At 37.6% G+C, this 72,089-nt stretch overlaps 1 protein-coding gene, 1 non-coding gene and 1 pseudogene across 4 annotated transcripts; 2 read left to right on the top strand and 1 right to left on the bottom strand.

Annotated features, from left to right (window-relative positions):
* The first annotated feature begins 37,050 nt into the window (after window positions 1–37,050).
* LOC145012593 (callose synthase 12 pseudogene) lies at window positions 37,051–42,827 on the top strand (annotated as a pseudogene). Its single transcript, XR_013664588.1, has 3 exons — window positions 37,051–42,442; window positions 42,532–42,608; window positions 42,712–42,827. The product of XR_013664588.1 is annotated as a callose synthase 12 pseudogene (transcript).
* Window positions 40,151–40,230, top strand: LOC145013671 (small nucleolar RNA J33). The gene has a single exon (XR_013665218.1). It is a non-coding gene; the product is annotated as a small nucleolar RNA J33 (small nucleolar RNA).
* Window positions 42,828–43,006: 179 nt separating the features above from the next.
* Window positions 43,007–45,296, bottom strand: LOC145012594 (uncharacterized). 2 transcript variants are annotated; one of them, XR_013664589.1, is made up of 3 exons: window positions 45,051–45,296; window positions 43,984–44,484; window positions 43,007–43,355 (listed from the first exon to the last, which is right to left on the bottom strand). XR_013664589.1 is itself a non-coding variant. In XM_078971390.1 (2 exons), exons 1-2 carry the CDS (start codon window positions 45,093–45,095, stop codon window positions 44,176–44,178), a joined length of 354 nt encoding a protein of 117 aa, XP_078827516.1. In that variant the 5' UTR covers window positions 45,096–45,296; the 3' UTR covers window positions 43,007–44,175. The 2 variants fall into 2 exon arrangements, 1 of the variants encoding a protein (XP_078827516.1); XM_078971390.1 differs by having other exon boundaries at window positions 43,007–44,484.
* Window positions 45,297–72,089: the final 26,793 nt, after the last annotated feature.

Consider the following 72,089-nt stretch of genomic DNA (forward strand, 5'->3'; position numbering starts at 1 on the left):
GGTGTCCTAGGTGGTTTCAATTTTGAAACAATTCCAAATTCCTTAAGATAGTCATGGAACTCGATACTACGAAACTCAACACCTCGATCGGATCGGAGCATCTTTATCTTCCTACCCAACTAATTCTCCACTTCTTGCTTAAACTCTTTGAACTTTTCAAAGGTTTCCGACTTGTGCTTGATTAAGTAGATATATCCATATCTGCTATAATCATCGGTAAAGGTTAAATCGAAGTGGTTAGCATCCCTTGTGGCGGATCTTAAGGGTCCACACACATCAGTGTGTATGAGATCCATCAAACCCTCACCTATTTCATAAGTACTAGTGAAAAAAGACTTGGTCATCTTTCCAAGCAAACAAGATTCGCACGTGTCATCCGACTTTAATTCAAATGACTCCAACACTCCATCCTTTTGGAATTGGGCTACGCGCTTCTTGTTGACATGTACAAGATGAAAATGCCACAAGCATGCCCTGTCCAAACCATTGGACGAATCAATATGCAATACATTATTTCCTAAGTTGTCTACAACCTTCACTATTTCATATATACCATTACAAGGAAATGCTTCAACATAAAACTTGTCATTATAGAAAGCATTTATAGAACCAATTTCATTATTAAACGGAAATCTAAAACCTTGTTTATACAAACCATCAAAAGAAATAAAGGTTTCTCGCCATATCTGGCGAGTAGCTACAATTATTCAACTCTAAAACTAATCCATTACAAATAAATAAAGAATAAACTCCAATCTTGGTGACAAGCAACAGTTTCCTATTCCCCATGATCAAGTTCATCTTCCCGTGCTCCACATCTCTACTTCTTCTTAGACCCTGCAAATCAGAACAAATGTGAAAACCACATCATGTATCAAGGACCCAATAACTAGAATATGATGGATTATTAAATTGAATAGTGTAAATACATGCGAAGGTGGGCTTTATCTTCCTATCCTTAATATCCTACAAGTATTTAGGGTAGCTTCGTTTTCAGTGCCCCTTTTCATGACAATAGAAGCACCCTGCATCCTTTGGATTGGAAGAAGGAGCAGGAGAACCACCTTTGGTCCCACTAGAAGAGGATCCATCATGAGACTTTCCCTTGTGGCTCTTAGACAGAACCTTCCTCTTCTTTCCTTTCCCTCGTCTAATTGCCAAGACAGGGGCAGCAGCGGCAGAAGTGGTTGCAAAAGACTTGCCTTTTAAACTACTTTCAGCAGTTCTCAGAAGGCCTTGAATCTTGCTTAGAGTGACTTCATATTTGTTCATATGATAAGCCATACAGAAATGATCATAACAAGGAGGTAAAGAGTGTATGATAATATCAATAGCCAACTTTTCGTCGAAGTTGAGATTTAACTTCAACAAGCAGTCCACAAACCTTTGCATCTTTTGCAAGTGGGTCGTAATGGACTCTCCATCCTTCATCTTTGTTGTTATCATGGAGGCAATGATCTCATACCTTTCCTGTCGAGCAATTTGATGGTACATTTCCATCAAGTCTTGGTGCATCTCAAAAGGATAGTAATCCTCATAGGACTTTTGGAGTCTAGCGGTCATAGTGGCAAGCATGATACATGACACCTTTGTCGCGTCCTTCTTATGCGCCCTATACTCGGCGATTTCCTCAGGAATAGCAGTTTATTCATTAATCTCCTTTAGCTCTTTATCGAGGATATACTCCTTTGTCCTCGTAGCAAGTGACCATGTGAATGTTACAGATCCAATCATTAAAATTGGATCCATCAAAGATCACTCTCCCACATAAGTTCATGAGGCAAAAGGAGCCAGAAGCGTTTGAGCCAAAAGTGTTGTTTGAAGTAGACACCTGGAAAAAGAAAGACAAGTTTCATTAGATAGAAATTCCTTAATATTACACCCAAATGAAATATTAAGGCTAGGATCCAACGCAATATTCTACAATTCGGAAGAGGGATGTCGTTATCCAATTGCAAATATTTTTAAAGGTAGGTAAATGATGATTTACCAATTTCACCACCCAAAATTAAATTTTAAAGTATTAAGTTTTATGAAATTCCTAGATCTTTGAGATTATTGAACTTTTCAATGGCATGTTTAAATCTCGATTATGCCCTTCAATTTTGTGACTGGGATACCGAGGAACACAAACAAGGTGTGAATAACCATGCAAATTTGCTTGGCACTCTCAAGTCATTTACCACCTAATCAATGTGTCGGTTAACCACACACGCTCCATTGATCTATGATAATTCTCAAGCTACCATTTGCCATCCTTGTTATTCCAACTTAGTGTGTCGGTTAACTACACACGCTCCACTAATGACTTGGTAAGGTGCAAAGTGCAATTTCATGGAATAGCACAAATTTCATATTTTTCCTAAATTAACTAAGATTGGGAATTCAGAAAAACATTTAGCTACTTTAATAATTATCATTATACTTTTTAATGAGAATTAATGTCCTATCCTACTCGTTCAGCAAACGACCCTCCACTAGTCAAGGAAGCGGTGGGTGAGAGTGGACACCCATTCATTCACCATTTTATAGGCAATTTTCTTATACCCCCTTATAGACTAGCTTCATGAATGAGACCTACTAACGGTAAGATTGACTGTCTTATACAAACATATATGTATATATATATATACAGAGAGTGAGAGAGAGAGAGAGAAGTATTAAGCTTTTAATATTATAATAGTATAAGGGTTTAATTTTAAACTTTTAAAACTCTAGAGTTTAGAATTTAATATTTCATAAATGAAACTTTTCAAATTCCGAAACTTGAAGGCAATTTTTGAAACCTTTCAAAACTCTTGGTTCAATTAAATTTATCATATCACATAATAGGTCTAATTTAATTTCATTTAGCAAGATGATTCAAATTTCACAATTAATTAATTCTTACACAAAATAATTATCATGAAATTTGACAAACATCATTCAATTGGATGGGGATAATCATTACCTTATCAGAAAAATCGAAATTTATCATACAAAATAGTTTGTGGTAATGATCCTAATCCAAATCTAGCCAAAAAAACTGCAAACATATTATCCAACTCGTCGAGCCAGACAATGGACTCGTCGATTTCCTTCATAGGACTCAACGAGCCCAGCAATCAGTGACCAAAAATGACATTTTTTTCAGCTTTGAAAATAACACAATTGCATCAATATAACATAAAACACCCTAAGCTATGATACTACTGGTGGGTTTTGAGCATTATAACATCCATATGGTGCACATACAACCCTAATGCTTTGGATCTAAGTTTTTTTCAAGTTATACATGCGATTTCATTTTCCAAAGCATATACCTTAGCTAGCATGCAATTAGACATATACAATACAAAAACTAGTTAGATGAATACCTCTTTGTTATAGCTTGCAATCCTTGTCCTTTTAAGATCTTAGTACCTCAAGTTTGATACCTATAATGTGTTAAAAACACCAAATCAAGAAGAGGCTTATGAGAGAGAGAGGTTAGGAAGCACCAAAATCAGCTAGGGTTTCACTATAGAATAGAGTGGCCAATTTTAGGGAGCTGGGGGTTCAATTTATAGTGTGGAATCCTTAGGGTTTCATACATAAAACCCTAAGACCTTTGGTATTCCAACGATCCATATGATAGACCTTTTGGACTAACTCTTCATGGACTCTCACATAGATTTAGCCCATCCCTAATCAATCATGGATCATTATTACAAATTATAAATATTACTGATATACCTAATCAGTCCCAATAAATTTAATCAGTCTCTTTTGATCACTAAATTAACTTCAAATTAATTCTTGATCAATACTAATTAAATAATATGATTTCTCAATTAATATATTATTCATATAATATATTAATAAATCACAAATAACCTCTTTCTCAAATATTCATCCTATCAAATTGCTCCGGTGAAGGCAACCCAAAAGGACCATTCTACTATTGGGTCAAGTACATACCAATTATAGTTATGGGCTTAGACGCCTAATCCAACACTTCTCCATTTCATGGACATGCTCCTCCTCCTCTCTTGACCTTCTCCTTGTTGAGTAGCTCCACCTTTCTCAGAAGATAAACTTGTTGAGTAGCTCCACCCTTCTCGACCTTCTCATATCAAACTTGTTGAGTAGCATTTCCTTAGCTCGAAGGCTCTCCAAAGATAAACTTATGGAATTAATATCTTTCCTTTTCTGAGATCCCGGAGTCTTCAATGTTAAATCCATGGTTGATCTTTTAGGAGGAAGAGAAGATGAACTCTTCTGATTCTTCACCACAAGCTGATCTCCTGACATGGCCATATCCAGATCAACAAGAGTAAAGTCGGCACTGGAGCGAGTGACCTTGGATCCTGTATACAACAAAAGATTATTAAGGATCCTCACCGCAAATAGGAAAAGAATTAAGGATCCCTACCCGTCGACATGAGGTCAGTAGCGGAGGAGCTTTCCTGCAGGATAGCTTGATCGAATCGGAAGGATCTCTAGACTTTAGGTAATGCTAAAAACTTCTCAATCTTTTCTTCAAAATCCACAGTGACGGGAACAAGTACCTAACCTTCTTAACCTAATCTGTGGGCAAGAGATCCTCGTTGGGAAAAGAGTCATGCCTTACAAAGAGGTATCTCCCTTTCCAAGCCCCATCATTGGGCTTGGTTTTTAAGATCAGAAAAGATCTAAGAGTTTTGACCTTGAGAAGGAAATGAGTGTTCCCAAAGGTGGTGACATCATATACGCAGGCTAACTTAGAAAGGCCTATGTTAAGACCTTTCGACTGATTTATCTAGTCGACCCAATATAGGATCCTCTAGATAATCGGCATGGCCTAGATATACGAAATCCCAGTCGCCCTAAAAATTTCGAAGATGGTCCCGGGGAAAGGATATCTTAAGCCTAAGGAGAAAGGATACTCAGGAAAGCACACAAATTGGGAGAGACGAAATCGGGCTGAATCAGAGGATCGAAGGACCTGAAAACAACACTGGGAGGAAAGGCAGAGTTTTAGAGACTCAATGTCGTCATCGCCAAAAGAGCTTGTCTCCTTACAAAAGTCAGTATCCTCAAATACCTAGGATCCTCAACTACATCAGGATCCTGGTTAATTAACGTTATTATTTTTATTAATATTTATAACGGTCATATTTTGTCTATAACTAACATGTGTGCAGAAGTAGTCAAGGAAAGACCAATTCTCAATGAAGAATCATCTCAACTATGCTAAAGACCCGGAATACTTGGTCAAATAACGTTCATGAAGCTGGTCATAGAGGATCTCGAAAATATCAGACATCTTGTTGGCTAGTTTAGACTATACATTCACACTTGTAATCTGCACACGACACATTGTTCTTTAGTCTAACCTCACTCTACGAATTTCTTGACTCATTCTTATTGAGAATTCACTGTAATCTTTATTTTACATCAATAAAATCATCAAGGCAGGTGATCATTATCATATCTCAAGGTTTTATGCTGAAGATCCTAGCAAGGATCAAGGGCTTTCCTTGTAAACCAATGTGTTGATTTCTTTTACCATATGCTATTACACAATCTAAACATCATAGCCTCTCATTCAATTTGTTTGATTAGTACTTGTGTCATTTTTGACCAAAACACTAACTATGAAAAGTGAACATGCATTAGCATCATTTTTGTATATTTGAACACACTACACAAATATCTCATTATACTTATGATTCTACATCTAGATTTTTATGTAACAAATTAGTGAATTTCTTATCATATATTAGTGATGTAGTCAAGATTTTGTTTTAGTGTAGGCCAAATAATTTTCAAAATATGAACGAGTGGCAAATTTCTTCAAACCATAATAGAATATAACTATATATGCATTCTAAACTAAATTATTTGTTTAAGCTGCACACGGTGTTGTATTACATAATTAAAATAGTCTAAAATGGAGTCTAATCGACATAGGCAACAATGTTTTCCCTTCTACCAAATTTCAAGTTTTGAATGAGATAGGTCATATCACAACCATAATTCCTTTTATTTAACAGAAATATATATTGTACATATATATATATATATATATATATATATATATATATATATATATATATATAACCTCAAATTTATGTGGGTGGGCCAATGCCCACTCTTGCACCTATATGCCTACGTCCCTGCATATATGGAGTTACATTGATATTTGATACAAGTTTACCTTCATTCTTATAAAAACCTCTCATACATGACGCCGCATGTACATCTTTTAAACTAGCCTTTTTCCACGTATCTATTTTTTAAAGCTCGACCTTTGATTTCTCCTACTCATCTTCTATATCAAAGTTAAAATTGAGAAAATTAGTAAAACATATGAAATTTAATCTCTTTAAATCAGCCACCAAATCACAATTGTATCTTCTCTAATTTCTCCTATACATTTTCGAAACAAAATCATTGATTCAAATTTTAAAATATGCAAGATCAGGAATGATTTATCTTTATTGATCTTCAACCTAATCTTAATAAATCACAATTAAACTCTGCAATCATCACCTTATTATCTTTGTTTTTGTCTTCTAATGCGCCCCCGACTTCCCTGGTTCACCCATCCATTTTACTCTTTCCTCGTCTCCATGAAAACCCTTGAATTTGACTGGACAACATTACCTCCACTACTACACCCCACCACCGCTTATGCTAATCTAAACCAATACCCAAAACATGATAGCCAAACCCACAACGTCTCTTCCATCATCGTATGACTTCCATCACTACCCAACTTTATGTTGTGTTGTATTCTGTGGCACTTCCTTCTCAGTTTCTCTTACTTCTAAGTTTCTTACCTTCTCAGGCATCTAACGACTACTAAAAAAGGTAGAACAGAAGCAACAAATTAATAGGTTTGAAGGTAAGGTGTCTATGTTTCTAACTGCTAATGGCCCTTTGGATTGTGAATTGTTCTTTCTTTTCTTTTTTATTATCTCAAAATGTTCCAAAAAAGAGTGGGTGATAAAGAGAGTATTATTAAGGGGAATTAGAGATATATTGGGTTTTGTCTCTTAGGAACTATAATCCCCCCCCCCCCCGCGCTCTTTCTCTCATTATTGTTATATGTTTTTTGTTTTATAATTAGTATTTATGGAAGTTCTTTGATAAAATGGTGAGTAACTAGTAAGCACACCACGTGTTTCGGAAAATGTCTCACATATAGTGATGTCGTGGTGAAGACATGATGCTTAATTTGCATGTAACTCTTTGTATGCAGTTTTTTCTGCGTCGTTCTACTAATCCTAAGTCTAAACCTAATCATATTAGTTTCTCAAATCATTAATCTTATTTGATATTCTACTACAAAACAATAAAACAAGTTTCTGTTGGTGATTTTATATCATCAAATATTATTTAAGTGTAATAGGATTAAATTTGTTGACCAAAAGTGATCTTGTTGAATATTGAACAAGTTAGGATGGTGTAGGAGGGCACACTTGTTCAATTTTTTCAAGATTCAAAGTACATTTTTATTTAGGGGCGAAGCCCCTAAACGAACGGGGGTCCGGGGGCAGCACCCCTGGGAGCGGGGTCCCAGGGGTGGCAGCCCCTAGCGGGGTCCAAGGGGCAGAGCCCCTGGTTGGGATCGAGCTTTTAATTTTGGACTATGTTGCTATATTAAAAATGCATCAAAAATCCAATTTTAGAAATTTGACCCTTTTTTTCCCTAAGATCCGTTTAATGACAGGTTTGGTAGTTTTATGACAGTCTGTAACTGTCTATTGATAGTTTTCAGACAGGAATGATATATCCGTTTTTGGTCATTTTTCTGGTACATCTTGAAGAACATTTTAAAATACATTCTCAGATTTCATTCTCTGAATTTCATCCAATCGAGTGGTCGATCTGTAGCATCGAAATACTTCAATTTGATAGTGAATCATGACTTTCAGAGAATCCAAGCAATCTATTAATCCCCTATTTTCTAACAAAAATTGAAGTATTCTATAGTCATGGCAAGTGGTGATTTTGTGAAGGATATGACAAGCAAGTTTGACAAATTAAACAAGTTTGAAGGGCAAGATTTTTGTAGATGGAAGAAGAATATGCACTTTCTCCTTACCACTTTGAAAGTGGTGTATGTTCTAAGTACACCCATGTCAGTCTTACCAGAATCTGTTGAAGATGAACCTTTGGAGGCAACAAGAAGGAGATCAAAGTGGGAAAATGATGATTACATATGTCGTGGTCATATTCTCAATGGTATGCCTGACTCTCTTTTTTATATCTATCAAAATTTCGAATCCGCAAAAGAACTTTGGGATTCTCTTGAATCCAAATACATGGTTGAAGATGCTTTTAGCAAGAAGTTTATTGTCAGTAACTTTATGGGTTACAAGATGATTGACTCCAGGCCTGTTATGGAACAACTCCATGAAATGTTAAGGATCCTAAAATAGTTTGCTCAACACAATCTGAAAATGGATGAAGCTATTGTTGTGGCTGTGATAATTGACAAACTACCCCCCTTCCTGGAAAGATTTTAAACATAATCTAAAACATAAAAGGGAGGAATTAACTTTGACTCAACTTGTAAGTTATTTACGGATTGAAGAGTCCTTAAGGACTCAAGAACTTGATAACAATCCTAAAGGCAAGAACCAAGTTGGTTCCTCTTCTGTGAACATGGTGGAATGAGAAAGCTCAAATAATCCCAAGAAGTCTAATGGAAAAAGGAAGTTTAAAGGAAAGGATGACAAGTCTTCCAACAAGAAAGCTAAGTTGGTTTGTTGGAATTGTAACAAATCGGGTCACTTCAAGAAAGATTGTTGTCTTCGCAAAGTGAATAAGGATGGTGCTGGATCAAGTGGATCCAAGGATCCAGAAAAGCAACAAGGTCAAATTTCTGTTTCATTGCAGAATTCTAAATATATTCAGAATTATATTTCTGTAATTTCTAAAGCATTTTATGTGCAGGATGATAAAGTTGCATGGTGGGTTGATTCAAGAGCAACAAGTCATGTTTGCAAAGATCTATATTGGTTCAAGGACTTTCAACCAATTGAAGATGGATCTGTTGTGAAGTTAGGAAATTTTGCAACTGAACTAATCAAGGGCATAGGATCTGTTTTACTTACTCTTACTTCTGGGAAATGTTTGTGTTTGAACAATGTTTTATATGTTCCAGGGATTCATAAGAATCTTGTGTCTGAAATTGTATTAAATAATTCTGGTTACAAACAAGTGTTAGAAAGTGACAAGTATATCTTGTCAAGACATGGTTCTTTTATTAGATTTGGATATATATGTAATGGAATGATTAGGCTTAATATTTAATTATCCTTCTAGTGATAATTCTGTTTGCATGGCTTCTAGTAGTACTAGCACTAATTTTCATAAATCTGAATTATGGCATGCTAGACTAGGACACATTAATTACAAGAGATTAAAAGACAAGTCTAAAATGAGTTTAATTCCTGCTTTTGATATGCAAAATAATGAAAAATGTAAAACATGCATGCTAACTAAAATCACTAGAAAACCTTTCAAAGATGTTGTTAGGGAAAGCAAGGTGTTGGATCTTATACATAGTGATTTATGTGATTTCCATGCAACACCTTCCCTTGGAAACAAGAAGTATGTTGTTACTTTTATTGATGATGCATCTGTTGGATTAATGTCTAAGTCCATAACTATAATTGGTAAGACTTGACCCGACCCGGCATGGTCCATTTGGGTTGCATGGCATCATGCACTTGGATAGACTATAATGAGAGAAATAAGACACTTACGGTTATTAATATATTATAAGTTCTAGTATATTAATAATAAGAATAATGAGATTATTTAATTAGTATTGATCAAGAATTAATCTAGAATTAATTAAGTGATCAAAAGAAGACTAATTAAATATATGGGTTGATTGTGTAAATCATTCATTCTTATATATGTGGGCTTGTGATCCAAGATTCCTTATGTTGGACTAAGTCCATGGGGTGACCCATGGATACTCCATGGAGGTTAAAATCCATGGAGCATAAGGAATGGGTAAAGTCATGAGTTACATGGTGTAACCCTAATAGCCACCATATAAAAGAAACCCATGGCTCAAGAAATTGTGACTAACACTATGTGTATGTATGAGGGCTACACGATTTCATGAAGTGTTCTAATTTCTCTCTAAGTTATTCCAAGTGCTTATGGTGTTGTGTGAACCATTTGAGGTGTCACACTTGGGGCACTAAGCACTCAAGCTTCATGAAGACAAGCACTATCAAAGAGGTATGTATTCTATCTTGTTATATCCATTATTTTGTATGCTAGATTAGGATAATACCTTGGATGTTCATATTTGCATGTATAATAGAGAAAACATAGATCCAAGGTATTTAGGGTTGCATGTACACTTAGGAGTGTTAGAATGCTCATAACCCAACAGTGGTATCAGAGCCTAGGCTTGTTTTCTTGTTATACCTGCAATAGAAGCTGAAAAATCGAGTTTTGATGCTGTCAGCCCAGCTGACTCGCCGAGTCCATGAAGGGACTCGACGAGTCCAAGGCAAAATGCATCCAACTCGCCGAGTTGTGTTCATGCACTCGACGAGTTGGACCTCAGACAGCATATCTTCGAGGTTTTTGGCTAGAAATGGACTAGGAACATTACCCTAAGTTGTTTTAAACTTATAAACTTGTTTTTAAATGTGGTAATGTTCATGCTAATCCATTTTCAAGATAATTGTCAATAGATTCATGTTTTGTATTAGTTTAAAGGTTAGACTAATTACATGAAAAAGTTTGATTTGAATTATCTTGTTCTTATGAGTTGCTTAGATTAATAGAAAAGTTGAGTGAAAAAGTTGTTTTCAATCCAAATTAATCTAAGAGTTGAGTATAAAATGTGTTTGTGTAACTTCTCCTTAAGTTACATGAAGAGTCACATTAAAGACTCATAAAACTCATAAAGTTGGCAAAGGTTACAAAAAAGATGAAGAGTCTTGTCCTTAAGTTATGGAGGTTCAAGAGTCACTTCATTAATAAATAAATAAATAAAATATGTAACCTTAATTAATTCCATAAGTTATAAAATAAAGAAAAAGGTTAATTCTTTATTAGTTTAAAGTCTTCCATAATTTGTCCACAAGTTATGGAACTTGAAGAGTTTTTGGATTAAAACTACTTTAAATACATAAGTTATGGAATTAATTAGTTTTGAATAGTTTCAAAACTTGCCCTCAAGTTTTGGAATTTGTAAAGTTTTCTCTTATGAATACTTTAATTCCAAGTTAGCCCTTAGAATTTTAAAAGTTAATATTCAACCCTTATACTTTATAATATTATAAGTTAGCCCTTATACTTTATAATATATATATGTATAAGAGTAAAGTCGGTCTTACCGCTAGTACGCCTCATTCACGAAGCCGGTCTATAAGGTGGGTATAAGGTTGTTGCCTATAAAATGGCAACTTAATGGGTGTCTACTCTCACCCACCGCTTGCTTGACTGGTGGAGGGTCGTTAGCCGAACGGGTTTGACATGACTATAATTCTCCCTTCATTAAAAGTATTAATGATAAATACTAAGTAACTAAACTCTTAATAATTCCCAATCTTAGTTACTTAGGAAAATGTGAATAAGGTGCTAATCCATGAAATTACACTTTGCACTTTGTTTGAGTCGGTTAGTGGAGCGCGTGTGGTTAACCGGCACACTAACTCATATTTAACAAGGTAGGCAAAGGGTGACTTAATGTTTATCATAGTATCGGTGGAGCGTGTGTGGTTAACCGGCACATCGATTGAGGGATAAACACTTAAGGGTACCAAGTAATTTGCATGGTTACTTCACACCTTGTTTTGTGATCCTCGGCATCCGAGTCACAAAACCTGAAGGGCACACTCGAGATTGAAACATGCCATTGAACAGTTCAATGAATCTCAAAAGATCTAAGAGTTTCAAAACCAATTAAAACCTAATAATACATTTCGTTTATCTTGGTGGAAATTGGTGAATCGTCATTCACCTACCTTCAAATTGTTTTATAGCTTGGATTACGGCATACCTCTTCCAAGTTATAAAATAATTTGTTGGGTCCTAGCCTTAATATTTCATATTGGGTGTCATATTAAGGACTCAAAGATCAACTATCTTGAATATCTCCCATAACATGTCTGAATTAGACATTTATGATCTTCCCAAATCTCTTGAAACAAGCTTTCCTAAATGAAGATGATGTCCCATGGATATCATACTTCTCTCTCCTCCTCCAATTATTCTCCCTAACCCACAAGTTCTTGAAAAGTTTAAGGTCACTCGAACCCTATTGGCAAGACAAGGTCTAGGTGTGATCACATCTTGGAGATGTAGACACATATTGACAAGCCGGGAGAGTTGGGTGTCAATGTCTTGAGAAAGTTGGTGGTTCAATCACTTTCTAAGTCACATAGTGAGTTCCTTTGGGACACCTATGAAATAGACTATGACAAGACCCTTAATGATCTTATCTATTTGTTAAGATCAACTTCCTGAAACTTTATGGACATTGACAATAAGTGACACTGGAAATACAGAAAAAAGCATTCTCTTCCCAATGGAAAGGGATCGGCCATAGTCAACTCGGTTGAACAAATGGTAAAGAGAAAAGCTAAGTCTGTGATAGTCCCGTGTACCATTATCAAAGGGTCCATATGTTTAATTTGCCAAAGAAAGGGTCATTAGTTGCGAAGCTGCCTAATTTACCTAAGGATGTTAAAGTCAATAAGATTGACTCTACTTCAGGTAAAAGTCCACAAATCTAACTCTATTAAGTTTCTATTCTGAGATTCCTGATACATGTTGTGACTGGGTCACATGGTAATGTTTTAAGAATCAAAGAAAGGTAAAGGAACTTAAAGAAAGAATATGCTGAATCTGATCGCATAGATGGATTTCTATCGCGTAGTTTGAAAAATCGGATTCTTGAGATACTTCTTAGGAGTTATGAGATATTGTTTAGGAATAGATAACAACAAGTTTTCATATGGATTGTAAGGATAAGTTTTTCCGCATAGTTTTAAAATAAAAGAAAATTTTTGATTTTATTTATTTTAAAATATCCTTACAATGGCATTTGAGGAAAAATTGTTGCTTATATGATTCCATGAATAGCAAGAGTGGAAGTATGAAATTGATTCCTTCATTTGTGGTAATGTCTAAATTTACCAAATAAGGAAAGATTCTCATCACCCAAGTCTCAATTGGACCGGGACTTGGAATCATGCAAGTTGTATAGCATGATGAATGAGAGCTTTTCAAGTATTGGAAAAATTAAGACTAATTACTTATTCACATGGATGTGTGAGTCAAGTAATGGACTAAGGGATCGAGTACATAGTCATGTGCACTGATTAAGTCCACCACAAAAGATATAAGGCTATTCGTCATAGTTTACTAAAGCTCAGTAAATATGATTATACTTACAAGCTTAAGTGTAACTCTAAGACATTGGAAAAGGTTCCAATGTAAGGCAGAGCGAATAAGAAGAATCAAATTAGGCAGAAGGATAAAAGTTTCTCAAATCTGAAAAGATGGGAGAGTACTTTAGTATCAGTTTTGTGATCATCTTAATGATTAAGAAACCATATCAAAATTAGTTCTCTAAGGAAGTCTTAGTTCATTCTTATGACTAAGAAGAAGGGATCTTGAATTGTTGAAATGGTTAAATCAAGAAGATGAGTCATACTTCGTTCCAATACAAGTCTTAGAGTCATACTCCAAGATTGTAATTTGAGTGACATGTTCTTAAAGAAGGTTTAAAACACTTGACAAATGTAGGAGTAAAAGTTTTCTACTCTTGTACATTTGAAATTGGTAAGTTGTGATGTTTTGGATAAAACAAAGACCAACTTAGGCCAGTTGTGTGAAGTGTTTGTCTTGATTAGAATCCACACTATCTCTTGGATGTTTGACAAGGGAGTCTTATAGGTCAAGAGGACAGTGGGAGTCTTAAAGGTCTTGAAATTCTCAAGAACTAATCAAGAATGAAACCTGAAGTTCTTCACTAGCACACGACTTAAGGTTTATAACCTATCGTGTTGACATATTATGTGCCCATTCTAGTTAAAGTTGGCTTTGCATATGAGTTCTTAGAGTTCTCAATGTGTTGCACAACAACTTGGAAGCAATGGTAGGCCCTTGAGCTGCCAGGTGGCAAGAAATTAAGATTGAGTTCAATCCATATTGTTTTGGATTTGTCATTATCCTTGTTTTGAGATTATGGTTTTGACAATTCACATGGATAAGAACTCATACACCATTAAATCTAAGTGTCATAGAGTTTCTCTCCGATTCATGAAAAAGATGGTGAGGAAACACTTCCACTAAGTAGATTTTAGCTAGATAGCAATTGTAATATTTGCATTCTCAAAGTCGTTAGTGGAGCGTGTGTGGTTTACCGGCACACTAACTTGGACTTGTGAGAAATGGCAAAGGTCAAAACGATCAAGACTATGATTACGGCATCCCTTTTCATAGTTCTTAAAATTGTTTTGACACACCCATGAGCTATCTAAGGGAAGGTGTATGTTTTTGATAAAGTCTTATCAAAACAATCTAGTATCATAAATCTGAACTTTGGTAAGAAAGTCAATAAAGTATTGATTTCTAGAAGTCGAGCTTTCTGAGTACATGTCAAAGCAAGTGGGAGCATAAGTGTTATGCTAATAATCATCATGTTAGTGGGAGCATGATAATTACGATAAGTATTGCAAGCTAGCAATGTTAATTATAGAAAACAAAAAGGTTTCAACTAGGAAAAAGTTGTTTTGCTATAATTAAGGGAGAGGAAATTATACTTCATCTCAAATCTATAAGCTTAGATCATGAGGTTTTAATCATTTAGTCAAGGATATATATGAATTTCATGTTGGAATGGCTCAACATAAGGAAATTCTGTATATGGGTCCATTATTTGCGTTCTTAAATTCGATTATGATTACGACATCCCTTTTCATAATCTGAATTATAAGAACTTGGCAAATTGAAATGGAAATGTTATAGCAAAAGACTGGTTTAGTCTTTATGTGAGACATCATGAATCGTGTCCCATATGCTTCGGATATAGAATCGATTACATGTGTTATATTCATCCTTTCTAAAAATTTCCAAATGCCTGGGGCATTAAGAATGGAAAAGGTTTAGAACTGGATATGACTAAAAGGATTAAACAATTGTCGAGGACAATCTAAGGTTTACCAAAGATTGGTTACTCAAGGACAGTTGGAAGTATAGTGATAATTCTGGAAGGACCATATTGACATAATCTGTAAGGAGGCAACTCTTGTTCAGAAGTGATAGTCGAAATGGAATCTGGAAATGTTTCAAAGTTAGAATTTTCAATCTGTGTAAGATTAAGGAAACTTAATGCAAGAAGGATGGTTCCAAGGAGTTGATCTCCTTTGGAATGCTCTGTAATGATTGTTGTTAAGTCTTTTTTGACTTTGTGCATAATCATTACAAGAGGATCGATGCATATAAGTTTAGAATCTAACAGATTTCAGTAAATGACATGAATTTGGAATTCTTGCATTTGCAGTAAGGATTTGGGAGTGTGAAAAGAGAATCATTGAATTGATCTAGTTCACAAGGTAAAGATCATAGACAAACATAGTATGCATACTTGGTGTATGGCATGACTATTGTTTAGAAAACATAGTGTGCATGCTTGGAGCATGGGACAACTATTGTTTCAAATTCAAGAATAATGTTGATAGCTGAAACAATATACAATGAATAATGTGTAATCATATGGTGATAAATAAAAGGAGTTTTATTTATATTCATAAGTTCTGAGACCATATTGGATTCAATTATTATTGTGTTTCACTTTGCATGTTTTGACTTCCTGAATAAACTAGGTTATTCTTCCGGAATGACTAAGTTATTCAAACCATCCACAGTCGGTCATATGTTGGAAGTAGATATGAATTAAGACTGTCATGGGTTGGCTTGTAGAGGTCTAAGTTGTTGGACAAATGGCTACAACACTCATGAGTGCTCATAAGTTCTGAGTATTGGATTCAACCCGCGCTCATTGGAATCACTTCATGGATTTTATCACGAGTGATCATGAGACGATAATATCTTATATTCTTCAAACCTAGAGATATGAGTTGTTACTATGAGTTGGTTGTACATTTATTGCACGAAACTGCATTTGGTAACTCGGTGCTATAAAACGTGTCTTTGTGTATGATTCAACAAGTAGTAGAACAAGCCGTATGAGTCGAAGTTTATCCATTCCTTTTACCTTCGGGATAAAAGCGATATCTGTGGGCCCCTCGATGATTTGATGATGACAAATGGAAGTGCTCGGCCGGGCCAGGACTGATTTGATTTGTTCAATTAGTCAGTCGTCATAAATCGGAAATCGGGAAACAACTAATGGACAGAGAGAATGATTATAATCCATGTCTCAGTCCATATGATATCTAGAATGGAGGAATATATGATCCCTTATCTAATGGACAAGTCATTGACAAAGATCAGAGTTCATCTACAAGGTCAGAGTTCGACAGAAGCTTTTGAGAGCTACGATTGCTAGTTGGTTCCTGAAGTCATACGCAATAATAGTTTTAGACTTATCCAAGTGGGAGACTGTTGGATTAATGTCTAAGTCCATAACTATAATTGGTAAGACTTGACCCGACCCGGCATGGTCCATTTGGGTTGCATGGCATCATGCACTTGGATAGACTATAATGAGAGAAATAAGACACTTACGGTTATTAATATATTATAAGTTCTAGTATATTAATAATAAGAATAATGAGATTATTTAATTAGTATTGATCAAGAATTAATCTAGAATTAATTAAGTGATCAAAAGAAGACTAATTAAATATATGGGTTGATTGTGTAAATCATTCATTCTTATATATGTGGGCTTGTGATCCAAGATTCCTTATGTTGGACTAAGTCCATGGGGTGACCCATGGATACTCCATGGAGGTTAAAATCCATGGAGCATAAGGAATGGGTAAAGTCATGAGTTACATGGTGTAACCCTAATAGCCACCATATAAAAGAAACCCATGGCTCAAGAAATCGTGACTAACACTATGTGTATGTATGAGGGCTACACGATTTCATGAAGTGTTCTAATTTCTCTCTAAGTTATTCCAAGTGCTTATGGTGTTGTGTGAACCATTTGAGGTGTCACACTTGGGGCACTAAGCACTCAAGCTTCATGAAGACAAGCACTATCAAAGAGGTATGTATTCTATCTTGTTATATCCATTATTTTGTATGCTAGATTAGGATAATACCTTGGATGTTCATATTTGCATGTATAATAGAGAAAACATAGATCCAAGGTATTTAGGGTTGCATGTACACTTAGGAGTGTTAGAATGCTCATAACCCAACAGCATCTAGATATCGTTATATCTATTTGCTATATTCTAAGGATGAAGCACTTGATAAATTTAAAATTTATAAACAACAAGTTGAGCTTCATAAAAATGAATTAATAAAAGTATTGCGTACTGATAGAGGTGGTGAGTATTATGATCCAGTTTATTTTGAATCAACTGGAATAATACATCAAACCACAGCTCCATATACACCACAACAAAATGGTGTAGCTGAAAGGAAAAATAGGACTTTGAAAGAAATGGTTAATTCCATGTTGTCATATTCTGGTTTAAGTGAAAGATTTGGGGTGAGGCAATGCATGTTACATCTTGAATAAAACTCCAAATAAAAGGAGTAACAATACTCCTTATGAACTTTGGTGTAAAAAGGTACCAAATTTGAGTTATCTCAAAATTTGGGGTTGTAGAGCAGTTGTAAGACTCACTGAACCCAAAAGGAAAACATTGGGTGAGAGAGGTATAAATTGTATCTTTATTGGATATGCTGAGCATTCCAAAGCATATAGATTCTATGTTTTAGAATCTAATGACTCTGTGTCTATAAACACAATGATAGAGTCAAGAGATGTTATCTTTGATGAAGAAAGATTTACATCTATACCTATACCAAGGGACATGATTCATCAATCCTCCAACAAGAGTACTACTCAAGCTGATTATGTTTCTGGTGGTGAAACTTTTGTACCTGAACCTAGGAAAAGCACCAGAACTAGAAAAGCTAAGTCTTTTGGATCTGATTTTCAACTTATTTAGTTGAAGGAACAAGGAATGAAACTATTTCTCAACATCAATATTGTTTTAATATTGAAGAGGATCCAAAGACTTTTAGGAAGCTATGGCTTCTAGGGATGTTCATTTCTGGAAAGAGGCGATTCATGATGAGATTGATTCTATTATGCATAACAATACTTGGGTATTGGCTGATTTACCTCGTGGTTGCAAGGCATTAGGATGTAAATAGATCCTCAAAAGAAAAATGAAGGTGGATGGCACAATTGATAAGTATAAAGCCATATTCGTTATCCAAGGCTTTAGACAAAAGGAATGCATTGATTTCTTTGATACTTATGCTCCTGTTGCCAAAATTTCTACTATTAGATTATTATTAGCTCTTGCAGCTATACATAATCTTGTGACTCGCCAAATGGATGTGAAAACTGCATTCTTGAATGGTGACTTGGATGAGGAAATATACATGAAACAACCTGAAGGGTTTGTGATGCCTGGAAATGAACACAAAGTGTGCAAGTTGAAGAAATCATTATATGCTTTGAAACAAGCACCGAAACAATGGAATCAAAAGTTTGATGATGTTGTCTTGTCTAATGGTTTTGCATTAAACCAAGTAGACAAGTGTGTATATAGAAAATTTGATACTTCTGGTAAAGGAGTCATGATTCGTTTATATGTGGATGATATGTTAATTTTTGGTACCGATTTAGAAGAAGTTAATAAAACCAAGAAATTCTTATCATCCAGTATTGAAATGAAAGACCTGGGGGAGGCTGAGGTAATTCTTGGTATAAGAATTAAACAAGGAAACAATGGGATTTCAATTTCTCAATCTCATTACATTGAGAAGATATTGAAAAAGTTTAACTTTGAGAATAGTTCTCCTGTTAGCACTCCTATAGATCCTAGTCTCAAGCTTTTATTAAATAAAGGATCTCAAGTGGCTCAACTTGAATATTCTAGGGCTATTGGTTGTCTAATGTATGCCATGGTTAGTATTAGGCTGGATATAGCTTATGTTGTGGGAAGTCTTAGTAGATATACTAGTAATCCTAGTTCACATCATTGGCAAGCTGTGAGTAGAGTATTCAAGTACTTGAAAGGGACCGTGAACTATGGTTTAAATTATAGTGGATATCATTCTGTTTTGGAAGGTTATTTAGATGCCAGCTGAATTAACAACTTAGAGGATCACTCCTCTACAAGTAATTGAGTGTTTCTTCTTGGAGGAGGTGCCATTTCTTGGGCATCTAAGAAACAAACTTGTATTACTAACTCAACCATGGAGTCTGAGTTTGTTGCATTGTCTGCTGCTGGTAAAGAAGATGAGTGGCTAAGGAATTTGATTTATGAAATTCCATTATGGCCCAAACCGATATCTACCATTTCTATCAGATGTGATAGTGTCACAACCTTGGCTAAGGCTTATAATCAAGTGTATAATAGAAAGTCTAGACATTTACGTGCTAGACATAACATGATTCGTGAGCTCATCATGACTGGTGTGATATTTGTGGAGTTTGTAAGAACTCAGTTGAATTTAGCCGATCATCTAACCAAAGGGTTAGCAAGAGATCTTGTGCACAAGGCGGCTATAGGGATGGGTTTAAAGTCCACTTAAAATCTTTTATATTAAGATACCCAATTCCCATCTAATGTAATATCAGATGTTGAATTCAGTGTGGAAAGCTTCATATTTAAAGATTGGAACACATTTTTATGATCATCCCAAGGTATGTGTTCAGTACTGCAAGTTAAGGAGGTTGAAAATTTATTTCTTAATAGTTCTTTGAAAAATTGCATTTGCATGTGCAAGAATAAAATAACTACCTATATAAGCATGAAGTTTAGCTACTTCAAAAAGTTAGCACTTGGCTTTGATAAGCTTATTGCAGGATAGGACACAAGCTAGTAATATATAGTGTCAAGTTAGAAATTATCAGAATGTAAATTGGTGTGTGTATTATCTTTATGTATTCACTTTGAATAGAAAGGGTTCAATCCTTAAAGACACCCTGATATTCGAATAGATTGACTAATATACTAATATGAAATTCAATCGTCACGACATTTCATTTATGCATTAGTTTGTTGTTGTTTATGTTTTGTTTTAAGTTTAATCAGGATTACACTTAAATGGGGGAGGTTTGTTGGTGATTTTATATGATCAAATATTATTGAAGTGTAATAGGATTAAATTTGTTGACCAAAAGTGATCTTGTTGAATATTGAACAAGTTAGGATGGTGTAGGAGTGCATACTTGTTCAAGTTTTTCAAGATTCAAAGTACATTGTTATTTAGGGGTGAAGCCCCTAAACGAACGGGGGTGCTGCCCCTGGGAGCGGGGTCCCAGGGTCGGCAGCCCCTGGCGAGGTCCAAGGAGCAGAGCCCCTGGCTGGGATCGAGCTTTTTATTTTGGACTACGTTGCTATATTAAAAAATGCGTCAAAAATCCAATTTTAGAAAGTTGACCCTTTTTTCCCTGAGATCCGTTTAATGACAGGTTTGGTAGTTTTATGATAGTTTATCACTGTCTATTGACAGTTTTCAGACAGGAATGATATATCCATTTTTGGTCATTTTTCTGGTACATCTTGAACAACATTTTAAAATACACTCTCATATTTCATTATCTGAATTTCATCCAATTGAGTGTTCGATCTGTACCATCGAAATACTTCAATTTGATAGTGAATCACGACTTTCAGAGAATCTAACCAATCTATTTATCCCCTATTTTCTATCATTTTCTAGCTGCAATGAACTTGTAACAACGTGAATTTTCAAAACAAAATTTTCATTTCTTAAACATGTTTTCATCCAAATCAAGTCATAAAAATCCAATGTATCATATCATAATACAAAACATATAAATCCCAAGATCATAAAATAAATCCTCCGCTAGTGTGTACAGATCACGTCGGTGCCTTCCCACAGTCCTCGCTAGTACCTGAAACACATAACACAACAACTGTAAGCATAAATACTTAGTGAGTTCCCAAAAATACTACTTACGCACATACGTCCTTCCAGGCCATGAACTTCCAGTCCATGTGTCTCAGGGGACTTCCGTCCCGACCCGGTAAACCTTCCGGTCCTACCCGCGTCGACCTTCTGGTCCACATCACAATGCCTTCCGGCCCATAACATAAATGCCTTCTGGCCCATAACATAATGCCTTCTGGCCCATATCAAGCATAGCATACATAGCACATACAAACGGTTAACTTATTCATATACAATGTATACAACTCATAACATATCCGACCTTCCGGTCACACATAAATACCGTTCTGGGTACAGTATAGTGAGAAGACTCACCTTGTAGGAAGTCTAGAATCTCACGTGCTTGCTATCTCCGAATCTCGAAACGAAGACCCAACCCCACCTAATCATAATGAAAAATCATTCTAATTAATATAGGATTCTAAGACTAGGCTTCACCCTTTTCATTATCCCACAGAGGGGTAAAAGACCATTTCACCCCTCCTTGACTCAAAGTCCACATGTTGACCAAAACCCTAAAAGTCAACAAAAGTCAACAGACCACAGTACGCGGGGCGTACATCGATGAACCACAATCGGGGGTCTCAACCCCTTACGCTGCGCGTACTAGGAGTTACGCCCAGCGTAATTCCCAAATTCAGCCATACCATATTTTTGGTCTTAAATGGTTAAGATACTTTTTCAACTTCTAGATCCGGCTCTCTTTAAGTCTCCTAACCCATAAAGTCGGAACCTTTAAGCCTTTACATGGCTATAAAGGCTCCTACACTCTCTAATACCTTTCTTTTCAACTCTAAAGATCTAGATCTCATGCATGGCTAATTATTTATGTCCAAGATTACATTTTTATGAACATACAACTCAAATAGACCTGGAATATGATAGATCTAAGCCAATGGAGACTACTTGCTCATAAAGTCTCCATCTTTGGGACCAAAACCCTAGAAATTGGTCCAAGAAGCATACCATAAGAACTACAAGGCAATATCACTTTTTACCTCAGGAAGAAGCTCCAAACTTTGTTATTCACTGATCTACACTTGTACACCAACTTCTAGCCTCCACAATGGACTCCTCTTCTCTTTTTCTACCTTGAAATAACACCTTGAAGCTTAGAACATTCACACCCAAGCTATAAACGAAGGAACAACTCTCTTAGGGGTTCTTTATGAAGCATGGTGGTTGAGGAACCAAGCTATCTCATTCATTTTATAGCCAACAACTCAAATTAGGGTTTTGGGTCTGGACCGGTTACGCCCGGCGTAACCTTGGGTACGCCCAGCATACCCAGGTGACAACGCGTTCAGTAAGGCACGCGAGTACGCGCAACGTACTCGCCCAACACAAAAGCCAAAAATGACAAATAATTAAAAGATGAAGGCTAATTGGTTGTACCTGAATTTCAGGCTGTTACAATTCATCCCCACTAGAACCAGACTTCGTCCCCGAAATCTTATACCGAAAACAATTCTGGATGCTGCTCCCGCATCTCCGACTCGGACTCCCATGTCAGCTTGGACCCCTTCCGATGCTACGACTGCACTTGCACCAAGGGCACTTCCTTGTTCCTCAGAACCTTAACCTTTCGATCCCTAATTGCCACCGGTCTCTCAAAATAGTTCAGGACTGCATCCACTTGAATATCCTCTAATGGTACTACTGCCGACCTGTCGACAATACACTTCCTCAACTGCGACACATGAAAGGTGTCGTGAATCTGACCCAGCTCCGCAGGTAGATCCAAACGGTAGGCTACCCTACCTACTCTCGCGATTACCCTAAAAGGTCCAATATATCAAGGCCCCAACTTGCCCCTCTTCTTGAATCGAATCACTCTTTTCCAAGGAGAGACCTTTAAGAGTACAAGGTCACCAACCTGAAACTCGAGCTCGGACCGGCACCTGTCCGCATAACTCTTCTAGCGACTCTGAGCGGTCAACAATCTCTACCTGACCTGCTGTATCTGCTTTGTCGTCTGAAGCACAATCTCCGTACTACCCATTACCCGTTGCCCCACCTCTCCCCAGCAGATGGGGGTCGGACACCTCCTCCCATACAACAGCTCAAATGGTGGCATACCAATGCTCGAATGATGGTTGTTGTTGTACGAAAACTCTGCCAAGGGTAAATAGGTGTCCCAACTCCCTCCAAAATCCAAAACACACGCTCGAAGCATATCCTCGAGCATCTGAATCGTCCGCTCACTCTGCCCGTCCTTCTGTGGGTGGCATGCGGTACTGAAATGCAGTCTCGTTCCCAACTCCTCGTGAAACTTCTTCCAAAATCTGAAAGTAAATCGTACGTCTCGATCTTAAACAATCGACATCGGAACCCCGTGCCGCGATACCACCTCCCTCACATACAACTCTGCCAACCTCTCAGCAGAACAGCTCTCACTGATAGCAAGAAAATGAGCGCTCTTCGTCAACCTATCCACAATCACCCAAATTACATTGACTCCTCTCGCAGTCCTTGGAAATTTGGTGATAAAATCCATAGTAATCTGTTCCCACTTCCACTTTGGAATCTCCAGTGGCTGCAGCTTACCATGCGGATGCTGGTGCTCGGCCTTAACCTGGCGACAAGTTAGGCACCTCTCGACGAACCATGCAACATCCCTCTTCATACAGGGCCACCAATACTCCTTCTTTAGGTCCAAATACATCTTAGTAGCCTGGGATGGATCGAGAACTTCGATCGATGTGCTTCTTCCATCAAAATGATATGCGTCCCGCCCACAAACAGTACCCAAATCCGACCCTGAAATGTCATAAGTCCCGGACTATCGGTAACGAATTCCGATACCTGCCTGACAACCCGCTCCCTCTTTCGGTTTTCTGGTCTCGCAGCCTCAGTTTGGGCCCCTCGGATGGTGTCCAATACCGGAGTCATCACCGTCAACCTCATACAAACGTCTCGGATCGGGGCGCTCTCCGTCCTACCGCTTAAAGCATCGGCTATGACATTAGCCTTGCCTGGGTGGTACAGGATCTCACAATCATAATCCTTCACCATATCTAACCATCTCCTCTGGCGCATATTCAGGTTTGGCTAATCCATCAACTACTTCATACTCTTGTGGTCCATGTATATGGTACACTGAACCCCATATAGATAGTGCCACCAAATCTTGAGGGCAAACAGCACAGCCCCCAGCTCTAGGTCGTGGGTGGGGTATCTCAACTCATGAGGCTTCAGTTGCCTCGATGCATACGCTATAACGTGCCCCTCTGCATAAGCACTGCCCCTAACCCAGATATTGATGCATCACAATATACCACAAAATCCTCCATCCATTCCGGGAGTGCGAGCACCGGGGCTTCGCACAACTTCTGGCGAAGTGTCTCAACTGAGGACTGCTGCTCTGGACCCCATGAAAATGCAACACCCTTCCGGGTCATCTTAGTAAGTGGCACGGCGATCTTGGAGAAATCCCTAATAAACCTCCGATATAGCCGGCCAATCCCAGAAAGCTCCTGATTTCAGTGGGTGATCTCGGCACCTCCCATCTCATCACCGCCTCGATCTTGGTCGGATCGACCAATATCCATTTCTGGTTAACAAGATGTCCTAGGAACTGGACCTCTCGTAACCAGAAATCACACTTGGAGAATTTGGCATACAGCCTCTCCGATCTCAGAACTCCAAGGATCTCCCTCAAATGCTCCTCATGTTGCTCTCTAGACCTCGAATATACCAAAATATCATCAATGAATACGATTACCGACCGATCCAGCATCGTCCTGCACACCCTGTTCATGAGATCCATGAATGCAGCTGGGGCATTGGTGAGCCCAAAAGGCATCACCACAAACTCGTAATATCCATAACGAGTTCTGAATGCAGTCTTCTGGATATCTTCATCCTGAACCCTCATCTGATGATAACCCGACCTCAAGTCTATCTTGGAGAACCAAGATGCCCCCTACAACTGATCAAACAGATCATCGATCCTAGGTAGCGGATACCGGTTCTTGACCGTCAACTTTTTCAACTCCCGGTAATCAATACACATCCGGTGTGAACCATCCTTCTTCTTGACAAAAAGGATCGGCGTTCCCCAAGGTGAGCTACTCGGTCGAATAAACGCCTTTCCCAACAGCTCCTGAAGTTGCGAGGATAACTCCTGCATATCTGGTGGAGTGATGCGATAAGGGGCCTTGGTGATAGGTGCTGCTCCCGGAACCAAATCGATACGGAACTCCACTTGCCTTTCCAGAGGCACGCCTGGTAGTTCCGCGGGAAACACATTTGGAAACTCGCACACTACCAGAACCTCATCAACCGAACTTGGCCTCCCCGCGGCCACTCGTGTGTCCATCACATAGGCTATGAATCCACTGCAGCCCTGCTGCAAACTCTGTCTCGCCTTGGCAGCCAAACAAAACATTGACCCACACCGGGTCCCCTCGCCATACACAGTAAGCACTCCCCCACTAGGGTCTCGTATGGTCACCAGCTTTCTCTCGCAATCAATGACCGCTCCAAACTTACTCAACCAGTCCATGCCCACGATGACACAGACATCTCCCATTGCGATAGGAACTAGATCTATAGGGAACTTGACACCAAAAATCTCGAGCACACATCCTCGAATCACGTCGGTGGCATATACCGCTTTCTCATCAGCTATGGAAACCCTCAGGGGTCAACTCATCACCTGCCGATCAATATTGATGTGCTGACTAAAAGCCAAAGATACAAAAGACCGACACGCACCCGAGTCAAATAATACCAAGGCAGGTACAAATTTCACAATAAAAGTACCTACGCATATCATAATATAAGCACAATATCTCAGCATAAAAGTAAATACACGAAAGAATACATACCAGCCACGACATCGGGCGCGGCGCGGACCTCCTCCGGAGCCTCGGCCTTCGCCGGTCAAGTCTCGGTAACCCTAGCAGCAGGCGCAGATCCCTGTGCTGATCCCTGGTGAAGCTGAGGACACTTGGCTTGAAGATGGCCGGTCTGGTTGCAATGGAAGCAAACCATAAACCCCTTGGGGAAATCCCTGGCGATGTGCCTCTCCTTGCCACATTTGTAGCAAGCACCTGATCGACAGGCCCCCTCATGACCCTTGCCGCACTTTCCGCAAGTGCGGCCCTTCTGACCTCCCGTCCTCGAATCGACGGACTTGGTCCGCTTGGCTGCCGGCTGAGACTGAGCCGGCCGCCGATCCATCCTCTGAGACTCGACCTCCTCCCTAGCCTGAGTCTCCAACTCGATCTACCTCTTCCGAGCATTTACCTGAAGCTCAGCAAATGTCCAGTATGTCGAGTTCGATACAAACTCCCGAATGTCCCTCCTCAGAATACCCAAATATCATCTCATCCGTGCCTGCTCAGTAGACACCTGCTCAGGGCAGAACATCGCCCTCTCATGAAACTTCCAGGTGACCACAGCAACTGAATCATTACCCTGCTTGAGGGTCAAGAACTCCTGAATCAACCGTTCCCTCTCCACCGGGGGAACATACTCGTCTCTGAACATGGTAGTGAATCTCTCCCAAGTCACTACTGAAATCTCTGCAAGAGTGAAGTTCGTCGTCACGAACTTCCACCAATCCTTCGCTCCTAGGCGGAGCTGGTTCAAAGCGAATCGTACCCTCAGATGCTCCGGACATGAACACGTATAGAAGCATCCCTCAATGTCAGCAATCCATCTCATCGAAGCGATCGGATCCTGCGTCCCATCAAACTCGGGTGGCTTCGTGTTGCTGAACTCCCGGAACAACAACGAATCTCCTCCCTGAGGTCTGGCAGCAGCCACAGCTGCTGTAGCTGCAACGGCTGCGGCCTCAGTCACCACGGCGTACCGCTCATCAAAAGTCTCCAACAGCGTGGTCTTGATAGACCCAAACATCTCCGGAATCTCGGCCCGGATTGCCGCAACCACCTCATCGTGGATCATCTGACGAAGCTCCTCGTCACTCACACCGCTCGTCCCAGGTCTGTGGCGTGTCCCAACCATAATGCCTCTGAAATACAAACATAAAATTGTCAGAGACTCAATCGAGCATACTCTCACTCGATAACGCAACCCTACTCGGCCTCCGATACCCAAAGGATTCTTACTTGGGTTGCCCACTGATCCGGTGTCTTCAGTAGTACGGGCCCTATACTACTGACTACACCGCATCAGCATTCACCCTAAGTCCTCCTCCTTGGACCCCGGATCACGAGTACTCTACTCTTGCTATGCATTGGCTACCTACTCACTCTCAAGGCATCTCATAGCAGCAAGATTCCCCTAGACTAAGGCATCACAAACCAGGCCACTCTAGTCCTAATATGAATACCTAGTCTACTATAGCATGCATAACATATCATAACATATCTCATAACACATATTGTAAGGGTATTTTGGGGATTTTACCGTTCGGGCGCTGGCTGACCGTACATACTGCTTCTTCTTTGGTTATCGCAAAATCTCTTATAAAATTTTATGCTTTTATTATTGAATTTTTTTTCTCAAATCCTCGGTTTGAGTTCAGTTACGCCCGAAGGTGCACCCGAATCCCTCAAACCAAGGCTTTGATACCAACTTGTAACAACGTGAATTTTCAAAACAAAATTTTCATTTCTTAAACATGTTTTCATCCAAATCAAGTCATAAAAATCCAATGTATTATATCATAATACAAAACATATAAATCCCAAGATCATAAAATAAATCCTCCACTAGTGTGTACAGATCACGCCGGCACCTTCCCACAGTCCTCGCTAGTACCTGAAACACATAACACAACAACTGTAAGCATAAATGCTTAGTGAGTTCCCCAAAATACTACTTACGCACATACGCCCTTCCAGGCCATGACCTTCCAGTCCATGTGTCTCAGGGGACTTTCGTTCCGACCCGGTAAACCTTCCGGTCCTACCCGCGTCGACCTTCCAGTCCACATAACAATGCCTTCCGGCCCATAACATAAATGCCTTCCGGCCCATAACATAATGCCTTCCGGCCCATATTAAGCATAGCATACATATCACATACAAACGGTTAACTTATTTGTATACAATGCATACAACTCATAACATATCCGACCTTCCGGTCACACATAAATACCCTTCCGGGTGCAGTAAAGTGAGAAGACTCACCTTGTAGGAAGTCTAGAATCTCACGTGCTTGCTATCTCCGAATCTCGAAACGAAGACCCAACCCCACCTAATCATAACGAAAAATCATTCTAATTAATATAGGCTTCTAAGACTAGGCTTCACCCTTTTCATTATCCCATAGAGGGGTAAAAGACCATTTCACCCCTCCTTGACTCAACGTCCACATGTTGACCAAAACCCTAAAAGTCAACAAAAGTCAACAGACCACAGTACGTGGGGCGTACCAGCTTCTGTACGCGGGGCGTACATCGATGAACCACAATTGGGGGACTCAACCCCTTACGCTGCGCGTACTGGGAGTTACGCCCAACGTAATTCCCAGATTCATCCATACCATATTTTTGGTCTTAAATGGTTAAGATACTTCTTCAACTTCTAGATCTGGCTCTCTTTAAGTCTCCTAACCCATAAAGTCGGAACCTTTAAGCCTTGGCATGGTTGTAAAGGCTCCTACACTCTCTAATACCTTTCTTTTCAACTCCAAAGATCTAGATCTCATGCATGGCTAATTATTTACATCCAAGATTATATTTTTATGAACATAAAACTCAAATAGACCTGGAATATGATAGATCTAAGCCAATGGAGACTACTTGCTCATAAAGTCTCCATCTTTGGGACCAAAACCCTAGAAATCGGTCCAAGAAGCATACCATAAGAACTACAAGGCAAGATCTGAACTTTTTACCTCAGGAAGAAGCTCCAAACTTTGTTATCCACAGATCTACACTTTTACACCAACTTCTAGCCTCCACAATGGACTCCTCTTCTCTTTTGCTACCTTGAAATAACACCTTGAAGCTTAGAACAGTCACACCCAAGCTATGAACAAAGGAACAACTCTCTTAGGGTTTATTTCTGAAGGATGGTGGCTAAGGAACCAAGGTATCTCATTCCTTTTATAGCCAACAAATCAAATTAGGGTTTTGGGTCTGGACCGGTTACGCCCGGCGTAACCTTAGGTACGCCCAGCATACCCGGGTGATAACGCGTTCAATAAGGCGCACGAGTACGCGCAGCGTACTCCTTGTACGCCCAGCGTACTCGCCCAACACAAAAGCCAAAAATGATAAATAATTAAAAGATGAAGGCTAATTGGTTGTACCTGGATTTCGGGCTGTTACAGAACTCTAAATGTAGGTACACTACTGTAGCTCTACAGGATATGAAGCCAGATTATTTTTTCAAACAGGTGAATGTTTCAAGTGGAAGAACACTCGTTATTATAGCTCTAAATAATGGAATGATACAGGTTCATATCTTTATATCTTTTCATTTACACTCTTTCTCTCATTAAAAAAATATATAATCATTTTTAATTTATTGTTCATTCCAATAAGTTTATAACACAAATATGCAATATAAGATCCTTTAGAAGTTCAGTTAAAACAGTTGTCAAGAAAACTCAAATCAAGTAATAGCAACTGGTACTATTCAAAACTAATTCTTTCTTTCTTTCTTTCTTTTATTTAATTTCAATGAATAGTTAATTAAATTCTGTTAATTCCTCGTGACTCAAGGCACATTGCTGTCGTATTTCATCCACTTTTCTGCAATCAAATTGAATCAAACACAAGCAAATGGAAACCATCTTATGCTACAAATGTTAATGAATCATGGAGTGGTAATCTCTTCTCACATGTTTTTTGTTGTAAATTTATAATAAAGTTTGAACTTTTGTCAAATGTCTAAAATACCCTTCAAGAAAAAACGAAAAAAGGTTAAAGAAATCTTGTATCCCTGAATCAAGAACGTTGACTTTTTTTTCCTGTAATGATACTAAATAGAAATCGGGTTTGCTCAATAAAAAATCTTTTTGTAAAAGTCCATGTTTAATGAAAAAAATCAACACATCATGTTTCATATATATTTTCTAGATGCTTATTTTAGTGGACACGCATGTAGTAATGAAGCTCATAGCAAAGGACGTTATTTAACAACATAAGCCAATGATCAACTCCTTCCAAGTGAGTAAATATGATGTTTTTTTTAATATTTAAATATAAAAGATGAGTTGAAAAATATTTCTATTACAACATCTCACTTAATATATAAAAATGGATACTTATATTTTGTGTAGGGTAACATCAAATATGTTCCTTCTTTACAGAGTGAGCGCCCTTTAAATTGTGAGTTATTAACTTATTATATTTCCTTTTAAAATTTTGTTGACATTTCTATAATTGGGTAGATATTTTTTTATTCAAAAAGTAAATATTCAACATTGAAGAATTTTTAACCTTGCCTTCAAAGTTCAAACTTTGAACCAATTATTAATTTTTTGTTATATTTTTGTTTCTTATAATATAGGGACTAAGTTTAATGATCTAAATGTAGCTTTTTAGCAGTTAAATGTGGTTTTTAGATTCTGCTCTTGGGTTCTTGCTTTGGTTGCTTGTGTGATGCACTCACAAATCAGAACTAACCACCATTGTGTTCCTATGGTAATACTTCATATTATTACCAAATAATTAAACTCTTTATTTGTAAAAGGAAATCAATGAATTTAATATCATTGTATATTGATTTATACATTTCATTTTTAATGTTGAAGATAATAATCAATATATAGTACTAAGTTAAAACTATTGATCTTTATTTGTGTTTTCAATTTTACCATTGCATAAAAAAAGGACAATGTTTTTATGAAACAATAGAAGGGTTCATCAGCCTGGTTCTTCCTGATGGTTATCTCTTTGTTCTTGAACGATCTACTGAATCGATACCCTAACTGGATCCAAGAAGATCAATCTAGTTTTTGTTAGTGTAAGAGCTAAAATTTTATTATTTTGATGGCTTAACTTTATGTTAATATTACTTTAGCTTATTTACTGGTTAATCTGAAAGATTTGAAATCATAAATGTATCTGGCATCAAATTGATTTCATGTAAAGTTATTTTACAGGAAGCTTCACCATATGCAAATGCATTAGGGTCATTAATTGAAAACCAACATGTTGGCATTATCGTTTTGATTGAATAATGTAATTTTATTGGCATATATGAATGTAAAGTTTAGTAAACATAGGTTATATTTTGACTTCCAATGTGAAATGTGTTTATTTTGAACATTGTAATCTTTAGAGATTAAAAATTGATGTTTTTCATGTACTCTTTTTTCAAAGAGATCATTAAAGGTTTGGTGGTTATAAAGGAAATATAAGATTTGATTTTTTGCTTCATTTGCAAGTTTTGTAATTTCTACGCCTTATTTTTAGTTTTTATTTTTATTTTTATTTTCAAGGATGTTTCTTAAAGGTCTGATGATTGATGATTTTTATTCGAATTTTATGCGTCGTTTGCAAGTTTTGGGTTTTAAATTAAAGGTCTGATGCTTATAAAGAAAACAAAAAGGTTTGAATTTTAACTTCCACTATTTACCACTTAAAATGTGTGTAAGAAGAAATTAAATTATAGTAACAAATAAATGAAAACTATGTTGCTATTTTTTCTCTTGACCAATTACATGGTAGTGGTTCATCGAAGGAGGACCGGAAGAAGAGGGTGATGAACAGGGGTGCGAGGGCGGGGGGATGTGAGACCTACATATCTAATATCAATTTTCTTTAATAAATAATAACATAAATAATTAAAAAATTACTATGAAGGGCAAAATAGTCATTTTCAGATTAGTAAGGACCATAAATGCAACAAAAGCAAACAATATGGGACCTTCCGAATTAAAAAAAAATAGTTAGGGACTAAAGGTACGAATTAAAAAAATAGTCATTTTCAGATTGTAAGAACCTAAATTTTCAAATAAAAAATTTCATTTGAATGTTAAAACTCAGGTTCATTAATTATAAATTCCAATCATAATTTACTTCTCAAAAATCCATTACATCAGTTAATTATTCAAAAGATTAGAGTGCCCATAACAAAATGCTGGAGAGTGCATGATGTGTCATCATGCCGGGCCCTTGCCATTTGCTCCAGAAGTACCCGAAACAATCAATAAACTGTAAGCTAATGCTTAGTGAGTTCCCGATAAGTCCATAACATATCCCATATAAAACTACATAAGTCAACATATGTCATGCATACAAACATATAAGGATGCCATGAGAACCCCCACATTGTCTTAACTAACTACCATGGGAACCCCCACATGGTCTTGACTAACTACCATGGGATCCCCACATGGTCTTAACTATCTTCCATAGGAATCCCCATATGGTTTTCACATATGTATATAACACATTGACATCACATTCGCAAATAACCACTACAACTAAATAACATGGGCCAGCCTTCGTGCCTTCGACCCATTGATATGGTGAGAAGACTCACCTCAATACTAAACAATAGCCGGCTAGGTCTGAACTTCGAATATCAGCTCTACACAAACCCTAAAATAACAACAAGTCCTTAAATACAACTCAAATGCCCCAAAACCCCTTATAGGTAAAACTTGGTCAAAGAATAAAGTCAAAAGTCAAAGTTAATGACCTGAGTTGACTCAACTCACCGAGTTGTTCTTGAACTCGTCGAGTTCTCCACTAACTGCACGGATCAAGAAAAATCCTATCAACTCGTCGAGTTCACTAATGAACTCGCCGAGTTGGCCAAAAATCCAACCTCTTTATGCATTAAGCTACTTCCATCGAATCCAAGGACTCCCAATCTTAGATCTTTTCCAAAATGATGTTTAGAAGGGTAAAGTTTCCAACTCAAACCCTAGGCTCGTTAGAGTGAGTCTTAACCCATTAAGCCCTTGAACTCTCACAACATAGTCCCAAAACACAGATTTGGAGTCCAAAGGTTGGTAAGTCAAGTAAAGTTTCCAACTTTACGTCCATGCAAGCTAGAAATACACTTTAGATCTTAATAAAGACTTATTAAGGGACTTATTGCATGAATAGGACCTAGAGACCAATAAAGTTTGCAACTTTAGTCCAAGAGAAGTCATGAAGGGGTCAGATATAACATAATAACCCCCGGAACATTCAATATCTGGGACACCCCAACCAAAATCCCAAAATGATGCTAAAAATTCAAACAAAGAGATCTAGATGATAATAAGCAAGGTGCCGACTTTATACCTCAAAATGGTTGCTTTTGATGAAGAGTTTTAGGATCTAAAGTCCTCCTTCCAAGCTAGGCACTTCCAACTTCAAAGCTATTTCCAAGGAATCACCAAAATCAACTGTAATGTCCCAAAAATACGAGCCAAAAATTTCATTTTTAAAACATATACTTAGCAAAACATTAGAGATAAAACATTCATCGATCATATCATTTCATAAAAGATGTCGTGTGTCTGGAAATCAGTTTATAAAAACATAATAATGTCAGAGTACAAATCCCTAGGAAGATCTCATAGTGCGGAATACAAAGCATGTATGTGATGTGTCGCTACCGCGCCAGCTCCTTCCCCTTCGAAGAAGAGGTACCTGAAACCAAAACTGAAAACTCTAAGCACGAGGCTTAGTGAGTTCCCCCCATCATACCACATACCATACAATCACAAATCATACATACTTCCGGGCAATTCTGGGGTGCCCGACCTACCCGGTACGACCATTCTGGGGTGCCAACCTACCCGTGTCAAGCCGTTCTAGGGTGCTGACTACCCATGTCAAGCCATTCTGGGGTGCTGACTAACCATCGGTCCTAACAACCGATCCTCGGGGACTGGTCCCCTCCTACTACCTCTATCACATATAACATAACAAGTCAGCATGCAAACATATCATCACATACTGTCAGACGTATCTGGGTGTCTGACTACCCTTCGGTCCTAACAACCGAACTCTACTACTATCACATACAACATATCATGCTAGCATATAACATATCAGGTTGTAGCTAACCTAGATGATATCACAAAGACAATCATCTATCATTCATCTCCTACTGGTGGGCCGACATTGCGGCCTTAGACCCACCGCTACTAGAAGGTAACTCACCTCATAGTAGCTGCTGATCTGCGTGGGAACGGTCTGTCTGCTGCTGCTGCTCCGGAAATCCTCCGGTTGCAATTCCCATCAAACACTCAATCAAATACTGCTAACCGACCTTGGGGTAAAATGACCATTTACCCCTAACCAAACCAAGAGTCAAAGTTAAAGTCAACTTCCAGTTGACCCGACTCGCCGAGTTGGCTTGCCAACTCGTCGAGTCCCTATCCATTCGATTGACCATAATCCCGTCTTTACTCGTCGAGTTAGGCATTGACTCGACGAGTTTCCCTTCTAAACCAATGTCCAATAGTCCTTCTTCCTACTCACCGAGTTATATGAACAACTCGTCGAGTTCATCTTCATCCGAAGAATATTCTATGCTGAGACTCGCCGAGTTGTATGAACAACTCGCCGAGTCTGTTCTTGAGGAAAGAAGATTGTCTTGAACTCGCCGAGTCAGGGCATTGACTCGCCGAGTTCCTTCATGAGTGAGTCTGGCTTCCGACCCACTGAGTCACACCCCCTGACTCACTTATTCCACTCCGCAAACACGAAAAGGGGGAAAACTCGGGGACTCGCGACTCGACTCGCCGAGTCCTATGAACGACTCGCTGAGTCTTTCACATGCAAATACTATATACTCGATTTTTCTTGAATCCAGCTCATGCCATACAAAGATTTGGGTTTCTAGGTCCTGGTTGACACGTAAAGTTTCCAACTTTACGTGTAAATAAGCACCAATGAAGGTTTTAGGGCTCAAAATGCACTAAAAGAGTAGATCTAGGGCTTTCATGCAATATGGCTCCATAAAGGTAGTAGATCTGAGCTCTTGGAGCTCAATCATGCCTAGATCTAAGGGTTAATCAACTTATTACAAACCCTAACTTGAAATCAAGCTTGGAAATGGCTTAAGAAGGATTTTAATGGAGCTACAAAGGAATATAAGCATGAAAACAGAGGGAGACTGAGTTATACCTCAAGGAAATCACTGAAATAACACCAAGATGTCTGGCCTCCTTCTTCTATTCTTGATTTACTCTCCTTTTCTCTCAAAATCTTCAAGAAAACACACCAAAGCACTTCAATCTCACAAGAACAAGGGTTTGAATGATACAGGGAGCTCTGAGGATGAAGGGGGCGAGCTTGGGGCGCATAAGGTTGGGTTAAATAAGGTGCAAACCCTTGAAGTTAGGGTTTCATCAGACAGCGGGGACTCGTCGAGTCGCCAACATAAACGTGCTCCATGTCCCATCCGTACTCGGCGAGTCGGGCCTACAACTCGTCGAGTCCAAGGCTAATAATGCAAAACACTTAGACAAATTTCACATACCAGGAACCAGGTGCTACATCAACTTTCCAAGCACACTACAAGCTTACACACTCAAACTTTCAAGGAGATACACGAATCTAGGGTTTCTGGACAAGGGTGGCTGGTAAGGAGGCCAGTCGAGGGGGTTAAGGTCCTTTAAATAGGGTGCACCACCCTAAAATTAAGGTTTCTTCCCAGTTGCCAACTCGTCGAGTTGGGCCACCCTGACTCGTCGAGTTGGGCCATTAAAACCCGAGGCTACAATCCTTCTCTACACGACGAGTTGGAGCTCCCTAACTCATTGTGTTCAAACAAAAAAAAAGAAATTATTAAACAAATGATTTATACCTGAACCGAGCGTTACACAAACCATAAGAATCATTCGTGTAACATACTCCATTCTTTTTAAGACATTTTACTTTGAAAAATTCAACTCAATTATTAGGTTTATGGCATCTCACTTTCATTTATTTTAAGTGGGTAGCATTTCTTAAGGCACAATGTTCAAATTTAAAGAAGTTAAAGTACGATGTTATAATTAACATAACAATATAAATTAGTTAAACTATCAATAATCAACATGTGTATGTTTTTTGTTATCTCTTATTTTATTTTAATTTTTCAACATGACTTGGTTTTAAATGTTATTTCTTACCTAATAAATGGAGGTTTTTTTGTCACATGGCGTCACCTAATTCAATATGTCACATGATATTTAAAAAAAAATCAATTTCATTTAAATCCACTTGGCAAATTGTGGTTTTTTGGTTTTATTATTAAATTATAAAAGAATCTAATATAAAAATATACTTAAAAAATAAGAAAACTTAAATGTCTCCATAAATTCTCACGTAATATGTTAATTAATGTATTTAATTCAATTTAAATTTAAATTAAAAAACATAATTTTCGATCAATCTCTTTTGAATCCATGATAATTTGCAGAAGTTTTGCAAAAATGAACGGTTAATATTGATATTTTTTTTAAAATTCAGCTTTATAAATTATTAAACATGTAATGCTTAACAAAATATATTAATTTTTTTTAAAAAAAATCGTGTATTACATAGATACCTATCCTAATATATATAATAATTGTAAACATATTGATTGTAGTTTCATGGATAGTCATTGTCTAACTCTTACTTCCTGTTAACGGTCGACTTCCTTAATCACGAAGGTTGAGTTTTAATGGATTTTATATTCATCAAATAAAATAATTTTGATATAATTGTCGATATATAGATTTGGGAAACCTAGTACATTTCTTGAAACAAAGATCGGAATTTCTCTATCATAGATATGAGTATAAAATCTAATAATATTTTCCATGAAAATATCAAAAATCTACGGTAATATACTAATATTAGCTCCTATTATTTATTTATTACTATTTTTTTTTTTTTTTTTATCAAATCGAGTTAAAGAGGCAACTTTTGGATCCATACAGAGAAGGTTGCCATTTGGAAATCCACCGAGCATGAGGTCACGTGGGTAGTGCCTGGTTCGAATGTCAATTTACTGTAATACCCTTACGTTTTCAAATCAAAGAAAATTCCATCACGCGCTCACGCGCCCACCACTGCTACGTTCACCTTCTGCTTCTCTTCTTTCCTGCAGGTTTACGTTACCACCCTCAGAAATCTCTCTCTCTCTCTCTCTCTCTCTCTCTCTCTCTCTCTCCGCATTGTGCTTTCTCCTTCTAAAACTCTCCTCAATAGTCATTCAAAGTTTGTGATTTTGACTTCAATTACCAGTACAGATCCATATGGCCACAAGGCAGCGTCCTCCGCCGTCAGCACCGCCGCATCGTTCACCGGCACGCAACGCATCTGCTGAAACCACCTACAACATAATCCCAATCCACAACCTTCTCGCTGACCATCCGTCCCTTCGTTTTCCGGAAGTACGCGCAGCCACCGCTGCTTTACGCGCCGTTGGAGACCTCCGTAAACCACCTTTTGTTCCATGGCAGCAACACTACGACCTTCTGGACTGGCTCGGCGCCTTCTTCGGTTTCCAAGCCGCCAATGTCTCAAACCAACGCGAACACCTTGTCCTCCATCTCGCCAACGCTCAGATGCGACTGCAGCCACCGCCGGACAATGTCGACACCTTAGATCCCTCCGTTCTCCGCCGTTTTCGGCGTAAACTTCTCAGCAACTACACTCACTGGTGCTCGTTCATTGGCCGTAAATCTAACATCTGGATCTCCGACTCACGTCGCGAATACTCCGCCACCGACCACCGCCGTGAGCTCCTCTACGTGGCGCTTTACCTACTTATTTGGGGCGAGTCTGCCAATCTACGGTTTATTCCTGAATGCCTCTGTTATATATTCCATCACATGGCTATGGAATTGAACAGAATACTCGAAGATTACATCGATGAGAACACAGGTAGGCCTGTTTTACCTTCCATATCAGGGGAAAATGCCTTTCTGAATCGTATCGTTACGCCAATTTACGAAACTGTTAAGGCCGAGGTAGAAAACAGTCGCAATGGAACCGCACCACATTCAAATTGGCGAAATTACGATGACATTAACGAGTATTTCTGGAGTAGAAGGTGTTTCGACAAGCTAAAATGGCCAATCGATACCGGAAGCAACTTTTTCGTAACAACCAGTAAAGGTAAAAGGGTCGGGAAAACCGGATTTGTCGAGCAGAGATCGTTCCTGAACTTGTTTAGGAGCTTCGATAAGCTATGGATCATGTTAATTTTGTTTCTACAGGCTGCAATTATAGTTTCCTGGAAAGATCATCATCCATGGCAGGCGTTAGGGGATAAAGACACTCAAGCTAGGGTTCTGACAGTTTTCATCACTTGGAGTGTACTACGCTTCATACAATCTCTTCTCGATGCTGGAATGCAGTATAAACTAGTTTCTCGAGAAACATTATGGCTTGCCGTTCGTATGATGTTGAAGATCGTCGTTTCCGCCGCCTGGACCATCATTTTCGTGGTGTTTTACGCCAAGATTTGGAATCAGAAAAACAACGATCGCCGGTGGTCTGCCGCCGCTAACAGGAAAGTCGTGACTTTTCTAGAGGTTGCTTTCGTCTTCATCACCCCCGAGCTTCTATCCCTAGCTCTCTTCGTTCTCCCATGGATTCGCAACTTCCTTGAAAACACAAACTGGCGAATCTTTTACATAATCACATGGTGGTTTCAGAGCAGAAGCTTCGTCGGCCGTGGACTCCGTGAAGGTCTAGTGGATAACATAAAGTATTCTCTCTTCTGGATCTTTGTTCTCTCCACCAAATTCATCTTCAGTTACTTCTTACAAATCCAACCAATGATCCAACCCACAAAAGATCTCTTAAACCTTCAAGATGTAACATACGAATGGCACCAATTTTTCGGAAACAGCAACAGATTTGCAGTCGGGCTTCTCTGGTTACCTGTGATCTTGATTTACTTAATGGATTTACAGATCTGGTATTCAATTTACTCTTCCATTGTTGGAATGGCAGTTGGATTGTTCAACCATTTGGGCGAAATCCGAAACATCCAACAACTCAGACTCCGATTCCAGTTCTTCGCAAGTGCAATGCAATTCAATCTCATGCCCCAAGAACAAATGTTAACTTCACGAGGCTCTCTCAAGACTAAATTCAAAGACGCTGTTCACAGATTGAAATTACGATACGGGTTAGGGAGACCTTTCAAGAAACTCGACTCGAACCAAATCGAAGCACACAAATTCACATTAGTATGGAACGAAATCATTTCAACATTCCGTGAAGAAGATATAATCAGTGATCATGAAGTTGAGTTACTCGAATTGCCTCAAAATAGTTGGAATGTTAGTGTGATCCGTTGGCCTTGTTTATTATTATGCAATGAACTGCTTCTTGCTCTTGGTCAAGCTAAAGAATTGGTGGATGCCCCTGACAAATGGCTTTGGTATAAAATGGCGAAGAATGAGTATAGAAGGTGCGCTGTAATCGAGGCTTACGATAGCTTGAGACACTTACTGCTCACGATAGTAAAGGTGAACACTCCCGAACACTCGATTATCTCAACTTTCTTTCAAGAAATCGATAACGCGATCAAAATCGAAAAGTTCACAAAGACTTTCAACATGCTTGCACTTCCGAAAATCCACGCAAAGACAATCATTCTTGTGAATCTTTTAACAAACCCCACGAAAGATCTAAACAAAATCGTGAACACCCTCCAAGCATTATACGAGATTTCCACACGCGATTTCTTTAAAGATAAACGGGGTATGGATCAATTGAAAGAAGACGGATTAGCCCCTCACTTGTCAGATGCCGGGCTTCTTTTCGAGAATGCTATCGAACTGCCCGATTTGGATAACGAAAGCTTCTATCGACAAGCGAGACGATTTCACACGATTCTTACATCCCGGGACGCGATGAACAATGTCCCGGTGAACCTCGAGGCGAGACGTAGGATCGCGTTTTTTAGCAACTCGTTGTTTATGAACATGCCACACGCTCCACAAGTTGAAAAAATGATGGCGTTTAGTGTCTTGACACCTTACTACAATGAAGAAGTCGTGTACAATAAAGAACAACTTAGAACAGAGAACGAAGACGGTGTTTCCACTCTTTATTATTTGCAGACGATTTACGCGGATGAATGGAAAAACTTTTTACAAAGAATGAAACGCGAAGGGATGAAATCGGAATCGGAATTGTGGACGGATAAACTCCGCGAGCTTCGAATGTGGGCATCGTATCGCGGTCAAACACTCGCCCGGACCGTACGAGGAATGATGTATTACTATCGCGCGTTGAAAATGCTCGCGTTTCTTGATTCCGCCGCCGAGATCGACATCCGCGAAGGCTCCCGGGAGCTCACCTCCATGAGCCGCCAACACCGTGGCGGCGGTAGTGGCGGTGATGACGGTACGGTTTTCATGAAATACACGTATGTCGTTGCGTGTCAAATCTACGGTACACAAAAGTCGAAAAAGGACCCACACGCGGATGAGATTTTGTATTTGATGAAAAACAACGAAGCGTTACGTGTCGCCTATGTGGACGAGGTACCCGGGCGTGACAAAACCGAAAAAACCGAGTATTTTTCGGTTCTCGTGAAATACGATCGGGAATTCGAAAAAGAGGTCGAGATTTACCGGGTGAGATTACCCGGCCCGTTAAAGCTTGGGGAAGGAAAGCCGGAGAACCAAAACCACGCGATAATTTTCACCCGAGGAGATGCAGTTCAAACAATCGACATGAATCAAGACAACTACTTTGAAGAAGCGTTAAAAATCCGAAACCTTCTAGAAGAATACCGACAATATTACGGTATCCGTAAGCCAACAATCCTAGGAGTCCGCGAAAACATCTTCACGGGGTCCGTTTCGTCACTCGCGTGGTTCATGTCGGCTCAAGAAACAAGCTTCGTGACATTGGGCCAACGGGTGTTAGCCAACCCGTTGAAAATCCGTTTACATTACGGACACCCAGACGTGTTCGATCGGTTTTGGTTCATGACACGTGGCGGGATTAGCAAAGCTTCTAAGCTAATCAACTTAAGTGAAGACATTTTCGCTGGGTTTAACTGCACGTTACGTGGCGGAAACGTGACACATCACGAATACATCCAAGTTGGCAAAGGACGCGATGTCGGATTAAACCAAGTCTCAATGTTTGAAGCAAAAGTCGCAAGTGGAAACGGCGAACAAGTGTTGAGCCGGGATGTATACCGGTTAGGCCATCGGCTCGATTTCTTTCGGATGTTATCGTTTTACTTCACAACCGTTGGATTCTTTTTCAACACCTTGATGATCTCTTTAACGGTTTACGCGTTTTTGTGGGGCCGGTTGTATCTCGCACTTAGTGGAGTCGAGAATTCCGTGTCTAGTAACGCAAACACAAATACCGCGCTCGGGACGATTTTGAATCAACAATTCATCGTCCAGCTTGGGATTTTCACCGCGTTACCGATGATAATCGAGAACTCACTCGAACTAGGGTTTTTATCTGCTATTTGGGATTTTATCACAATGCAGTTACAATTATCATCGGTTTTTTTCACCTTCTCGTTGGGCACCCGGGCGCATTACTTCGGGCGGACGATTCTTCACGGTGGAGCGAAATACCGGGCAACCGGGCGGGGGTTTGTGGTCGAGCACAAATCTTTCGCGGATAATTACCGGTTATACGCGCGAAGTCATTTCATAAAAGCAATCGAGCTCGGGTTGATTCTCACTGTCTACGCGGGATACAGTCCGGTTGCTAAAAACTCATTAACTTACATCGCGTTAACAATCTCAAGCTGGTTTTTGGTTTTCTCATGGATTATGGCTCCGTTCATTTTCAATCCTTCCGGTTTCGATTGGTTGAAAACGGTTTACGATTACGACGATTTCATGAACTGGATATGGTTTCGCGGGGGCGTTTTCGTAAAATCTGAACAATGTTGGGAAAAATGGTGGGATGAGGAGCAAGATCATTTACGGACAACGGGTATTTTCGGGAAGGTGATTGAAATCGTTTTGGATTTACGGTTTTTCTTTTTCCAATACGGGATCGTTTACCAATTGGGTATTGCGGGGAACAGTAAAAGCATCGCGGTGTATTTACTTTCTTGGATTTATATTTTGGTGGCGTTTGTGATTTACTCGATTATAACATACGCGAGGGATAAATACGGTGCTAAAGAACATATCTACTATCGATTGGTGCAATTTCTGGTTATAATTCTCGGGGTGTTGATAATTATTGGGTTGGTTGAGTTTACGGAATTTGAGTTTCTTGATTTGTTAACGAGTTTGTTGGCGTTTGTTCCTACTGGTTGGGGGTTTGTTTCGATTGCACAAGTTTTTAGGCCGGTTTTGGAGAAAACTAGGATTTGGGGGACAGTTGTTTCGGTGGCAAGAACTTATGATATCATGTTTGGAGTGATTGTTTTGAGTCCAGTTGCGTTTTTGTCATGGATGCCTGGGTTTCAATCCATGCAAACGAGGATCTTGTTTAATGATGCGTTTAGTCGTGGGTTGCAGATTTTCAAGATTATTGTTGGGAAGAAATCTAAAGCATGAGGTAAATTTTATTATTTTGATAGTATTATACAGTTGCTTCTATACTTGTTGAAGTTTTTCACATGTGAATTTTCTTTGTGTTTTGTGTAGGAACAACTTTGTATGGTGTGTATAAAGTAAAGTGCAGTTTTGTGGATTTTCGGTTTCTGTTAGTTATGCGAAAAGATGTATGTTTGTTTCTGAATTTTTTACATAGTTTAATTTCTGTAAGGGACTAGTTTTGTTTAGAAATGAAAATAATTGGTTGATTTTTGTGAAAATGATTTGCAGGTTTTTGGGGATTGACATGAAGGGGAAGTAGATGATGATATGATAAAATAGAGAATTTTGGTATCTGTAGTGAATGCATGTCTTTGTTTTTATGAAAAGTGCGGTTTTGATACACCTATATTGGCTTTTACTGATTGAATGGTTTTTATGCTATGAAGACACCAAAAAACATCTTTTCATACAACAATTTTGGTCCGTGTGTTTTTTCTGAAAAGGTATTTTCTTCCTAATTTGGATCAAAACTAAAACTTTTGAACAAACTCAGGGAGCAAAAAAGAAATATTTATATGCGGATATTGTTGGTTGTTTTGCATCTTATTTGTATATGTACAAAAAAACAACATAAATTGCTACTTAGGACACAATCAAAAAGCACTACTGTAATTCACCTCAAAAAAAAAAAAAGGCGTTAGTTTTGGACATGAAAGTGGGCATAGTTGGTTGCACCACATCTACTGAAATTTGATACCAAACTGTTGACCATTTGACCAACAGCTTACTTAAACTGACTTGAGCTACTTTTCGCACTATTAATCATAGAAATAGAATCGCCCACTTCAACACCTTCCATATAAGCCCTATATGTTGACAAAAGTGTATGTGCACAGACTTCGAAAATGCCCAACAACACGCTCTTCAAAATGCTGCAAATGCAATAAAAATGTTATCTTAAAGTAAGATGCTACAATGAATGCTATATGATTGTTTTCAAGGACAAAATGAAAACATCTTCATTGGATTTTTTTCTCTCCAGTGAATCTGTTGTGGTACCCAGGTTCATTGAGGAAGGGTTTATCATTCAAAATGAGTGACTCCAAGGGACCAAGTGTTGAGAAGGCTAAGACAGACTTTTCCATATTCATATAAATATGGGTTTAGCCGAAGTCCACCAGTTTGGTATAACGGCGGTGTGTATAGGTAGTTAGGAGGAAAGTGAATATGGAATACAGAAGACCATCATGATATGGCGTGCCTGCGGGTCCTACAATCACACCCCTCAAAAGATCCACACTTGTTTCATATGCCCTCACAAATATACTATCTGGTCAAAGCAAGTCAAAAGTCAAAAAAAATTTACAGCATAATAGACAAGCTATTTAGGGATATGTGTCTGATGGGGATGAGAAGGACATTTATATCTTTTTACAGTCAAAATATGCACTCCAAACACAGTACAAACCTGTCTAAAAAATGGGGCCTAAAAATAACAATAAAGAAAATCAAGGAAAGAAAGTAAGCGGATAGTGTAAAAGGGTAAAATGGTAAAATTACCTGTTGCTCTTGAAAACCAACACTATTGAAGTGATGATCGAAAGAATCATCAACAATATCAAACCATTTAAACTTATCGAACAAGTTTTAACTGTTTAAACATTTTTTTTGCTTCTTCGGTTGGATCTTACTTTTCTGAGGTAGTCGAATTTATGTTTGGAGGGTCCGGTAAACTGCTAGAATCAGTGTCCTTCAAGGGTAAAACAGGAATTTTAGGAGTTGATTTGAGGTTGGAAGGTTGTTTAACCAGAAAAAAGACGCTTCTACCCCCGGAGGCAAATTGATATTATCAAATCGGGATTGAATGCTCAAGTAATGAGACTCGTCGTCTGACTCAAGAATCTCAAACATATAATCCCCCTCATAATCTAAATCAAAATCATCATCTACATCATCCCAATTATCCATCATCTCATCATCATCATCATCATCATCATCATCATCATCATGGTATAACATATCTGAGTTTAGAGATCCAGATGTGCCAACTTCACTAGTAGGCTGCATAACATCAAATTAGCAAATTCTAGAAAAAAAATTAGTAATCCAATTGAAAACAAATAAGTACGATTACAAATTTGATTACCGTGTTTCAGATGATATAATTATAATACTTGATTTTAACAAAATAGAAACAACAAAAAACTCTATTGAAAATTCGATTGCCAATTAATAGTAGTAATCGGAACATACTAGTAACAATTTGCGAAACCCAAGGCATTATTAAATGAGAAATTTAAATATTCTCCTACATTTTTTTCCTACTTATCTTGCTACCTACATGAAATGGTGATAAATGTCATATTTCGATCAAATTAATGATATTTTAAGACACTTATCATAATTTTAAATGGATAGGAAGATAATTAGGAAGAAAAGTAGGAGGATATTTAAATTCTCTTATTAAATTTAGGTCCACATGAACACATATTTATACAATTTTTATAAAATTTCCAAGTGTTACTTGTTTGTTAATCGAAGGGAGATGACAAGTCAAAAGAATTAAACATGCGTTAATTAAGTAAAACAAATGACTTAATTAATTGAACATCTGTGACTATATATACCTCTTCGTGTTTAACGTTCTTTACAATCGAATTATCGCACTCCATCAATATCGTTTTCAACTTCCATAGCAAGTGGTGTAATCAAATCAAATAAAAACCCTGGAATTTAAATAGAAAAACGCCAGGGAATTCTATGAGGAATTTCAAAATTCCATATCCGGAAAAAGGAGAGAATTTATGGACGTGTGGGTTGAATTATATTCGCGCTCGTCGCTAACCTACGCATGCAGCCTAGCGGCGCTGATTTTTTTCCCCTTTGCTTGCTCATCAATCTAAATTACAAACATTTACGTTTACTATTTTGTGCAAAAAACCACTATATAAAACTTTGAATTATGTACAAACCAATGTATATTACACGAATTGTCTTATACGTTTTGAAGTAATTTATGTGTTTCGTCTATATTTTTATTATTTATTTATTAATTAATTCGGATCATGCCAATGTATATATTTTGTCACGTAAAAAAAACTATTTTACCCATTACCATTTTGTTTTCTTATTTAAATAAATATTAAAATAATATAATCCATAGGGACCTTTCCACAACCCACTAATCTCTCTCTATTTTTATTATTTATTTATTTATTAATTCGGATCATGCCAATGTATATATTTTGTCACGTAAAAAAAAACTATTTTATTCTTTACCATTTTGTTTTCTTATTTAAATAAATATTAAAATAATATAATCCATAAGGACCTTTCCACAACCCACTAATCTCTCTCTCTCTCTCTCTCTCTCTCTCTCTCTCTCTCTCTCTCTCTCTCTCTCTCTCTCTCTCTCTCTCTCATACACACAAATTAGAATAGAGGTCCAAATCAACATGAACCATATCTCGTCCATGGGAACATAGGTGCTGTTTGTTTTTTGGAAAAACTTCTTCAAACCTTTTATTGCTGCGCGGCGCAGCACACGTGCAACATTTTTCATCTCGCATCTGTTTGTTTTTTATAAGTTTTAAGTCAAAAACATTTACGCGTGTTCTGTTTAGCGCAACACTTGTACTGCCTCTTCTAATCTCTTCCAACATCTTCTTCTTCTTTTTTTATTGCTGAAATTTTGATTATATGTTGTTAAAATTTTAATTCACATTTTTTTTTTCGTTTTTTCTTGTTGAATATATTTTTCGTTTTTTTATATTCAATAATGATAATTTCTTGATGAAATATCATTATTTTTTACTAAAATATCTTTATTTTTTTGTTGAAATATCATTATTTTTATTGAATTATCATTAATTTTTACCAAAATGTTATACATTATTAAATTTTACGTATTAAAAGCAATTTTCGGTTTATAAAATTAGTTTATTTTAATTTTTTAATATCTGTAGCAGTATGTAGATGTTCAAAAAAAAAAAAAAAAAACACGCTTCTTATTACTGTAGCCGTTTGGTCCACCTCTTTAACTACAGAGGGTTGCAGAGGTGGTCTGCAGACTTCATTAATTTTTGCTTCAGAAAATCAAACAGCACCTTAATATGTTTATCTCTCCTCCATGCCTGCAAAACTTATATATTCATCTTCAAAGAGAGGTATAATATTTTCATTGTTATCATCTTGGGCGAACTATATCTCTCCCCTATCCATGCGTGTGAACTCTGGTAGAAGAGATGAAGGCAGTTTCCAATAGAGGTGTTCATTTTGATGGATCAATTCGATCCGATACAATCAAGTGAATCCAGATTGATTTTGATTTTCAAAATATAGATCTAAATAGTCTAAAGTAAACTTAAATCCAATCCAAAATAAACCAATGGTGTGTTTGATTTGGCTTCTAATCGGATCGAAAGATAGACTGCGTCCAAAAAATCCAATTAACATGTTTGATTTGGCTTCTAAATGTTGGACTTAATCTATGAAAGATCACTGATTCGGTCCCCTCTCCAGCATTGAAGGTTAGGGACAAACATTGGACAAAAAACGAGAATTCCCATTATGGCCTAATCCATTGTCGCCTCTACATAAAACAAAAACGGGAAAAAATTGATTTGATATCTCCTCTTACTCTACAGACGGAACTCCACAGCCTCTGTAGTCTTTCCTCCGACCACCCTTCCTCCGACTCAGGTACAAAAACCGATTCCGTAGATTAGCCTATTCATTTTTTCTTTCTCTTTTTTTTCTTTCTCATTACTTTGTGCCACCGAACATGATTTCGTGCGAAAAATATGTGTATTTCTCATAAAAACATATTTACTTATGTGTATGAGAAAAATGTGTGTATTTATGTGTATTTCCACATGAAAACAACCCTTTATGTGTATGTTTGTGTGATTACAATGTATGGTCCATATATATATATATATATATATATATATATATATATATATATATATATATATATATATATATATATATATATATATATATATATATATATATATATATATATATATATGATTACGAATTGAAGCAGGAAAAATGAGAACAACACATGAATATATAAATTATAGGTGCCAACTAGTTTATCTCTTGGTTTAGCCTTTTTCTAGTTTCATAAATAAGTAATAATCAAATATAGCACATAATTGTTAATGACACATAACTAAATACAGGTTGATACATATATACATATACAAGTAGCAAAATTTTATTTTTGTGCGTATATTTGTATGTATCTCTGTATATTTGTGTGCATTCGAAATCAGCCCCTTATGTGTATGTTTGTTTCTTGATCTTGCTCTCTATGTAACATTTTTATCATTCATTTATTCCTTAGACATGACAGAAAAAAGAGGTAGAGCCAGGTTGTCTTTGGATATTGTGAACAAAAGTTTTCTTGAAACACGTATACAAGGACTAACAAGTAACGATCGAGAGGGTAGTGGCGTAACGGTCAAGAGGGTAGTTGCATGAAAGGAATCTCATGGGATGTAGCCGAAATACTAAAAAATGAACATGACTTTGTAGTTGACAAAAAACAAATGAAATAATGTTATACGTACTTGAAAAGCAAGTATACAGTTTGTTTGAAGTTCAAAAAAAATCTAGGAATCTTTACAATCCTAAAACAAACACGTCTTATACGACAAAAGAAAATGGAAAGCGGAGGAGAATGTATTCTTTTATTTTAAAACACATGATTATTTTGTTTTATAAGTTTGATAATATTAATAAAATTTTCAAACAATTGAACAATATGGTTAACAAATTAAAAAATATGCCCCTCCTTTTCCCAGATCTATGCAGGTAATTGTTTGATGAGACAATCTCCACCGGTTGTCATATTTAGGGACCATCTTCGACAATTATTCATCCCACCGAAGTGTTTACTACAAATGATTTTGAGGATATCGAGATGGAAGACCCATGCATATCTCAACATCAGCCTCAGCACTACCCCTACCTACAAGTGCCTCACCTAAAAAGTAAAAAAAATCCTCTGGTCAGTCAAAAAAGAAGGGAGGAAAACGAAATGCATCCAAAAACACATTAGATGATGACTTAAAAAAGTTGGTAAGGAAATTGTCCAGGCTGCACAGACGTTCGCAACAGACAAATAATCTTAACAAGGAGATGGATAATTGTATGGAGAAGTTGGAAGGCTTGCAGTGGGGAAAATTTTATTCAAAATACACCACTATTCTTATCATATTTGCTGAAAATGTTTGTAATAAGGAAATTTGGATTACTTGGTTGACTTTAATATGGCTTTAAGATCTTTTTGGGTTCATGTGTTATGAATTTACGTTATGGTTCATGATATGGATTTTTATGTTTAGGATCGTTGGGTGTTATGGATTATTATGAGTTATGTTTAGGATTGTTATATATTATCTATTTTTACGTTATAGATTTATGTTATGAATTTATGTAATTTATATTTAACATTTAACCGGTCACATATAGATAAAGAAGATGAATTTTTTGCTTTCCTTATGCTATTGTGGTCTTGGTTGATGTTGGTCTAGCAAAGGCAAAAAAGAAGTGGAAGAATAAGAGGTAACGAACCGGCAATAAGTGGGCATAACACGTGATGAACAAACTCGCTATAATGGGAGAGGAAAATGTGAATGTTATCAAAATGTAATAGGAATTTTTTATTTCTATATGATATTCAACTTTGTATGGGTTGGATAGGAGGACATAACACATGACTTAAAAGTTTTGAAAGAAGTTGTATTTAATTCGACTTTCGAATTTCCATTCCCTCCACCAGGTTTGTAATCTTTCTATAACTTTTATTATCTATATTATTCATATAATAAGTATTACCTTTTATACCAACACTCATATATATAATAAATGTGTCACTCATCTACAAATAAATATTACATTTGTCGCGCCGCGTATACCAACTTCTATGGATTTATGGCTCCCTACCACAATATTAGGTATATGTTAGCCGATTTTCGAAGAAACAAGGCTTTAACTAATGAAGAAATGTTCAATAAAGCTCATGTACAACTTAGAAATGTTATTGAACGTGCTTATGGTGTACTAAAGGTGAGATTTCCGATCTTAAAACAAGTTATGCCTTATCCTTTTCCCGGTGCATAAACATAGTCATTGCTTGTGTTGCGGTCCATAATTTTATAAGGAAATACAAAGTTCAAGGCGACTTATTTATGAACTTTGAACATAACATTGTGGTTATTCCTGACGTAGAAGGTGGATGACGTGAGGGCCAACATATACAAGACAAAGAATGGAGTTCAGAAGTCGTTCAATATATAACTACTTTGCATGACCAGATTGTTAATCAACTACTTTCAAATGGTTAACGCTAAATTTATGCAAATTATTATGTTTTTTTTTTTTTTTTTTTTTTTTAATTTTGTAAGTCAATTTATCTTTGGATTTTAAATGATATATGTTTAATTTAGATTTTATTTGAGTTTGTATTTTTATAATCATTTTAACTAGCATAAGAGATAACATAAGGATAATATGATTATTTTTCATCATTTACCATAATCAATTAGATGAATAACCAAACAATATTGTTTAAGTCACATGTCGACTCAATATTCAAAAAGTGGGGAATTTAAAAAATTTAACTTGAATATTAATGAGCTCTAAATAAAAGTAAATTGAATAACTATTAGAAAAAAATACATATTCTAATTTAATATTGTATAGATAGAAAGCTTTTGATAAGTACATACTAATTTTTTATAGGGTAATATTTTCTAATCTATTTAGAAATATAATTTAGTAAATTAATAAATAATTAAAAGATGTGTATTAAAAACAAAAAAATACAGGATACATAAATAATAAAATTTTAATCGTCTTTTTTGAACTATTTGGTTATTATTTTATAAACCAAAACCAATCCGAAAGCCAAAATAATAATTCGGCTTCGTTGAAAGCCCACTTAAAAGTTCTGTAATGCTCGTTAAAAATTATGTAACACTGTATCAATTACTTTTCAGAGTTTTAGGGTTTTAGACTGGAACTCGACGAGTTGGGGAGCTCCAACTCGTCAAGTAGAGATCATTTATGGGACGCGTAATTTAGGATCTACTCGACGAGTTGGAAGGCTCAACTTGACGAGTAGGCGTTGTAAAGGAAAACCATAATTTTCAGGGGTTTTCACCCTATATAATCTCCTTAAAACCTTGAGGTTGACCTTCCATCAGCCTCCAAACACTAAGAACATCAGTGCAAAACCCGAATCTCTATTTTCTCTCATATTGTGAGCTAGAGTGACTTTTGGAGCTTAAGAAGAAGAAGATAGTGAGAAGAATGAGAACATCCAACAAACAAATCTCTCACTCTTGAGCTTGACCCTCTTGTGGACTATTGTAAGCACTCAAGATCCGATTTTTATCTTAGAGCGTGGATAGATCTTGAGTTTAGTCTTCATTTCCTATCATTCTTGTCGATTGCATGCATGAGTTTCATAAAGTTTGCAACTTTATGAATCTCCAGGGCAAAATGGTCCCATATTGGGCTAGATCCAGCTTTTGGTCAAGCATGGATGCCATGCATGGATTTTAGGGTATATTTTCCCTCTTTGGCCATTTTGACTTTGAGACATGCATTGGACATGCATGTCCATAAAGTCTCCATCTTTGGAACGTTTGGAGGATTAAAACCTCTTTTGGAAAGGATGGATTCCATATCCCTAGAGTCTTGAACCATATGGCTAAGCTTTTGAGCTTTCCAACCTTTTTTAAGGACTTTATAGCATTCGGAGTGGTTCTAGAGGATAAATTTGGAAACTTTATCCTTCTAGACACCTTTAGATTTCAGATCTAAGCCCTAGAGTCCCTGCAATCGACGTATCATCTGAATGAGAAAATAGGGGAGAAACTTAACGAGTTGCTCTGGAAACTCGATAAGTGTGGATCGGGTTTCCCCGTCTACTTGATATTGAGTGAACTCGATGAGTTAATAAGACAACTCAGCGAGTTGGCTAGGGGTTGTCTCGATTTTTTGGACTCTGAAGGAACTCAACGAGTTGCTAGATGTAGTTCACGAGTTGGGGTCAACATGGACTGTTGACCTTGACTATTGTGTCACACCCCCAAACTGAGATGGCGGAAACATTTGGGGGTGGAGGACGTCATTTAGAGTATCATAACAATGCAAAATAGTAAAACAAGCAACACTATCTATTGCATTAATAAAATAGTTAATACATGTGTGTTCTTTGTAAAGTAGTATGACACCAAAAATGTATAACAAAATAAAAGACGAGTCTGAACATGCTCTGTCTTCTCAAAAACCTACTCGTATACCTGTCTACTGGTTTCCTGAGAATACAAGTTATTTTAAAAGAGATTATCAACATTTAAGTTGGTGAGTGCATAAGTATTTTAGTGTCAAAAGTTTCTCTTGTTTCATGAAATGTTTGCATTTTTTTAGTAAAAATGTATGTATCTTTCCCAGAAAATCCTATATTTTCTGCCTTTAAATGAAAAGTAGTCTTCTACCAAGACCCAACTGTTTGTATGACTTGTTTTCTTTGAAAGTAGAGTGAAATGTATGTTTGTACTTGAAATAGTATAAATGTATGTTTTCCATATTTGTAAAACCATATTTACTCGAAAATAGTATGCATTTCACATGTGAGAATATCATTGTATGAATGTAATGGAAAAATGAAGATTGATAATAGTAATTGTATAAAAGACACTATTGATGCATTAACTACCTTTAATTAAGGTTAAATGTGATTTGGTTGTAACCATGCTCGGTAGACTAGTATATAACACGACGTTCATGAGACGATAAAAATGATATGACATTTGTCACCCGTAGACCTGAAGGTCCCACTGTAGCTAGCAGCGAGGTGCAGGATTGTCAATCCCGTATATATCTATACGCCAACTTACGCTCTCCTTTCAGGAGACTCTGGTTACAAAACGTGACATAGCAAGTGTATTGCTATGTTATGAAGTAGTGGCTCACATTTTAGTTATCTTGTTCTTGTTATAGTATATAAGTTCCTTCTTGTTCTTGTCAATAAATAGTATGCTTTGTAATGAATAGTAATAGTATTATGGACTAACGCATATATTGTTTCTCTGTTCTAGCAATAGTATGTAGTGATCCTCTAAATTATACCTATTATAGTTTACTACTATGTTTGTTTGAATTATTACTGAAAAGACTCAATTTGTCTAATATGTACAACTGAGTTAAGCATATTCCTTGAAAATAATGAGATTTAATATTCAAGCATATATTTAGCAAGTATAACTATGATTTAACCGACAGACGGACTAATGATCCTACCCTAAGCCCACAACCAAACAAGGAACAAGAGTTACGGTATTTAGCAATAGTCCTAAGTCCGTTAAGGCATACTTATACATAAATACGTACCCGAATATGATTTTGATAAAAACAAAAATCTAAAATAGTTTAAAAGAGTTTTTAAAATGGTTTTAACAGTACATTTAAATATAAGAAATCCTTTTGGTTTGTTGGTTTACACATGTAAATGAACAACACCTTTACATTGTTTTCTACTTGTATTCTCCCCCTAAAAGCATTTAAAAGAGTAAATTGTAGGGGTATGAACTCACCTTATGCGAGTGATTCGATTGACTGTTCGATATAGGATGATAAGTTTCACGGGTAAAGTCCTGAAGCACAAACAAGTCCTATTTAGCTTATTAAGAAATATATGTGTATACATTTAGTGATCATAATCATAAATATATAAAGGAAATGGATTAAGTTGCAAGCTTAACTTACAAAATAGTGTGTTAGAGTCGAAAAGGGGAAGCCACAAGGGGTTCACGGCCAGCTGGGTGTTCACGGTCCAAGAACTCTTGATGTTCTTGAGTTCACGGCTTGATGTTCTTGACAAATGATGATGATTCAAGGGTTCATGACCCAAAGGATATTGAAGGGATGGAGAACACTTGAAGATCTAAACCGGTTCTAAGGATATTCAAGAGAGATATGATGATATTTGAGAGAGAAAAAGGTGTTCACAGTTGATGATCTTTAGAGAGAAGGCTTGAGTTTACGGTCAGAAGTGAAGAAGTGAGACAAAAATCAGTCAACACTAATATATATAGGGTAGAGATCAAGGCTGAAGGGTTCACCACTTCAGTTCATGGCCGCGAACCGTTTGCGGTCTGAGGGAGGTTCTCGGCCTGAAGGCTCGTTTGCAGCTGCGAGGGTTTGCGGTCCGAAATGATTTCCCTCCAAAACACACAACACCTAAGAATGCTAGGTTTATACACCGTTAATTTCATTACCCTAACTATATTAAGATAATGAAAGAAATAAGTTTGACCTTTGATTGATATGTTTGACTTTAGTTGACCAAGTTTGAATTTTACAAGAAAGAAATTACTGGTTGTCACATGTTGATTTGGACTTTGACCAGGGTCGACTAAGTTTGACCTTGAGGGTATTTTTGGTATTCTGGAATTTTGAAAAGACTAGTCATATGATGATTGTAGTAAGTTGAGTTGGAGCTGCATGTTGGGACTTATCCGATCTTATCTTATCAGTTTAGGATTCTTGAGAAGGTGAGTCTCCTCAGCATACCAATGGGTCGAAGGCACCAAGGCCGACCCATTTTTATGATATGTGGTACACTAGTTGATGTAGTGTTATGTGGCATGATTGTTGGTTATATACTAGGAGGTATATTATTTGTATATATGGGTACATGTATGAAAGACCATGAGGGAGCCCATGACACTTGGATGTAAGACCATGTGGAGAGCCCATGACTTTCCTATTAAATACCATGGGGGAGCCCATGACACTTGGATGTAAGACCATGTGGGGAGCCCATGGCTTTCCTATTAAAGACCATGGGAGGAGACCATGACACTTAGGTGTAAGACCATGTGGGGAGCCCATGTCATCCTGGAGTAAGACCCTAAGGGGATCCTACGATATCCCTATATGTTGTATGCATCGCTTATATGGCTTATGTAGCATTTATAGCTAATATGGTATATGTGATTATGTGAATTGTGTGGGGTATGCTCTAGGAAACTCAGTAAGAATTATCTTACAATTTGTTGATTTGTTTCAGGTACATTTGAGCTTAAGGGAAAGGGCAAGGCTTGATGGCACGACATGTACTCTTCAGCAATTGATTTGATGGGACAATCTGATGTTTGAAATAAAATGTTAATGTTATCGATTTTGAAAATAATTGTCATTGTTATTTTATATTTTATGGGAAGGTTTTAGTTAATTAAAAATGAAATTTTTATTTGAAAATTTGGGTCGTTACATGTTGGCATCAGAGCCTTGGTTTGAGGGATTCGGGCACACTCTCAGGTGTGTCAGGACTCAAACTAAGGAAATGGTAAAATTCTTTTCAAAAATTAAAGTTAAAAACTTCTTAAAATGGAAAAAGAGGAGAGTGCAATGTGCTTGATCAGCGGAGCCAAGTAAGTAGTTCCCCAATATGTTAGCCATGTTATACTAATATTTGAGTTATGATACCCACATCAATCTTACTATGTGTGTGCTTTCAAAATTGTATACAGTTAGGGTCTTATTGCCTCAGAATGATTGATTTGGCATTATTTCATGTTCCTTGTTTGGTTGTGGTCTTAGGGTAGAGTCTATTATTCAAAAGTCTATTTGATCATGTTCTGTGGATAATTTGCATGCATAAGGCAACCTGTTATGATTGACTTCTAGTTTGATATGGAAGGAGTAAATCTTAGGATAGCCTAGGATTTGAGATATGCGGTAGCCTGTAAGATATGATTTGTTCTAGGACGAATTAGATTTATCAGGTCAAGCCTTGGGGAAGGTATAGGTAGGTGTGGAAGGTAGTATTGGGCCCGTACTACTAAAATCACAGGACCTGTACGCGAACCAATGTTAGATCTGGAAGCTCTAAGGAGAAACGGTGTAGGAGGATCCTCTATTTAGACATCCTAATCATTATGTTTTACAGTATTGTAGTGCAGTATGGTGGTGGCATGGTTTGGAGCAGGGGGATCAGGATTCGGGTCTGGGTCGGGTGAGACTACCGATCCTATTGATGAGAGGCTGCGTGAGATTATTGCAACCGTGGTTACGAGGGGCATCCTTGATGCTACCCCAGTGATTTTTGGGATGACCAAGGAAGGGATGATGGAGATTACGGAGGAAATGATTAGGGAATTGAGATCCGAGATTCTTGCGGGCCAGGTCAGGGTCTGAACCCCCTCATTCCGGGAGTTCAAGGCGTGCGGAACGTCGGAGTTCTTCGGGGTCAGGGAACCCATAGTTAACCAATGCTAGGGGTGGACATTGAGAACGCCCAATGCATAAGTTCTTGCCCTGATGCGGTAAAGGTGGGTTTTGCTCCGTGTATGCTGAGGGATCGAGCCTGGGGATAGGTGGGGAGAGGTGACTAGCCAGGTGGGAGCAGCCAGTATGGCTGAGATGACATGGGCAGAGTTCGTCAAGCATTTCGATTTGGATTTTTCACCACCCATTGAGGTGTAAAGGCTAGTGAGGGAGTTTCATGAGCTCCAACAGACCACCGAGACCGTGGCTGAGATCACTGCCAAGTTTCAGGAACGAGCACTGTTGATCCCACAATATGCTATAGACGAGGATACGAGGAAGACGAGGTATTATTCCATGCTGAGGGGTGATATCCAAGAGTTTGTGAGCTTTACAGGGTGCAAAATCTTGAATGAGATGGTGGAGAAGGCTCGTGAGAAGGAGATGGATTTGGACTTCCGCACCAAGTGGAAGCTTGAGCAAGCACATATAGCAGTAGGTTAGGCTAAAAAGCCTAAGACCTCGGATCCTTCCAGTAGGGGTCAACATGGCCGTGGCTGGTGTGCCAAGTGCAGTAAACCACACAGTAGGGCTTGTCGAATGGCAGGCTCGGGATGCTACGCATGTGGTCAGTCGGGCCACGGGACCAGGGATTATCCCAAGAAGGGCTTGATTTGTTTCCAATGCAACCAGACCGGCCACAAACTAGCCGATTGTCCGAGCATGCAAGGAGGAGGAAGAGCAGTGGCGGTACCTATGCCCGCCACAATGAGGATTACTGATGGCCGACCTGTTAAGGTTGATGCTCTAGCGGTGAAGAGTCGTGCATTTCAGTTGACTACTAAGGAGGCTCGGGCAGCGCTAAACGTTGTGGATGGTATGTATCTAGCTTCCACTCTATATTGATTTGCATTGCTTATGTGTATACATTTGTGCTCATGTATAGGGACCTTTTTGGTCAATGGTATGTCGGCTCATGTTCTATTCGACTTGGGTGCTACCTGATCGTTTGTATCTCTTGCATTTAGCAAGAAGTTTCGGGATGCGCCGGGGACTTTGGATTCCCCGCTTGAGGTTGAGATTGCGGATGACTGCACCGTGAGTGGTGCGAGGGTGTATCGGTTTTATGTCCTAAATGTGCTTGGGGAGAGGTTTCGTGTTGATCTAGTCCCAATAGTGTGAGGGCTGAAGGTGATTGCCAGGATGGACTGGTTGGGGGTCAATGGGGCTATGATAGATTGTTAGCGCCAACTGGTGAGGGTTTGAACCCTATGTGGGGGAGAATTGGTTATTCATGAAGAGAGGGCCTCGTAGGGGCCAAACCTTTGTTCAGCTGCGAGGGATGGGAGACTTTTCCATCAGGGTTATTTCGGATTTTTGGCATACATCTCATATACGAGGGTCGAGCCTACGACAGATTTGGGTAGTGTGCCTGTTGTACGATATTTTCGGGATGTCTTTCCTAAGGATTTCCCAAGGGTGCCTCGGGAGAGGCAGGTAGAGTTTCACATTGATTTGGTATCGGGTTCTACTCCGATAGCCAAAGCACCGTACCGGCTGGCTCCGCCCGAGATACAGGAGCTGTCTACCTAACATCAGAAGCTGCTAGACTGAAGGTTTATCCTTTCAAGTAGTTCCCCATGAGGAGCACTAATCATGTTCATGAAAAAGAAGGATGGGTCACACAAGATGTATATTGATTATCAGGAGCTGAACAAGTTAACGGTGGAAGACCGTTATCCGCTCCCGAGGATCAATGATTTGTTCGATCAGCTATAGGGTGCATCTTGGTTTTTTCAAGATTGATCTTCGGTCGGGGTACCATCAGATGAGGATTCAGGATGAGGATATACCAAAGAAAACTTTCAAGACTCGATACTGGCACTATAAGTTTGTGGTGATGCCATTCGGGCTCACCAATGCCTCAGAAGCATTCATGGATCTCATGAACAGGGTGTGTAGACCGATGTTGGATCAGTCGGTGATCATTTTCATTGATGATATAATTGTTGGGTTTTGAGCAATCTAACACTTCCTAAGTGTGCATGCAACCCTAATAAACCTTGAATCTATGTTTTCTTCTAAAATACATGCAAATAATAACTTCCAAGGTTTCTTCCTAACTAGCATAGCATAAGGATTATGAATCATAAAACTACTAGTAGAAATACATACCTTTTGATGATGGTTGATTGTTTGGAGTTTGAGAGCCAAGCACCAATAGTGTGAATGCCTCAAATGGAATCACAAATCACCACAAATGTTTGGAAAACTTTGAGAGAGTAGTATACTTTCTTGTGGAATCGGCCACCACTAAGTCTCACACAACTAGAGTCTACCCTTAGAGCCATATTTCTTGCATCATATGCTTCTTTATATAGTGTGCATGGTTAGGGTGAAACCCTAATAACCCATGTCTTTTCCTTTCCAAGGATCCATGGGTTAAAAGCTCCATGGATCATCCATGGACTTCCATTTTAGCTTAGCCCATTAACAAATGAGTATTAGCCCACACTATATAAAATATAGTAGCCCATAATTTAATCAGTCTTCTTTTTAATCTCTAAATTAATTCATAATTAATTTAAGACTAAAACTAATTAAATAACATGACTTCATATTAATATATTATAACTTATAATATATTAATAAATCGTAAGTATACAATTCTCATAAAATTATCCATAAATCGTTTGGGTGAAGTGCAACCCAAATGGACCATGCCGGGTCGGGTCAAGTATGTACAAAATAAGTTATGGACTTAGACACCTTATCCAACAGACTCCCACTTGGATAAGTCTAATAACTATATTTGCGTATGTTACTTCAGGAACCAACCAGCAATCGTAGCTCTCGAAAACTCTGTTGAAGTATGAAGCGCCATCTTAGATAAGTGATCATATAATCCTCTGTTCTCATGATATCAGCCGGACAAATACATGGAACAACGTCGTACTTATTGTCCAGCAGTTTGTTTCCCGATTTTCGATTTGTTTGACAAAGAACTTAATCGAACACATCAATTTAGTTCTGACCGGTCGGTACATAGGTCACAACAAAATCATCGAGGGTCCCAGATATCGCTTCTATTTCTAGAAGGAACAGATATACTTTGACTCATATGCTTGTTCTACTACTTGTTGAATTGTGCACAAAGGCACGTTTTATAACATCAAGTTACTGATGCGTTTACGTGCAATCAATGCACAACCAACTCATAGGTAACAACTCATATCTCTAGGTTTGAAGATTTATATGATATTACCGTCTCACGATCACTCGAGATAAATTCTATGAAGTGATACAAGTGAGCGTGGGTTTATTCCAATACTCATAACTTATGAGCACTCATGAATGTTGTAGCAACCATTGCTATGACTAAACCCATTTAGCCATCTACAAACTCGATTCATGACAGTCTTGATTCATACCTACTTCCAACATATGAACGACTGTGGAGTGTTTAAATAACTTAGTCATTCGGAAAGAATAATCTAGCTATTTTGGAAGTCAAAACATGCAAAGTGAAACACAATAATAATCGAATCCAATATGGTCTTAGAACCCTTTTGAATATAAATAGAACCACCTTTTATTTATCACCGTATTGATTACACATTATTCATTGTATAATGTTTCAAACAATCAACTTAAGACTTGAATAAAAACAACAGTCGTCCCATGCTCCTAGCATGTACACTTTGTTTTTCTAAACAATACTTATGTCATACTCCAAGTATGCACACTATGTTTGTCTATGATCCTTACATAGTGATGTAGATCAATTGAACATGATTCCAATGATACTCATTTCACAATCCCAAATCCTTATTGTAAATGTGAGAATCCCCGATTCCTATCATTTGCCAAAAAAAACTGTTAGATTTTAAACTTTTATGCAATGTTCCTCTTGTAATGATTATTCACAAAGTCACCAAAACCTTGTCACCAGTCATTACAGAGTATTCCAAAGAAGGTCAACTGCTATGGAACGGAAGTCTCATATTCAAAGTACATTGCTTTGAACATCCTTCTTGCATTAAGGTTTTCTAATCTTACATAGATTGAATAACTTCCACCTATGGAGACATTTCCATAGTCCCATTTTGACTATCACTTCCGAACAGAGTTACTTCTTTTCAGAACATGTCAATACGGTCCTTTCCTACAACTTACATCATACTTCCAACTTTCCCTGAGCAACCAATCTTTGGCAAACCTCAGATTGTCCTCGACAATTGCTTAATCACTTTAGTCATATCCAGTTCTAGACTTTTCCCTTCTCAATGCCTTAAGCATTTGGAAAATTTAGAAAATATGAATATTATAGCACATGCAATCGATCCTATATCCGAAGCATATGGTACACGATTCATGATGTTTGACATAAAGACATGATACTAGACTGGTCTTTTGCTACAATATTTTTTATTTGCCATGTTTTCAAAATTTAACTATGAAGAGGGATGCCGTAGTCATAATTGAATTTTGAGAACGCAATATATATAGAATTTTCTTAAGTCGAACCATTCAGACATAAAATTCTTATATATGTCCTTGACTAAAGATGATTAAAATCTCAATCTAAGCTTCTAGAATTGAAATGAAGTATAATTTCCTCTCCCTTAATTATAGCAAAACAACTTTTCAATCCCTACAAATTCACGAATTGAAACTTTGTTTTCTATAATTAACATTGCTAACTTGCAACACTAAACGTAATAATCATGCTCCCACTAACATGATGATTATCAGCATAACACTTATGCTCCCACTAGCTCTGACATATTTCCAGAAATCTGTTGGACTTCTGAAATTTAGATTCATACACCCTTTCTTAGATAGCTCACATGTGTGTCTAAACAATTTTCAGAACTATGAAAAGGGATACCGTAATCATAGTCATAATTGTTTAGACCGTTTCCATTTTTCACAAGTCCATGTTAGTGTGCCGGTGAACCACACGCGCTCCACTAACGACTTTTGAAAATGCAAATAACACAATTGATGTCTACGTAAAATCTACTTAGTGAAAGCGTTTCCTCACCATCATTTTCATGAATCGGAGAGAAACCTTATGACACTTAGATTTTATAGTGTATGAGTTCCTATCCATGTGAATTTGTCAAAATCATAATCACAAGATAAGGTTAGTGACAAATTCAGCCTTACATGGATTAAACTTGTTCAATCTTAGTTTCTTGTCACCTTGGTAGCACAAGGCCCACCAATGCTTCCAAGTTGAACTCTGATAACTCACATGCAAATTCAACTTATTTGAAGTAGGTACAGAAATAAGAATTATGTCAACACGATAGGTTGCAAACCTTAAGTCGTGTGCTAGTGATAAATTATAGGTTTTACTCTTGATTAAATCTTGAAACTCTTTTAGGATCTTTAAGGCTCCTACTGTCCCCTTGACATATAAGTTTCCCCAGTCAAGAACCATTCCTTGACAAAACAAATATTCAAGGGATAGTACGGATTCTTATCAAGACTAACACTTCACATAATTGGTCTTAGTTGGTCTTTGTCTCATCCAAGACATCACAACTTACCAATCTCAAATGTACAAGAGTAGAAAACATTTTACTCTTACATTTGACTAGTGTTAATAAATCTTCCTTTATGTCACTCAAGGTTACAATCTTGGAGTATGACTCTAAGAATTGTTTTGGAACGAAGTATGACTCATCTTCTTTATTTTAACTAATCCAACAATTCATGACCTCTCTTCTTAGCCATAACAATGCACTAAGACGTCCTTAGAGTATGAATTTGTGATATGGTTTCATAATCATTAAGATGATCATGAAATATGATACTAAAGTACTCTCCCATCCTTTCAGATTTGAGAAACTTTTATCTTTCTGCCTAATTTGATTCTTCTCATTTGTTTTGTCATACATTGTAACCTTTCCAATGTTACAGAATTATACTTAACCTCATAAGTATAATCATATTTACTAATCTTTAGTAAATCATGACAAATCAATCTTTGTGGTGGACCTTGACCAGCGCACACCCAGTGTACCTAATTCCTTAGTCCTTCAATTGACTCACATATACATGTGATCAAAGAATTAGTCTTAATTTTCAAAGATGAAAATTCTCATTCATCATACAATACAACTTGTATGATTCCAAGTTTCTGTCCAATTGAAACTTGGGTGATGAAAAACTTTCTTTATTTGGTAAATTTAAACACTACCACAAATGAAAGAATCAAATCCACTTTCCAATATTGCTATTACTGGAAACATATAAGCAACAATTTTCCACAGATACCATTGTAAGGATATTTTTAAAATAAATAAAATTAAAACCCTTTTTTTTCTTTTATTTTAAAACTTTGCGGAAAAACTTATCCTTACAATCCACATGAAAACCTTGTTGTTATCTATTCATAAGCACTATATAATAACTCTTAAGCAACAACTCAAAATTCTGATTACTGAACCATGCGATCGAAACCCACCTTCGCAATCAGAATCAACATATACTTACTTTAAGCTTCCTATCTTTTCTTTGATTCTTAAAACATCGGCATGTGACCCATTCACATTATGTAATAAGAATCTCCAAATAGGAACTTAATAGAGTTAGACAGTGGACTTTACCCGAAGTAGAGTCAAACCTCTTGACTTGATCAACCTTATGACCTTTCAGGTGAATAGGGCAGCTTCGCAACCAATGCCCCTTCCTTTGGCAACAAAACACATGGACCCTTTTGTAATGGCACATGAGACTATCTCAGACTTAGCCTTTCTCTTTACCATTTGGTCAACCTAGTTGACTATAGCCGATCCATTTCCATTGGGAAGAGAAATCTTTTCTAGATATCCAATGCTACCATTGTCAATATCCATTTAAGACTTGGGAAGTTGTTCTTTTAATCAAATTTGCTTTACTGGTGTTCCAAATCATTGCTGATTCCACAACACCAAGCAAATAGATAACATCATCAAGGGTCATGTCATAGTCTGTCTCATAGTAGTCCCAAAGAGACTCACTATGTTACTAAGAAAGTGATTGAACATCCAACTTTCACGAGACTTTGACACCCAACTCTCCCGGCTTGTCAATATGTGACTTTATCTCCAAGATGTGAGCACACATAGACTATGCTTGCCAATAGGGATTGAGTGACTTTAAACTTTTCAAGAACTTGTGGGTGAGGGAGAATAATTGGAGGAGGTGGGGGAAGTGAAGCATGATGTTGAGGGACACCATCTTCAAGAGATTTGGGAAGATCATAGTTGTCTGAACCAGACATCTATAATGGGAGAAAATCAAGTTAGTTGATTCAAAATCCTTAATATAACACCCAATATGAAATATTAAGGCTAGGACCCAACATAATATTTTATAATTTGGAAGAGGGATGCCGTAATCCAAGCTATAAAATATTTGAAGGTAGGTGAATGACGATTCACCAATTTCCACCATGAAAAACAAAATAATTTATTAGGTTTTAATTGGATTTGAAATTCCTAGATCTTTTGAGATTCATTGAACTTTTCAATGGCATGTTTCAATCTCGAGTGTGCCCTCTCAAATTTTGTGACTAGGATGCCGAGGATCACAAAACAAGGTGTGAATAACCATACCAATTCACTTGGTACCCTTAATATTATCACCTAATCAATGTGCCGGTTAACCACACACGCTCCATTGATCTATAACAAACATTAAGTCACCCTTCGTGATCCTTACTAGTCCAAGTTAGTGTGCCGGTTAACCACACACGCTCCACCAACGACTTGGTAAGGTACAAAGTGTGAATTCCATGGGCTAGCACCAAATTCACATTTTTCCTAAAGTAACTAAGATTGGGAATTAAATAAAAAATATTTAGTTACTTTATAATAATCATTATACTTTTAATGAGAATTTAAAGTCATTGTCCTACCCGTTCGGCTAACGACCCTCCACCGATCAAGCAACCGGTGGGTGAGAGTGGACACCCATTAAGTTGCCATTTTATAGGCAACAACCTTATACCCACCTTATAGACCGGCTTCGTGAATGAGGCCTACTAACGGTAAAACGACTTGTTCTTATACATATATATAATAATTAACCATTAGTCTTATAATAGTATAAGTGTTGAATTTTAACTGTTAAAACTCTAAGGGTTTGGAATTAAAGTTTGTGTGAGACTTTACAAATTCCAAAACTTGAGGGAAAGTTTTGAACAATTCATAAAATTTTGGATATTCATAACTTATGAGTTTTAATTAAGTGTTTAAAACTTTTAATGAAGAGTCTCTTGGAAATCCATAACTTGAGGACAAGTTACGAAGTCCATAAAAGCATTTATTAGAAAAACTCTTCAAAAGTGTAACTTGTGACTTCTTAAAAACATTTAAAAGAAATTTTTTTTTGGAATTCCATAACTTGAGGAAAAATTATGAATTCCATTAAAACACATTAAGATCAAGAATTAACTAACAAACAATTTGCAAATAATTCCTATGATCTAACAAAACTCATATGAACATGAACATCCACATCAACAATTTCAAGAATCATATGAACACATATAAACTTGAAATTTTGATTATAACTTTGAAATTAGTCCACCATCACCATTACCACATCAAAAACAAGTTTTATGAGACCAAAACAGTTTAAGGTAATGATTCTAGACCAATTCCAGCACCAAAACTCGAAGATATGCTGTCTGGGGGTCCAACTCATCGAGTTCATGAACCAACTCGCCGAGTTGGATGAATTTTGTCTTGGACTCGTTGAGTCCCTTCATGGACTCGGCGAGTCTACTGTGCAGATAGCACATAAACTTCGATTTTCAGCAATTTGTATCAAGTATTCAAGAAAACAAGCCTAGGCTCTTATACCACTGTTGGGTTTTGAGCAATCTAACACTTCCTAAGTGTGCATGCAACCCTAATAAACCTTGGATCTATGTTTTCTTCTAAAATACATGCAAATAATAACTTCCAAGGTTTCTTCCTAACTAGCATAGCATAAGGATTATGAATCATAAAACTACTAGTAGAAATACATACCTTTTGATGATGGTTGATTGTTTGGAGTTTGAGAGCCAAGCACCAATAGTGTGAATGCCTCAAATGGAATCACAAATCACCACAAACGTTTGGAAAACTTTGAGAGAGTAGTATACTTTCTTGTGGAATCGGCCACCACTAAGTCTCACACAACTAGAGTCCACCCTTAGAGCCATATTTCTTGCATCATATGCTTCTTTATATAGTGTGCATGGTTAGGGTGAAACCCTAATAACCCATGTCTTTTCCTTTCCAAGGATCCATGGGTTAAAAGCTCCATGGATCATCCATGGACTTCCATATTAGCTTAGCCCATTAACAAATGAGTATTAGCCCACACTATATAAAATATAATAGCCCACAATTTAATCAGTCTTCTTTTTAATCTCTAAATTAATTCATAATTAATTTAAGACTAAAACTAATTAAATAACATGACTTCATATTAATATATTATAACTTATAATATATTAATAAATCGTAAGTATACACTTCTCATAAAATTATCCATAAATAGTTTGGGTGAAGTGCAACTCAAATGGACCATGCCGGGTCGGGTCAAGTATGTACCAAATAAGTTATGGACTTAGACACCTTATCCAACAATACTAGTCTATTCTAATACTAAGGAGCAGCACGAGCAACATCTACAGGAGGTATTCGAGACACTGAGAACGGAAAGGCTATATGCCAAGTTCTCAAAGTGTGATTTATGTTTACGAGAGGTGCAGTTTTGGGGGTACGTCATCAACTAGGAGGGTATTTCGGTTAATCCAACCAAGGTTGAGGCAGTGATGTGGTGGGAAGTACCAAAGAATGCATCTGATATCCGTAGCTTCTTTGGTTTAGCAGACTATTATCAGAGATTCATCCAGGATTTCTACAAGATCGTTGTTCCTTTGACCCGTTTGACCAAGAAGAATGTGACTTTCCATTGGGGCCCGAACCAACAGCCGGCTTTTGAGACCTTAAGTCAGAAGTTATGTGAGGCCCCGATTCTAGTGCTACCGGAGGGGCTGGATGATTTGGTAGTGTATTGTGATGTATCGATCTTAAGGTTAGGGGCGGTACTGATGCAGAGGGGATATGTGATCGTGTACGCCTCGAGGCATTTGAAGCCTCATGAGGTGAATTACCCCACTCACAAGTTGGAATTAGAGGCAATGGTGTTTGCTCTCAAAATCTGGAGGCATTACTTGTATGGAGTGCGGTGCACAATCTTTAACGACTACAAAAGTATAAAGTATTTGATGGATCAACAAAACCTTAACATGCAACAAAGGAGGTGGTTGGATGTACTAAAAGATTATGAATGTGAGATCTTATATCATCCATGGAAGGCCAACGTGGTGGTCGATGTTTTGAGTCGCAAGGCGGCAGGTTCTTTGATAGGGAACGTTTGTGTGAGGATGACGGTGACCTCTCAATTGTTGGATATGATTAAGGAGGCTCAGGTGGAGGGTCTGAAGTGAGAAAGTTGGAAGTTAGAGTAGATATGGGGTCAGATTCCATTATTTGTCTATGATGGTTGGGGTCTTTTGACTAAGTGTGGGCGAGTGTGGGTTCCAGCATCTGGAGGAGTGAAGCAGAAGATATTGGAAGAGGCACACAAGTCCAAGTTCTCCATACATCCAGGGGATACAAAGATTTATAGAGATCTGATATTGAGTTACTGGTGGCCCTGTATGAAGCAGGAGATCACCTGGTTTGTGGAGCGGTGCTTGATGCAGGAAGGTCAAGGTCAAACATCAATAGCCTCATGGAAAGGTTTAGCCACTACACATTCCCATGTGGAAATAGGAAGAGATCACCATAGACTTCATTACAAAGTTACCGAGGATGGTGAGGGTTGTGGATGCCATATGGGTTATTGTGGATAGATTGATGAAGAGTGCCCACTTTATTTCGAACTCCGAGAGCATCTCCACATAGAAATTAGAGGATATTTACGTGCGAGGGGTGGTGGTTAGGCACGAGGTGCTAGTGTCTGTATTCTCCAACCGAGATATTCGATTCACATCTAGATTATGGAAGATGTTCCACGAGGAACTGGGCACTCAGTTGCACTTCAACACGGCATACCACCCCCAGAAAAATGGCCAGAGCGAGAAGACGATCTAGACACTTGAGGATATGCTTCGGGCATGGGTGTTGGATTTTGGAGGAAGTTGGTATACATACCTCCCATTAGCATAGTTTTCGTATAATAATAACTATCATGCAAGTATTGACCGACCACCGTTTGAGATGTTGTATGGTCGGAGGTGTAGGACCCCAGTTTGTTGTGGCGAGGATGGACACCGAGTCATGGGGAGCACCGAGGTAGTGCTCAAGACTACCGGGATGATTCATCATGTGCGCGACCGATTGTGAGTCACACAAAGCCATTATAAAAGCTATGCTGACCGGCATCGATCAGATCTTGAGTTCCAGGTGGGAGACTTCGTCTTGCTAAAAGTATCACCATGGAAGGGTGTCATTCGGTTCCGGAAGAGCGGAAACTTAAGAGCCGGTAGTGCATGACCATCCTAATGTTCCTTGTCCTTGTAGCACGTGACCATCCTAATGTTCCCGAGCTAATCCATAAAGTTGGAACCATCAAAGATGACTCTCCCACAAAGGTTCATAAGATAGAAGGAGCCGGTAAGGTTTGAGCTAGAAGCAACATTATTGGAAGACATCTGAAAAGAAGAAATACAAGTTTAGATTAGATATGAAATCCTTAATAAGTCACCCAAATGTAATATTAAGGCTAGGACCCAACACAATACTTTATAATTTGGAAGAGGGATGCCGTAATCCAAGCTATAAAATATTTGAAGGTAGGCGAATGACGATTCACCAATTTCCACCATGAAAAACGAAATAAATGATTAGGTTTTAATTGGATTGAAACTCCTATATCTTTTAAGACTCATTGAACTTTTCAATGTCATGTTTAAATCTCGATTGTGCCCTTTCAAGTTTGTGATTGGGATGCCAATGATCATAAACAAGGTGTGAATAACCATGCAAATTAACTTGGTACCCTTAATCTTTATCACCTAATCGATGTGTCGGTTACCCACAGGTGCTCCACCGATCTATGGTAAACATTAAGTCACCCTTTGCCACTCTTACTAGTCATGTTAGTGTGTCGGTTACCCACACACACTCCACCAATGACTTGGTAAGGTACAAAGTGTAATTTCATGGGTTAGCACCAAATTCACATTTTCCTAAAGTAACTAATATTGGGAATTTATAAAAGGTTTAGTTACTTTATATTTATCATTATACTTTTAATGAGAATTATAGTTCTTGTCCTACCCGTTCGGCTAACGACCCTCCACCAGTCAACGAAGTGGTGGGTGAGAGTGGACACCCATTAAGCTACCATTTTATAGGCAACAACCTTATACCCCCTTATAGACTGACTTCGTGAATGAGGCCTACTAACGGTAAGACTGTCTTTATATATATATATATATATATATATATATATATATATATATATATATATATATATATATATATATATATATATATAAAATTAAATTTTTAATATTATAAAGTATAAGGGTTGAATTTTAACTTTTAAAACTCTAGGGTTTGGAAATAAAGTTTTCTAACGTGACTTTACAAATTCCAAAACTTGAGGGCAAGTTTTGAAACTATTCAAAACCTTTCATATTCAATAACTTACGAGTTTTAATAGCTTTAAAGAAAAGACTTTTGGAATTCCATAACTTGAGGACAAGTTATGGAGTCCATTAGTTGGCATTAAGATCAAGAATTACACTAACAAACAATTTGCAAATAATTCCTATGATCTACTAAAACTCATAAGCATGAATATTCAAATCAACAATTTCAAAAATCACATAAACATATATATAAACTTGAAAATTTGATAATAACCATTGTAAATGGATTATCATAATCATTACCACATCAAAAACAGGTTTTATAAGTCCAAAACAGTTTAGGGTACTGATTCTAGTCCATTTCCAGCAGCAAAACTCGAAAATCTGCACACAGGGCCTCCTACTCGTCGAGTGCAAGAACCTACTCGACGAGTAGGATGCATTTTCACTTGGACTCGTCGAGTCCCCCCATGGACTCGGCGAGTTCACTAAACAGTTAGTGGAAATTCAACTTTTTCAAGCCGTTTGCATCATGTATATAAAAAACAAGTCTAGGCTCTGATACCACTGATGGGTTTTGAACATTCTAACACTCATATGGTATACATGCAACCCTAGAAACCTCGGATCTACGTTTTCTCTAATATACATGCAAATTTGATCTTTCCAAGGTTCACATCCTAACTAGCATGTTATGGGGAACTTGCAATATAAATACTAGTAGAATACATACCTTTGTGTGATGCTTGGATTCCTTAAGACTTTGTGAGCCTAGCACCCCAAATGTGATGCTTCAAATGTTTCACACAACACCACAACACTTGGAATAACTTGAGAGAAGAACACTTTGATCACAAAATCGGCTAGCCCTCACTCTTATAGTCTTAGTGTCGATTTGCTCCATATGAGGTTCATTACATAGTGTGTCACATGTAGGGTAAACCCTAATGTGCATGGCTTTTCATTTCCCCCATGATCCATGGGTTTGTAACCTCCATGGAGCACCCCATGGGTCTTAGCCCAATCTAGTGACTCATGGACCTTAAGCCCACTATATAAGAATGAAAGATGTACATAATCAATCCTCATATATTTTATTATTCTCTTTTTGATCACAAAATTAATTCCAAATTAATTTTTGATCAATACTAATTAAATAATATGATTTCATATTAACATATCAGAATATATTAACATATCATAAGTGTCCTTATTCTCATTTTTGTCTATCCAAATGTTGAGATGCCATGCAACCCAAATGGACCATGCCAAGTCGGGTCAAATACATACCAAATATAGTTATGGACTTAGACACCTTATCCAACACCAGAAGGGCATATTGGTCGAAATCCATGATTATCTGTTGTCTGAATGCTTGAATTACTGATTCCCTGAGAATACATGTAATTTTGAGGGTGTGTGGTGGTGATATAATAATCAAGAGAAGGAGAGAGAGAGAGAGAGAGAGAGAGAGGTTTAGAGATATGAGAGAGTGAATCTTAAGAGGGAAGAGATGATGAATGGTGTTAGGAATGAGGCTCTTAATGCTTTCTATTTATAGATGGAAGGGACACACCCAAGCCATGTAATACAATACTTCCAACCCAGCTTTGTAACTTGTAGTTGAAGTGTACACTCTTATGAAAGATAGGTAGAAAAAAACATGGGTATTAGATGTGATCCAAATCATATTATTGTCTAACAAGCCTGTGTAGGCCCCACAATGAGTTCGTAATCTCTTTAATTTCCCAAATCAATCATTATTTGGTGCATCGAGATCCCGACGTCAATAATTTTTCCGAAAGTGTTTTTAGATAGAGCCAAGTTCAAGGATTCCAAAAACTTGAATGGATTAATTTTCCAAGTTGTAGAACTCCGGGAAATTGCATTTGAAGTTTCGCATCTAAATGGCTTCAATGCTCGATTTTTTAACTTTTACAAATATTTTTGCTAAAAATATTTCGAGTATGAAATTAAATATTAGACCATAGAGTAAGTACAAAAACGCTCTCGGAATTACCATCTGAGGTGTGCTAGTGCTTCAACGGATCGATTTAGTTTTAGCAGTTTAAAGAAAGTTAGTGTTTTACTGGTTTATTTTTTTATAACTTTCGTATCTTTTGCATACAAACTCAGTTTCGGGTGTTCTTTATATTTTCGGAAATAGTGGAACATTTACTATAAGATTTTATTGTTTTCTTCGCTCACAACTGTTTAATACAAATTTTTAGTTTTTCAGACACATTAACTAGGGTTGCAGTTTGAGCAGTTTGATTCTTTTGCTAGTTTACACATTTGAAAGTATGATATCATATGGTATCTTATAATAGTTGAAATAAAATTGTTTATTTTACAAAAGATGTAGTAAAACTCAATGAGTCAATTTACAAAAAGATTTACTATAAATTGACTGTTCACAGTCTTTGACCTAAATTTTCGGATGTCACGTTACCTCCCCGTTAAGGGAATTTCATCCCGAAATTATTAAGTTCTAGGCTAATTTGTTATATTATCATTTCGTTCAACTAGTGGAGGGAGAATCGCTGAACAATTGCGGGTACTTTTGTTTCATTTGATTCTCACGTTCCCAAGTAAACTATGTCCCTATAAGAGAGTTCCATTAGACTTTTCCTATAGGTATGCGAATTTGCTTGAGGCTTTTGATTTCTCGATCCATGATCTCCAGTGGTTCCTCCACAAAGTGAAGTTTAGTGTTGACCAGAGTCTCATCATGTGGAATGACAAGGTTTTTATCAGAGAAACACTTTTTAAGATTATATATGTGGAAGGTATCATGAAATTTGTTGAGTTCTTGAGGTAACTTTAGTTTGTAAGCCACGAGACCCTTACCAAGATTTTTAAAGGTCCAGTCTAACAGGGGTTTAGTTTACCTCGTTTTCTAAATATGATGGCACCCTTCCATGGAGCGACCTATAGCAGGACACAATATCCTATTTTGAACTCTAATGGTTTGTGTCTTATATCAGCATAACTTTTTTATTAACTATGTGCGACCTTTAATCTCTCCTTTATCAACGATCTTCCCTGTTGTTTCAAGATTGATCTTGGAAACAGTAAGGAGAGTGTCTCCAGTATGATTTTTAGCTAGTTGTGTATCTCCAACTTCTACCCAGCATATCAAAGAATGACATTGGCGCCCATACAAGGCCTCGAATGGAGCGGCCTTTATGCTAATGTGATAGCTATTGTTATATGAGAATTCAATTAATGGTAAGTGAGTATCCCATGCATTACCAAATTCTATCACACGAGTGCGGAGCATATCTTCCAGAGTTCGTATCTTTCTTTTTCTCTGCCCATCCATTTGAGGATGGTATGTTGTACTCATATCTAGTTTGGTTCCTAGGGACCTTTGTAGTGATTTCAAACTCTGGAAGTGAATTTGCTATCTCAGTTCGAGATGATAGATATTAGCACACTATGCAATCTAAATATCTCTTTTAGATTGGTACTGGTGACTTTCTCTATCTTTTCGGTTTCTTTGATGGCTAGGAAATGGGCAAACTTGGTCAAACGGTCAACCACTGCCCACATGGTGTCATAACCACTTGATGTTTTAGAAAAAAAATTGTGAAGTCCATGGGTATTTGTCTCCACCTATGGCATTGACAGTTATTGTAGTAGACATGACGGTTCTGGTACTCTAGTTTGACCTTGGAGCAATTTAAGCATTTACTGACATAGGTGGAAATCG

Source organism: Lactuca saligna, chromosome 8, assembly GCF_052625555.1.
Source record: "Lactuca saligna cultivar CGN05327 chromosome 8, ASM5262555v1, whole genome shotgun sequence".
Taxonomy (NCBI): domain Eukaryota; kingdom Viridiplantae; phylum Streptophyta; class Magnoliopsida; order Asterales; family Asteraceae; genus Lactuca; species Lactuca saligna.

Excerpts from the sequence above, each read along its gene's own strand:
- LOC145012594 (XM_078971390.1), bottom strand. The coding sequence starts at position 45,095 with ATGGAGTGCGATAATTCGATTGTAAAGAACGTTAAACACGAAGAG. Across the intron at positions 44,485-45,050 it reads AGAACGTTAAACACGAAGAG|CCTACTAGTGAAGTTGGCAC; the intron begins GTATATATAGTC and ends GATGTTATGCAG.